This window comes from Aquarana catesbeiana, linkage group LG04 (genome assembly GCF_042186555.1).
Source record: "Aquarana catesbeiana isolate 2022-GZ linkage group LG04, ASM4218655v1, whole genome shotgun sequence".
Lineage (NCBI taxonomy): Eukaryota > Metazoa > Chordata > Amphibia > Anura > Ranidae > Aquarana > Aquarana catesbeiana.
The window spans coordinates 138,246,501-138,318,589 of NC_133327.1; the positions used below are offsets into that span (position 1 = coordinate 138,246,501).

General features: G+C 43.2%; 2 protein-coding genes across 5 annotated transcripts in view; one reads left to right on the plus strand and one right to left on the minus strand.

Annotated features, from left to right (window-relative positions):
- ATG4B (autophagy related 4B cysteine peptidase) overlaps window positions 1-4,649 on the minus strand; it is a 26,569-nt gene extending 21,920 nt beyond the window's left edge. Inside the window, exon 1 of one of the 3 annotated variants that reach the window (XR_012243767.1) lies at window positions 4,402-4,649. Coding sequence is in view for 2 of the 3 variants with exons in the window: in XM_073625760.1 (XP_073481861.1) it covers window positions 4,402-4,411 (10 nt within the window). In the remaining variant the exon portion in view is untranslated. The remainder of the gene's footprint in view (window positions 1-4,401) is intronic. The other 2 variants (XM_073625760.1, XM_073625758.1) reach the window with 2 other exon arrangements.
- A 5,673-nt stretch (window positions 4,650-10,322) lies between these two features.
- Window positions 10,323-51,010, plus strand: THAP4 (THAP domain containing 4). Of its 2 annotated transcripts, XM_073625761.1 has the most exons (6): window positions 10,323-10,657; window positions 17,583-18,526; window positions 35,285-35,444; window positions 45,807-45,916; window positions 49,239-49,342; window positions 50,785-51,010. In XM_073625761.1, exons 1-6 carry the CDS (start codon window positions 10,587-10,589, stop codon window positions 50,902-50,904), a joined length of 1,509 nt encoding a protein of 502 aa, XP_073481862.1. In that variant the 5' UTR covers window positions 10,323-10,586; the 3' UTR covers window positions 50,905-51,010. The 2 variants fall into 2 exon arrangements, with proteins under 2 accessions (XP_073481862.1, XP_073481863.1); XM_073625762.1 differs by lacking the exons at window positions 10,323-10,657; window positions 17,583-18,526 and adding an exon at window positions 29,473-29,603.
- Window positions 51,011-72,089: the final 21,079 nt, after the last annotated feature.

A 72,089-nucleotide genomic window follows, 5' to 3' on the forward strand; every position in this document is an offset into this window, starting at 1 on the left:
GCTGTGTCATTCATTCACATAGTTCTGTGAATGAATGAACTACAAGTACCGACATCCTTTGTGGCTGTTGGCTTGTAGTTCTCAATGAACTACCACAACGCTGTTGATCGCCCTGGTAGCTCAATGAGTCTTCCTGTCTGTACGATGCTACACAGTCATAGTCTGCAGGAGACCTTCATGGCACCAATGACTGTTCAATGCTTTCCCGGCTCCTAAACAAAAAAGGAAGTGCACATTTTATTGCCCAAAAAAAGTGTATGTATGTATGTATATATATATATATATATATATATATATTATATCTCTTCTGTTTATGATCTGTTTTCCGGAAAGAACGTGTATTGTGCCTGATTAGTTAAAATAGTTTCTTTATGGATCACCTGCTGAATCTGGTGCTTTGAATTGCTTTTGCATTCACGTTGACTTGTATGGGGGGGGGGCCTCAGAGGCAGATATGAGCCTCAAGAAATTCAGTTTATGGTGTTCTGCGTCTACAGCTTTATCTTCTTTTCAAATCTTGGTGATGAGACAAAGCTTGTACAAAAAAAAAAAACACTACTCCTGTACATGGTTGCTCTCATGAGCACCTTCTTTTTCTGGAATGGCCGTGTATGTCACAATTACCTTTGTAAACCAATGAAAACGAATAAAAATGTGTTGAACAAAAACATTACACGTGTGACCATTTGTATATAAACTAATACTGATGTTTTGTATGAAATACTCCAAAAAGAATGAGCTGTGGTTTGAAAAGCTGCAGTTTTATTTCTTCACACTTTTTTATCACTGAACCTTAAGAGTTTGTGAACATGGACATTTTTTTTTGTATGACTGGCATAAGTTTCTGGGCACTGGTGAGCCACAGGTGCCACATACAGCCTTCCAGACAAGTCTTGCAAATGCTGATGATTCAATGCATCAGTGTTTACGCAAACATACATTTAAAATGTCTTTCCTGAGCATTAAAGCGGAGTTCTGCTTAAAAAAAATAAATAAAAGTCAGCAGCTACAAATACTGCAGCTGCTGACTTTTAATAATCAGACACTTACCTGTCCCAGGGTCCAGCGATGCGGGGGTACAAAGCCCCACTTGTCTCTCCCTCCTCTCTGCGGCGCTGACACTGTAACTGTGGGCGCCCGGCTGTGCACCCACTGCGCATGGGCGAGCCATGCACTGTGACTGGCCGGGCAATCATCTGGGACCTGTGACGTGTCCTAGATGATTGCCGAGAGGGAGGGGGAAGAGATGATCTCCCTTCCGGTGCCACGGTGCACCGGAAGTGGGAGCTGGGACACTCTGAAAAGAGGGTACTGGCTCCCCGCCCCCCGAAAAAATGACATGCCATATGTGGCATGTTAGGGGGTCACCTCCCTTAAAGCGGAAGTTCCATTTTTGGGTGGAACTCCGCTTTAAAGTGTTACTAAACCCACAACAGTAAAATCAGTCTATACAGTAAAACATGCTTGCTATACTCACTGTGGAACCTAAGGGGTTAATCCTGCCTTCTCTGGTCCTCTTCTTCCACTGTCCCCAAACCATCTCCTGATAGAACAGAGTATTAGGGGCACTCTGCACATGCTCAGTTTGGTGTGTATTGCTAGAGAGTTTTTTTCCTTTCTTGGGAGAGTGCATGTCATCAGCACAGGGCCAATCAGCACTGTCCAGACAGACAGAGGGTCAGGGGTCCTGCAGCTTCAATCAGGGGAGAATGAAAATTCCTCTTACACGCTTTAACTAGACACTGATAGAAGTCAGAAGACTGCTCTAACTGCTGACAAGAAAAGGTATTTAGCAGTTTATATTTACTAAAATGATTGCAATTCCATGTTCCTTGTAATATGGGAGACCAGATATAGTGAATGCTGGGTCCTGGGTTTAGTAACACTTCAAGTTTCACATTTGGGAAATACATTGTACACAAATGCAAGGGTAAACGGTGATGCAAGAGTAAAGCTGCAGACAGCCATTCACTTGAATGGCAGGCCGTTTGCAGCACTGGAAAGCGACAAGAAATTTACAATAGGCTTAGAAAATGCCTAAAAACACCCATGTGCATGAACTCTAATAATTAATAAAGGAATTCTTTTATTTTTTTTTACTAAACAAGAGCTTGCTACCAGCTGTTGGCAAACTATTCTTCTCCATGCCAAATGCAGGTTACAAATGCAGTGCGAGAGTGTCACCCGTCCTCTGCCTGATTAAATAAGCTTTATTTGTCACATAGAAAACACATAAAAATGAAACATGCTTAGTCCTAAGCTTATGCGTTTCTGCCCAGTACGGGCCTTAATTGTAGCAACTATGCTACCTCCTTTAGATTTACCAAAACTAATATGGGGGCTGACCTAAAGAAAAAAACGAAACATCCACGGGGAATCAAATGAAGCAGGCCCCTGCACTACAAACAATGAGCACTTGAGCCATCTCACCAGGAAGATGTCACTGCACAAAGCCAATCATATGAGGTATTCCCTACGCCACAGCTGCTTGTGCAAGGGGTGTGTATGTGTGTGGCTGCTGGATGGGAAATGCCCTGGTTGCTTATGTTTGGCAGTTGGCAGTGTCAGACTCCTGGCAGGATAGCTCAAGTGGGTTTGGACCAGAATCTGAACACACCTGAGCTTATCTCTGCTTGTGAAGTGTTATACTCACCCAAGTCCCCCCATCCAGGTCCCTCGCTGACACGGTTTCCACCTGTGAGGGACCATCTAATCTGGCGTTAACCCTCACTGACCGGCCCCCTTCATTCTTCTTGGTCTGGCACCAGTCCTCTTCTGGATCCTAACAGAACCCCTCCACCCCAAAGGAAATGGTCTATGTTACGCAGGCTGTGAAGTGGACACCTGGAAAAAGGACCCCTCCAGGATGTAAACAGAGTGGAGAAGAACCTGGCGGTAGAGCGTGCCCTAAAGCCACTGTAAGAAACACCAGGACACGCACTGTCTCTTCTGCAATATAATGCCCCTACCTGCCTGCTCACCGTCTTCTCTGGTGCTGAGTGCCGGGATGATGGCCTCCCCCCACCGGCGCTCTGAAGAATATGTGGTGCAGGACCATTGAACAGGTATGTATTAAGCCTTTAGTTCCACTTTAACCACATCCCACCTGACCTATAGCAAAATGATGGCCGGGTGGTGGTTTCATTATCCTACACTGGGTGTCATATAACATCCAGCAGAATAAGCCGCTTGTGCACACCCCCGAGTGGTGATCGATAGTGTGGTGTCTCGCTCTGACACACCACATCTCCAATCTCAGTAAAGAGCCTAGCGCTTTATCATGTGATTAGCTGTGTCCAATCACAGCTGATCACATCATGACCAGGAAGTGCCGGTTATCGACTTTTCCTCTATTCGCGCTGGCAAGGCACGAGCAGAGGAGAGCCTTTTCAAAATTTTTTTTTTTTTAATTTGTTTAGCAAAAAATAAAAATACCAAGTGGCGATTAAATACCACCGAAAGAAAGCGCTGAAAATTGGCCTGGGCAGGAAGGGGGTAAAAGTGCCCTGTATTGAGGTGGTTAAAGAGGGAGTCCCTGCGAAAAAAAAAAAATTAAAAGTCAGCAGCTACAAATACTACAGCTGCTGACTTTTTAAAAAAAGGACACTTACCTGTCAAAGCGATGTCGGCACCCGAGACCGAATCGTCCCTCGGTCCCAGGGTGCTGCCGCCGCCATTCTCTGTAGGGGAATCAGGAAGTGAAGCACTGCGGCTTCACTTTCCGGTTCCCTACTGCGCATGCGTGAGTCGCGTTGCGCTTCCTAACTGGTCCCCGCTGTCTCTGGGACCCGTGTGTGTTCCCAGCAGACAGCGAGGTGGGGACGGGAAGAGGCATAGACTCCCGTGGGAGTCTATGCTGGAAGTGGGTGCAAATACCTGTCTTAGACAGGTATCTGCACCCCCCTCCCCCCTGAAAGGTGCCAAATGTGACACCAGAGGGGGGGGGGGGTGTTCCGAAAAGCGGAGGTTCAATTTTTGTGTGGACCTCCGCTTTAAGGTAAGTGAAAACAGGGATTGAGCGAGTTTGTATAAAACCCAGAAGTCAGACAGGGGGGGGGGGAGGGGTGTAATGCTATCCTGGAGTTGGGCTCTAAATCGGTACATCTTGATTTATTTTTCCTTTTGATTTTCCAGAACATAACATTGTAGAGATATGTATACAGCCACATATAAAGATCAGATCTATTTCTGTGACAGTTTCATGCCAGATGAGTTCTGCCTGAACTCTGCTACCAACCTATTTATACTTCATTATTATCATGTGTACAGTGAAGCAGTCATAGGCCTCCAATATAGAATCAGAACAGTATTACACGATCAGTGTGAACATTCTCCATACTGAACACCTGAAGTGAGGCTCTGTCCATAGACTATACACCTCCAGCCCAGTACTGCACCCACCTGCGTCCATGTCTCTGTGTACAGCACGCAGCCCGCAGTCTCCTCAGTGGTGTTCAGCTCCTCCAGGTCCCCCTGTGATGTGAAAAGACAACCAGCGCGGCCTTCACTCATCGGACACTGCCTGTGTTCATCACCAGCTCACCCCACTCTCCTCCGTCCCGAAGCTCCATCCGCTCCACACTGCACCTCTTCCTGGTTTTCGATCACTGGGATCACATGACAGCCTACAGCCAATCGCAGCCCTCTGATAGAGGGCGGAGACCGGGGCGTCTGTATTTATGAATAAACTTTATTTAGCGCAATGAACACACTGACATCTGACAGGACTTTTCAGAGCTGTCATCACAGTATTTCCTTTCCAATGCTCTGTGTCCCCATGCTGACTAATATCTTCCCACACACAGGTCCTGTTCTTCCTCAGGAGGAGGGAGTCCTGCTCAGTGTTGCCAACTGTCAGTATTTTTACTGGCAGCCAGTAAAAAACGGGCACTTTTCTCCTGCCATTACATGCCAGTGACAGGAAAAGGTTGCCAGTAAAAAATATACCTGTGGCACTCAGTTCAGAACTGAGTATGCGCAGTTCCAGTCTAGAGCCATCAGAGACCATCTGAGTGCCTGCTACAGTGTGTTTGGGCGGCGCAGGCAGGTGGCGGGTCTGGCGGAGGAGGTACCCGAGTCTGTCGTATGATGTCATAGTGCAAGGGAGCCGAGCAGAGCGGCCGGACCCGAGTGTGCGGGTCTGCAGGATGGGAGCAAGGCAAGCCAGGAGCAAGAAAGACAGTACAGTTTGGACTGAAGGGACCACCTGGCATGGAGAGAGACTGTCATGGTGGCTCAGGAGGGGACGTGTCAATGAGGTGTCATCATCATCTGTGCTGCTGCACACGGCTGTCAGTGTCACTGAGAGAGTCAATGTCATGTGTGTGTGCCTGCCCATTCTAATTTCCTCCTGAGTCCTGGCCCTGAGCTATTTACTTACTATATTGAAAATAAAATAAGAAATATGTTTTTTGCCTTAATATCTACCATAAATCACATTGCTCATTGCATATTGTACTTGTACATTTGCACTTAAACCTGTAATTTTGTAACTTTTGGAAATGCCAGTAAAAACTGGGCTGTGCCAGTAAATTTTAGTCTGGTGGGTTGGCAACACTGGTCGTGCTTAGCTTTCTCCATCTTCACCCTCACATAAAGTTATATAGTCTTCATTAAAGGGGAACTCAGAGGAATCGAATATACAGCGTACATATTACAATGCAATAGAAACTTTTCATAGATCAGCAAAAAAATTCTTCAAACTCATAAACGACCTAAGTGGGGTACACACTATAAGAAAATCGGGCGAACATTCCTCCGATTTTTCTCGATGTTTCACAGCAAATCGGAACCAATGAAAGAAAATTCGTACGAAAATTCTTACGAATAGTCTCGTACGACAAAGGCTTTTTTCGTTTGTTTATTGTTTCTGATCATGCGCAGTCTTTCTTTTCTGATTTTTCTTGTACAAAAATCGTACAAAAATGGTACACATTAAACGAAAATTGTTCATTTTGTTCCCGTACGAGAAAAATTTTAGAGTTTGTCCCTTTGGGAAATTTCGGACGAAAATTCGGCTGTCGAAAGATGTGTACACACCATACGAAAATCGTACGAAAATTCTTTGGACGAAAATGTTTGCCCGATTTTCTTATAGTGTGTACGGGCCTTTACTAACAGCTAAAACCAATGGTCACTGTTCAGTACTCTACTCTTCGGCCTCTCCGCTGCCTTTGAGACAGTTGACCACACCCTCCTCCTCAAAAAAACTCTATTCCCTTGGTCTCCATGACTGTACTCTCTGTTGGTCCTAATCTTACCTATCTCACCGCACCTTCAGTGTCACTTACAACTCCACTTCCTCCTCTCCCATTCCACTTACCGTCGGGGTCCCACAAGGTTCTGTCCTTGGACCTCTCCTATTCTCCATCTACACCTCCTCCCTGGGACATGAGATAGCTTCCCATGGCTTTCCATACCATTTATACACTGAGTACACCCATATCTATCTATCTATCTACCCCTCAGCACACTCCATCAGTCTCCTCACATATCATTCATTTACTAGCAGACATATCAGACTGGATGTCACACCACTTCCTCAAACTCAATCTATCCAAAACTAAGCTCATAATATTTCCTCCCCCATGTGCCTCTTCCCCTGACTTCTCTGTCAAGATCAATGGCACAACTATCAGTCCGTCCCCACATGATAGGGGGCTAGGTGTTATCATGGACTCTTGCCACCTCAACCTCCGCAACATCTCCATAATACGCCCCTTTTTACCAATGACACCAGAAAGCTTCCCTGGTCATCCCTCGACTACTGCAACTCCCTCCTCATTGACTTACCTTTACATAGGCTGGGTTCACACCATTGCGAATTGGATACGGATTCCCGGCATCCAATTCGCAATAGTAGGAGATTTTGACCGGCTCTCTATTGAGCCAGTTCACGTATCTCCACTGCGGCTCCGGTGTGAATTTGCACAGGGGTCCTGTGTGCCTTTTGGTCCGTTTCGGGTCCGAATTCAGACAAAAATTCGGGGTGAAATCGGACCTGAAACGGTGAACCAGGACGCACCAGACCCCTACCGGGAGCTGCATGCGGCGATGGTGTGAACCTAGCCTCAGTCTCATGAATGCTGCTGCCAGGCTCATCCACCCTACCAACTGCTCTGTGTCTGCTACTCCTCTCTGCCAATCCCTCCACTGACTGCCACTCAACCAATGAATAAAATTGAAAGTACTATTTTGTTTTGGCAACAATGGTCACCACTGTCTCATGCATGTGTACACAGTGTATATGTAAGTTGCATGTATGTGTATGCCTGCGTATATATGTTGTGTACAGTGTTTACATATTTTAATTCATTAGCATCGCAATCATGTTTTTTCCCCAAATTGATCAAAGAAAGTGTGATCACATCTTCCTTTCTTTATAATTCCAACATGCTAATCTAACCTCCTTTGGTCTGTCCTACCTACTGTAATATACTTTTACCCTCTAAGAGGAAAACTATATTTTTACTGTCACTGTGATAACTTCTGTGATCCCAAGCACATGCATTTGCCAAATATGTATGCATGAGTGCTTAGAGGTGTGTATGTATGCTGTATGTATGTGTAAGCATGTATATAGTGTGAGCAAAAGTACTGTATGTATGTTGCCTTGAAAAAGTATTCATACCCCTTTACATTTTCCACATTTTGTTACAACCAAAAACATAAATGTATTTTATTGGGATTTTATTGCCACCCAAAGCACCTTGCCCCCATGTTGATGAGGACTAGGGCCTTTTCCCGACAACTCTACCTGGTGGTTGTTGGTGTCTGCGGGAAGGGGGCTTATCGGAATTTGGAAGTCCCCCTTTAAGAAGGGGGCCCCCAGATCCCAGCCCCCCCCCATGTGAATGGGTAGAGGTACGATGTACCTCTACCCATTCACCAAAAAAGCAGTGAAATATAATAAAAACACTGCTGTCTTCTTCCTCGCCGCCAGTTACCCGCTAAATTAAAAAAAAAAAAACGCTCTTGTGACAAGGGGTGGGCTCTACGGTGATGTAATAAGATGGCTACGCCCCATTGCTATATAAGAGTCGGCAGAGAGCAGGTGACAACAAAACAGATGAAGACATCAACAGAACAAGAGCAGCTTTTTAAATTTTTTTAGTGGGTAACCGGCGGCGAGGAAGAAGACAGCAGTGGGAAGAGATGGCGGTGGCGGGAAAAGACAGCTCGAGGAGAAGACGGTGGGAAGAGATGGTGGGAAGAAGAAGACAGTGGGAAGACACAGCTGGAGGAGGAGATGGCAGGAAGGAGAAGAAGAGACTGCTAGAGAAGACAGAGCTATTAATAAAGCAATTGTCAAAAACCAGCCCTTGAGTTTTTATTACATTTCACTGCTTTTTAGGTGAATGGGTAGGGGTACGATGATACCCAGTCACATGGGGGGGGCTGGGATCTGGGGGCCCCTTCTTAAAGAGGGGCTTCCAGATTCCGATAAGCCTGCAGATCCCAGCAACCACCAGCTAGTGTTGTCGGGAAGAGGCCCTTGTCCTCATCAACATGGGGGCAAGGTGCTTTGGGGTGGCACCCACCCCCCCATGTTGAGGGCATGCGGCCTGGTATGGTTCAGGAGGGGGGCGCTCACCCGTCCCCTTCCTTTTCTGACCTGCTGGGCGGCATGTTCGGATTAAGGGTTTGGTATGGATTTTGGGGGGGACCCCACAACATTTTTTTTTCATTTTGGCATGGGGGTCCCCTCTGAATCCACACTAGACCTGAAGGGCCTGGTATGGACCTGGGGGGGGACCCCACGCTGTCTTTTCGTGAATTTTTTTGCTGGCAAATTTTTATTTATTTTTTTTACATTCTGCGGGCAACCCCACTGACAGCTGATGACTCATTGGTTGCTAAAGACACGGTGGCTGGCTTCCCAGCCCCCTCCTTAGCAACCAGCTATATACAGTGTGTTTTACAGTGCATTTAAAGAGAAAAAAAACACAAAGTACATGAAAACTGCATGCAAAAACTCATAAAAAATGCTGGTTTAACAACGCAAAATGCACCGAAAAATGTGCCTGAAAAACGCATCAAGCGCAGCCGCATATATGTGAACCTAGACTGAGAATGGCAATGTAATTGCAGGGAAAGGTGATTCTACAAAGTATTGACTCAGAGGGGCTGAATACAAATGCATGCCACGCTGTATGTGCAGCAGTGTGTATGTATGTTGTATGAATGCATGTGTATGCAGGTTGCATGTATGTATATGTATTTTGTATGCTTGTATCTTTGCAGTGCGTGTGCATGTTGCATGCAAGTTTATGCAGTGTGTATGTATAGTGCATGTATGTGTGTGCAGTGTGTATGCAAGTTGCATGTATGTGTATGTATTTTGTATGCTTGTATATGTGTGCAGTGTGTGTATATATTGCATGTATGTATGTATGTATGTATGTATGTATGTGTATGCAGTGTGTATGGATGGAAGTTGCATGCATGTGTATGTATGTTTTTGTATGCTTATATATATATAAATATACACAGTGTGTATGTATGTTGCATGTATGTGTATGCAGTGTGTATGTATGTTGTATGTGTATGCAGTGTGCATGTATGTTTGTATGTAAGTTGCATGTATTTTGTATGCATGCAGTGTGTATGTATGTGAATGCATGTACACACAGGGGGGTGGGTGTGAAAAGAATCACATGGAGTGTTGTGCGCTGGGCTGTATACAATTCTGACTCCTAAACTATGTATGTTACATACACCTGACCCCCACACTCTGTACATAACACACCTGACCCCTGAACTATGTACATTACCCCACTTGGACCACTGCACCAGGTATGTTACGAATTTCTGATTCTGAATATAGGCTCAAGTTTTAAATCCCTCCAACTAGTTGCCCAGCTTTGCCACACCCACCATTCATTGTGGCATGTCACCCTCCACTCCTCTGCCCCTTTTCAGGAATTCTGATTTCAAAAGTTCTCAGGTATGCACTAGCTCACCACACACGTTACAATCTGATTGTACTACCTTCTTTGGATCTACCCACAACTATGCAGTGAAAGAGGCTGCCTGATTGGATAGGCACTGGTTGGATTAGTTTAGGTAGGTCCTCACATTACATATTTTTTGGTAAATCTAAATTTGATTGTACAAAGATTGTACACTCAGACTGTAATGTGTATGGTGAGCCTCTTCAGCAAAGCTAAGAACCAATGTTTCACACTTTGAGTGGGAGGTGGGGTCTCTTCTATAAACTGCATGAGATGTTCATTTAGTATACACTATTCAGCCATACCCTGATTAGAGCTGCGGTGTCAGCTGACTCGGAATGCTCCAATAAAATGCAGCTTTGCGTTCACATGATTAGAAAGTTCTAACAAACCAGGAAGTCAGGGCATTACATAGAGACAGGATTGTTTTGTACGGTCGCTGCACGCTGGCTGTAGGGGAGGCGATTACTTGTGGATTCTTTTTAACATTAGCTCCACATACATTGTGAAAAGAGTATCGCCTTCCGGATAAAACGAACACCAGCACTGTCTGCTGACATACAGCAAAGGCCATCTTGTTTTCCGTACAGCGAGGACGCCGCCATCTTGTACGGAAGGACATTGGGATTGGTCATGGTGATATGCTGCGCGGCACCCAATTGCACCAACCGGCAAGGGAAAGGGAAGACCGTGTCCTTCCACAGGTGCGCTGTCACAGGGATAGGAATCTGTAAGGTCACTGTTATGGCAGCTTTGGCACTCCAGCAGTGCATGTTGGGAACTTTGCAAACACGAAGTGCTGTCCAGCTTGCTGTAGTTGGTGTGCTGAACATTAGAGCTGCTTCTAGAGTTCCCCTTTAATTCGGCTGTATGGTCACATGATTTTTTTTTTTTTCTCCCAAAAGTACTGTAAGCCCCCCTCAAAAAGTATATATTTCCTGATAGAGACCCTGGAGAATAAAATGGTGATAGTTGCAGTTTGTTTACATTGCACGATGTTTGCGCAGTTATTAATCAAACCCATATTGCCAGGGAAAAATACACTAAAATTTATTTTGTGCTAACAAACACAAGTGTGTGTGTGTGTGTGTGTAGATAGAGAGATTTATATATTATCTAGCTATCTTTCCATTTTTTTTTTTTTTTTTTTTTTGGCAAATTATAAAAGATGGGATTGTATCTAGTAAATAAAATAGAACATGTCAAGTCTTAAAATTGAGCACACCTACAAAATCGCAAATACGCACAAATAATTATGGTATCCAAAATTCACAGTACGCATCCAGATCATCAAAATATGCATTCCACAGAATGTGTGTGTGGCGTGGGTTTTTTTTAAATTTTTATAAAGCACTGGGTTCAGCTCTCCCAGTACCACTTCCCTGAACTTCCTGTTGTGTTATGAGTACATTGATTACCAGCGCAGTCTCTTGCAGGTGTGCATCTGTTGTGTTGGAGGAGGTGGGAGCAAGGCGGTGGCTTCTGGTTCTAGGCTGCAGGCCTGTGTGTTCCTTCAATTTCTCAAATCCTGTGTGGCCTCATTCTTTTTCTTAGTTGACGGATGTTGGGCAGAGTGGCTGATTGAAATTTTGTCTTTCACTTGGAACCAGCCAAAGTTTGCTCAGTGTATGGCCAGCTTAACATCAGAAGTTCTACCTGGGCCTGGTTCTACAAGATAACATCCGATGTTTATTAAAGCAATCACAGCAGTAAAAGTGCACAGTTTCGGTCGCGCAGTACACTTTCATCATCTGCCTGGCCTTGAAATGCTGCACTTTTGCTGCTGTGGGGTGGTCACCTAAACATTTGGATTTTATTTTGAAGAGTCATGGGGGTTTATTTACTAAAATCCACTTTGCACTACAAGTGCACTTGGAAGTGCAGTTGCTGTAAATGTGAGGGGGGACATGCAAGGAAAATTAAAAACAGCATTTTTGCTTGTAAATGATTGCATGATAAAATCAGCAGAGCTTCCCCTCATTTCAGATCTTCCCCTCAGATCTACAGCGAGTGCACTTGTAGTGCAAAGTGGATTTGCCTTTAGTAAATCAACCCCATGGTGTTGCTACCGCACCCATTTACTTCAGGCCCTTTCCTTTTCAGGAACACGTGTGATGGGAATATTCTATATGTGTATGTTTGTAGAGACACAAAGCCTAGCTGTACAAAGTGTACCTCCAGCTCTAGTCCTGGTTAGGAGTGTGCACTCAAGGGTGGCTCCATAGGACCCTGTAAGGGAAAGGAGCTCCCCTAAAGCTGGCCCACTGATTACATCTTTTTCTGGTTCATTAGGAATTGGCTGAAATTCGCTCATTGTATGGCCAGCTTAACACCAGAAGCTGAGCCGCTACTTAACGCAACCTTATGATTCAGGAGGAAAGCAGAACTTTACAATGTCTTAAAGTTCATTTACACTTTTGCAGCCAATTTGGGATAACACCTACCTTACATTTGTGAAATGTTCCCATTCACATATTACACCTTAAAAAAAAAAAATGTAAACTTACCTTCTACGATGCTTTAGTTCTGCACCCTCCAGCAAGAAAAATCCTACTAGTTCTCAGGGGATGCAGAGGTGAGCAGTGTTGGAAGGGGGTGGCAGGGGATGCAGAGGTGAGCAGTGTTGGAAGGGGGTGGCAGGGGATGCAGAGGTGAGCTGTGTTGGAAGGGGGTGGCAGGGGATGCAGAGGTGAGCTGTGTTGGAAGGGGGTGGCAGGGGATGCAGAGGTGAGCTGTGTTGGAAGGGGGTGGCAGGGGATGCAGAGGTGAGCTGTGTTGGAAGGGGGTGGCAGGGGATGCAGAGGTGAGCAGTGTTGGAAGGGGGTGGCAGGGGATGCAGAGGTGAGCAGTGTTGGAAGGGGGTGGCAGGGGATGCAGAGGTGAGCAGTGTTGGAAGGGGGTGGCAGGGGATGCAGAGGTGAGCTGTGTTGGAAGGGGGTGGCAGGGGATGCAGAGGTGAGCTGTGTTGGAAGGGGGTGGCAGGGGATGCAGAGGTGAGCTGTGTTGGAAGGGGGTGGCAGGGGATGCAGAGGTGAGCAGTGTTGGAAGGGGGTGGCAGGGGATGCAGAGGTGAGCAGTGTTGGAAGGGGGTGGCAGGGGATGCAGAGGTGAGCAGTATTGGACAAGGGTGGCAGTGGGTGCTGAGCAGTATTGGAAGAAGGTGGCAGAGGATGCAGACGTGAACTGTACTAGAAGAGAGATGCAGCGGTGACCAGCATTAGATGAGGGTGGCAGGGGATACAGAGGTGACCAGCATTTTAAAGCTGATGTCCAGGTTTACTTTACTTCACTAACATGTGTGCCCAATAGGCATACTGTATGTATCCTCAGCTACATACAGTATACAGCACTGTGTTCTTGGTGCAAGAGGAGACCTTTCTGTCTCATACCAGGAACAAAATTGAGTGGGACTGAGCGGCATTCAGCCATTCATAGGCAGCTTTGTAGTTTATCAATTAATACAAAGCTTCCTCTGATTGGCCAAGCTGATGACGTCACAATCTCCAACTTGGCCAGTCAAAAGAAGGTTTGTATTTATTGATAAAATACAAAGCTACTTATGAATAGCTTAGTGCCGCTCAGCCCCACGCTATTTTGCTCCAGGTGTGAGGCACCTGGAACATAGTGCTGTATACTGTATGAAGCTGAGGCACCTTCAGCAGGCGCACATGTTAGTGAAGGAAATGGTTCATTTGGGCCAGCTTGGCAAGTAGGAGGGCCTGTTGCTTGCTTGCACATCATGCTAATGTGCATAGGACGGGCAGTTCTGTTCATGTCATACCTGTTGAGCATCAGAACTAATGACGACAACAAAAAACAATTAATAGTAAGGTCCTAAAAGCGTTAAAACTGAAATCTAGATTTTTTTTTTTTAATTGCAATAGTTACATTGGTCCAGCTTGGACCAATGTAAATGAACATATCTCATACCTGAGGAACAATTGTAGAAGCTGACAATCACAATAGTAGATGGCGCTACTACAATGATAGTTGCCATCTTTCGGGCCTGTGCTACCCTCGAGGTGTGAGGTTCAACCAGGAAACGTCTTTCTTGTATTAATAAAAAAACAAAAAGGCGTTCTGTGAATGGCAGCAGTGTTGAGCGAGTGAATCCCTATGATCATTGTGTATAAGGAAAGCCATTTGGCACACGACGTAGAAGATGGCGACCTTCACTGTAGTAGCTCTGACTACTAGAGTTATTGTCCTCTTCTAAAATTACAGTTTACCACTTGCGAATCGCACACCATACATATACTGCGGCAGGGTGACCACTCCCTGTGCCAGATCACGTACCTAGTACATGATCTGACATGTCCAGGGCCAGCGACCCTCTCCCGCTGTGATCACACACACAGCGAGAGCCCAGCGGCAGGTACCGCGAACTCTATGTCCAGTAGCTCCCACCAATTACCCAGACAGAACAGCAATCTACCTATCTAAACCAGGCAGATTGCCATTCTGTGAGAAGTGAAGGTATTGATCTTGTGTTCCTGCAAAGCCTTCCCCTAGTCAAATCACCTCCTACACAGTGATTAAGCACAGGCTAGGCACTTATTTAACCCTTTTATCGTCCCTGATGTTAACCCTCTTACAGCCAGTTTCATTGGTACAGTGACCGTGCATATTTTTTAGCACTGATCATTGTATTAGTGTCACTGGTCCCCAAAAAGAGTCCGCCATGTCTGCCGCAATATCGCAGTCCCGCTATAAGTCGCTGATCGCCGCCATAACTAGAAAAAGAATATATATTGCATAGTTTGTAGACGCTATAACTTTTGCGCAAACCAATCAATGCACACTTCTTGGGGGGGGTTTTACCAAAAATATGTAGCAGAATAAATATGCGCCTAAATTGATGAAGAAATTTTAGACTTTTTACATTTTTTTTTTTTTTTTTTTTTTTTTTAATTGGGTATGTTTTATAGCAGAAAATAAATATTGTCTTTTTTGTTTATAGTGCAAAAAATTAAAACCACAGAGGTGCTCAAATACCACTAAAAGAAAGCTCTATTTGTGGGGGGGGACAAAAATTTTATGTGGGTACAGTGTTGCACGACCGCGCAATAGTCAAAGTAACACAATCGCAAAAAATGACCTGGTCATGAAGGGGGTAAATATTCCGGAGGTCAAGTGGTTAAAGTGATTATAATGGGAGAAAAGGGGGGGCACTCGAGCATGCTTGCTCCCGAGCCATGCTCTGCATGTCCATTCACATACTGAGCATGGCTTGGCCTCGCTCTTTCCCTATTGGCTCACTGGCTGTGATTGACTGCAGCGGGAGCCAATGGTTCCTGCTGTTGTGTGAGCCCCATCTTGTGCTGGATCAAGATGGGGCTCAGGTAAGTATATGGGGGGGAGGGGGCTTTAACCAAAAGGTTTTTTTTACCTTACAGGGGTTGTAGAGTCTCAAGGTTTTTCACCTTTAATGCATTCTAAGCATTAAGGTGAAAAACCTTCTGTGCTGCAGCTGCCCCTCAGAGCCCCACTTTTTCTTACCTGAACCCGATTGTTCCAGCAGCTCCAGCCCCTGTCTCGGGTCCTCATTGGATAGATTGCTATCGTTAAAATCCAGTGACACGGGAGCCAAGGTGGTGGAGCCGAGTCCTGCTGTCTATGTGAATGGATGCAGCAGCAGGACTTGGGAGTGCGCCCGCACAACTGCCCCCATTAAAAGCAGCTCTCTGTGGGGGCACTCGCTGAAGAGGAGGAGCCAGGAGCACTGTCGGGGGACCCCAGAAAAGGAGAATCGGGGCTGCTCTGTGCAGATCAGGTAAGTATAACATGTTTGTTATTTAAAAAAACAAATAAACCTTCACAATCACTTTAATGCATTAAGGTAAAAAAAAACCTTGAGCCTTTAGACGCACTTTAGGATAAAAGGCGTTTGTCCACCTGGTGGGATTTTTTTCTGCTTTAACAAACGTCACTTTCTGGATAGTCACAGGCCTTTCAAGCTTCTTGGAGGCATTTTTATTGCTTATTCTGGGCCTTCATGTAGGTTGTCAGTGTCCCACAGCCCTGTGGTACGGTATTCTTATGAGGCCCAGCTTGTGTTCCAGTAGGTTATGGTGGGAATTAAAAGGTAGATACTGATTTGTTTGATTTAAAAAAACAATACAATAAAATGTTGAGTTGACATCAGAATACTAATAGAGGGGAAATCTTCCATTAGGGACACTAGTTCTAGTGACACATCAGGATTTCCTCTCACTTCCTGTTTTTGCTATGGGACAGGAAGTGAAGGAAAATCTCCCCAATGGGACACAGATGACAAAAAAAACCTTAGGGAGTTTATAGCCCTCCCTTACTCTATCCAAAATAAATTAAAAAAATAAAACTTTTTGCCTTTAGTAACATATTGACAACTTTTTCATGTTCATTACAGTATGGCAACTGGACCACCCATAAAGATTTGAATGGCAGAGCACTTCCTACAATCAGATGAACTGAAAAAGGTGCTTGGGTGAATGGGGAACTATTCATAAGAATAATCAACATGCCCAATTCTTTTTGACTACCTGCCAGTATATGTCAGTGAAGTATGCTATTATGTTGGTCCTTTGCTGTGTGCTGTTTTGAGCAAGCAATGGCACCCACTAGAGCTGCACGATTCTGGCTAAAATGAGAATCACGATTTTTTTTGCTTAGAAGATAGATCACGATTCTCTCACGATTCTTGCAGCGTAACATCATCTTTCACATTAAATACATTGGGCTAACTTTACTGTTTTCTTTTTTTTTTTTTTTTTTTTTTTTTTTCATTGAAGTGTATTTTTTCCCAAAAATTGCATTTGAAAGACCACTGGGCAAATACAGTGTGACATAAAATATTGCAGCAATTGACATTTTATTCCCTAGGGTCTCTGCTAAAATATATATAATGTTTGGGGGTTCCAAGTAATTTTCTAGCAAAAAGTATTGATTTTAACTTAAGAAACAAGTGTCAGAAAAAGATTTGGACTTTAAGTGGTTAAACTTCCTGCATTTACACATTTTTTTTCTTTACACACAGAATTGTATGCCTTTGATCTAAGAAGGAAGAGTTAGTTACAATGTTTCATGTTAAAATCTTGGCAAACTGCCGGGATGTTTTCTTTTGACAGCTGAGTGAGCAGATAAGTCTCTCCACTTGTTATATGAAAGAATCGGCAAACTCTGTAACAGAGATCGCCAGGGGGGTTGAATCGAAATCACAATTTTTTTAACGATTAATTGTGCAGCTCTAGCACCCACCCTATCTGAAATTTAAAGTCGGATCACCACATTAATCTTTCAGTTATAAAATGTCCTATTATTTTAATGCCTCCTCAGGGCCCAGAAATTGTCAGTAAAGTTGGGTATATCTGTTTCCCAGACTGATTTGAAAGCTTACCCCCCCACACACTTTTTTTTTTTTTTTTTGCCCTGATCTGCTCGCTAAGCCGATCAAGAAAAACACGACTTAGAACGGGTGTTTGCATAATGATACCTTACTTTTGATCAGTTGCTTGGAATCCATACCTCCCTTATATTATCTGCCATTGTTATTGACTGCCGGAAAGGGTTCTCAGTTCCCGATAAATAGTTTATGTATACAAGCATTTTATGAATGATTATATTATTCACATTTATTATGCTTTATTGCAGGTTCCCTCTTAAGGATGCAGCTCGTCTTTATCTCTGGACAGTTGCCATACAGCGCAGTGACTGGACTCCAGGGCCTTACTCTTTCTTGTGCAGTGAACACTTCACATTGGATAGCTTTGTCCCACGTATGCCTGACCAGCACCCGCTTCTTAGACCAGATGCTGTCCCCTCCCTTTTTGAAACTGGAAGGGGAATCCAAAGAAAAGGAGCCATAGTTGGCATTGGCATTGGAGGAAGAAAGTATGTTCAGAAGAGAAGAGCTCCAACTTCTGTAGAGGAGAACACTCCACCCATGTACTCAAATGAGGAGGTTATGAAAGAAAATGAGCCTCACTTTGACATTAATGACCGAGATGACATGAACTCCAGTTTTCTTCCTAAGGCATCACCCGTTACCACAGTTTGTAGGTTTATCTACTCACTGCATTCGTATAGCCGGTCTTCTACAACCTCCTTATTACAAAATGTAGTAAACATGGAAGTTCCACCTTATCCAGATGTAGAGGAAACGGAAATGTCTAGTGAATTTTTGTCTTCTACACCAAATAGTCAGTGCCTTTCCTCTGCAGTACAGGACGGTGAATATTTCTTGTCTCTGGTAGACCCCAATTCTCAGGGGTTGTCCTGCCATGTAGAAGTTAGTGATAACGCCGAGTTGAACTCCATAACAAAAGATCCTCCTGAATTAGAGGAAACTGAGATTAACACTATGCTCTTGGAGTCTTATGAGGTTTGTGTAGAGGAGCCCTGTGATTATACAGGTGAACCACATGAGTTTCTGCTTCAAGAAGATTACCTGGATCCCAGCCCTGTTGACTTGTTTCATTCATACTGCTCTACATCTGACCCTCTGCCTAGGAAGAGACACCAGTGCCTGACAACGTGTGATATGGGGTGGAGTGTTGAGCAACCTAGCAAAGATTCATTCAAGTTAAATAAACAAGGTATGAACATATATTTATTGTACTTATTTGTTTGGGCTTACATTTTATCCACAACACTTTACAGGGTAAATTGAATTGTTCACATCCACCAGACAAGGTTACAATGGAATGCCTCACCACAGCCATACACACAACTATGGCAAGTGCCAATCGACCTACCAGTATGATTCTGGGTTGTGGGAGTAAAGCCACACAAAAGAAGGAAAACCTGCAAATTACATGCATGGAGTTGGATAATAAAGAAATCTGCGCTTGGGTGAAAAAAAACTTACCAGCAGCTTACACAATACTCTCATACAAAGTATACGGACATTAAAAGCAAAGTGCAGCGCAAAAAAAATGGTCAATTATTATTTTCTGTATCGTACATAAATACAAGGTCGTGTAGGCTAACTCAAAATATAAGTGACCTTTGGAAAAAAAAAAAATTTTTTTGAATTAAAAAATAAGACCACAGTAAATTTAGCTCAATTTCTTGTATATTGTGAAAGATGATGTGCCGAGTAAATTGATACCCAACATGTCACGCTTCAAAATTAGGCCCGCTCGTGGAATGGCGACAAACATTTATCCTTAAAAATCTCCATATGCAACGTTTAAAAAATTCTACAGGTTGCACGTATTGAGTTACAGAGGAGGTCTAGGGCTAGAATTATTGCTCTCGCTCTAACGATCGGGGGGATACCTCACATGTGTGGTTTGAACACCGTTTTCATATGCGGGCGCTACTCACGTATGCGTTCCCTTCTGCACAGGAGCTCGGTAGAATGGGGCACATTATAAAAATAAAAAATAAATTCTTATTTATTTTACTCTTTTTATCTTGTATTTTTACACTGTTCTTTAAAAAAAAAAAAATTGTGTCACTTTTATTCCTATTACAAGGAATGTAAATATGCCTTGTAATAGAAAAAAAGCATGACAGGACCTCTTAAATATGAGATCTGGGGTCAAAAGGACCTCAGATCTCATTTACACTAAAATGCAAAAAAAAAAAAAAAAATGTAAAAATAAAAAAAGTCGTTTGAAAAGATACAAAAGAAAAAAGTCCCTTTTTTAAGAGCTATGGGCGGAAGTGACGTTTTGATGTCCCTTGCACCCTGCAATGGTATGGAGCCGGGTGGGGGCCATCTTCCCCTCACTCAGCTCCATACCACAGAGGGGAGAGGACGCAATCGCCTCCGCTGCTGCCGGCGGCTCCGGTAAGCGGCTGAGGGCACCAGAGCACGGCGGGAGGGGGTGCCCCCTCTCCCGCCCCAGATAAGTCATCTTGCGCTGAATAGGCTGCTGAGACCACTTTTATCTGAAAGCGGTCTGCCCGCTGAAGAAGAGGATGCCGGGGTTATGGCAGCTAGCTGTTGCCATAACAACGATATTCCTCTTCAAAGTACTGCCGTGTAATGACAGCGGGCGATCTGTAAGTGGTTAATAGCAAACATGCCATACTTGCCTGCTTTGTGCAGTGATTTTTTTTGCACAGAGCAGCCTCGATCCTCTTCTCGGGTACCTCCGTCGGCGCTCTGGGCCCCCCTCTACCCTTGCCGAGTGCTCCCATAGCAAGCCGCTTGCTGTTGGGGCACTCGTTTGTGTGTGCGTTTACTCCCAAGCCAACTCTCTGCGTCCATAAGGCAGAGAGCATGGCTTAGTCCCACTCATGCCTCATTGCTGGATCGATCAGGTTTGGGTAAGTATTAGGGGGCTGAGGGAGGAGCTGCACACTGAAGGTTTTTTTACCTTCATGCATAGAATGCAGGAAGTTAGAAAACTTTCAGCCTTTACAACCACTTTAATATAAGTAAATACATGTGTAACACAACCACACTTAATGTTCCCTACGTGTTTCATCGTGTCGCGTATGACAAAACGCGTAGGGAAGAGCCAGGTAACCCACTACCATGCATGTGCACTGAGTGGCAGCCATTTTGGATGCTTATAATCTGAAGTCTGTTATGTGTACAGTGCTGTGAATTTTCTGCCGAACATTGTTAATGTATTTTAGTTAATAAAAGTTTTTAATATTGCAACTTACACTATGGGAAGTGTCTCCCTGTATGAGCTGCTAGTTCTATTGAACTGGAGAGGAGCTATTCCACTTCCCCTATGGTACTTTTTCAGCTAGGGAGAATTTGAGTTTAACAGCTTTTTGTGGCCACTCTTTGTCGGGGGTAGCAAATATACTGCACAGTGTGTGGGGTGAAACGCCAAAGGTGTTTGTGACCTGAATGTCCAATCATTATTATTAACTAGGGGACTACTGCTATAAGTGTGATATCATTGTTACCATCTTTCCTGCATGGACTTTTTTGCGTTCCCTGTAAAAAAAAAAAAAAATTGTGTAATAACTGATGTTAGTAGCATTTGCACTTTAAGATATTTGTGTTGCACTTTGGTATATCAGCTTGCCCATTAAGTTTTGTGTGTTAGCATTATTATTATTATATTGTTTTCAATTGTTGCCACTATTTAAGGTCACCTATATTTTGGGTTGGTCTTTATGACCTTTGTATTTATGTACAATACAGTGAAGAATTTTTTACCATTCACTTTTTGTTTTTGTGCTGCACTGTGTTTTGAATGATTGATTAGATACATAAACAGAGTGACAATGTCACAAGTGCTGTAGGTCAGTGGTGCTACCAGAGACAAAATATGCAGGTTGCCATTTCTTTTTTCAGTTACAAAAAGTAGTATCCTGGCTCTTCTCTTCTTCTAGTATCTCCAACACCTTATAATGCACTGACCCAGAAAAAATGGGGCTCAGCAACTCTTAGCTGCTTTAATTGTTTTTGGTCAGTAACGTGTGATATTTTTTTCTTTTTTTTTTTTTTGTGGTGCAAGCCCGCAAGGAAGCTAGTATTTATGTATACAAAGAGGATTGCAAAATTCCTTCCACTTTCAGCTTTAGGCCCCTATCACATGTGTGCGAACTGCAAAGTCACATGACAAGTCGTACCCCATGATTTCCAATGAGTACCATTCATATCTGTGCGACTTCAAAGTAGTCCCTGCGCTACTTTGGTCTGACTTTGATGTGACTTGAGGTTCTTTCAGACTTTCAGGTCGCAGAAGTGTGAAAGGAGCCTAAACTGGGTTTTTTGTACAGATGGCAAAAGTCCACACAACAATTTAAGCTCAAACCAGCCACAATTGGCTTTATTGCATAAAGATTGTGTGCTTAGGTGGTTACTCCAAAAGGGGGGGAAAACATAACACAAAAAAAAATCCTAGCTTTTCCAGGTCTTACTATATTTTATTGGACCTTGTGTTCAAGAGTAACCCCACTCCCTCTGGGTGATCAATGTACGTTGTAAGGATTTTAACAAACTTTGTTGCAGATTCCTACCTTTTTTGTTGTTCTGAAGAAATGGCTGTTTGTGTCCATGTGTGGAAGTGAGTCTAATGGGAGTGGTTTTATAAGTATCAGTCAGCTGCTGTACTGCAGAGCCCTAATGAGGAAACTTGCAGGGTCGGCATCCCTTTAGACATGATTTCCCTTTGGAAGTTTCTCACCAAAATGTTGCAGGGGATGCCAAAAATCTGACTTGTAACTTAGTGTAGACTTCCGGGAAAATCAGTAAGCCAATCGCACAAGCAGGAAATGACATATCTGGGGGGTGTTCTGTACACCATCCATGTACAGAACGCCTCCAGGTAGCCAAATTACATTGCGTTTTACAGAAAATGACGACAGCACTGCAGATTGAAAAGGAAAGGAATTTTTAATAACATTCAAATACAATAGGGCTTGTGTTGCAAATTGTATACGCTATATTTTTCCCACAAAAATGGACTTGCCCTTTAGACCTCTTTCACACTGGTGCGTTTGCAGGCACTATATCGTTAAAAATAGCACCTGCAAACCGCCCTAAAACAGCTGCTCCATTCACTCCAGTGTGAAAGCCGAGGGCTTTCACACTGGAGTGGTGCGCTGGCAGGGCGTCAGTAAAAGTCCTGTCAGCAGCTTCTTTGGAGCGGTGAACTCACTGCTCCTCCACCGCTGCTCCCCAAAACGCTGCTGCGGTGTTTTAACCCTTTTTCGGCCACTAGCGGGGGGTAGAATATAGCTGCTAAAACGACAGTAAAGCTGTGCTAAAAATAGCTCCGCTTTACCGCTGGCGCCGGGGTGGTGGCACAGTGTGAAGTCATGTATGGTGTGGACGTACCTGTGGATGGTGTGGTTCTTCTTCATGCTCTTCCTGGTCTACATTCTGAGGGTCCCGCTGAAAATCAATGACAATCTGAGTACAGACACCTGTGGTTGAGCCTATTCGTTCTGTGAGGAGGGCTGGGATTATCAAGATTTTTTCCAGAGGAGACCTAGAATCCATTGCCAATTTCTAAGTAGCCCAGCAGCTGTTCCTTTGGTCGATCCGGCAGGAGCTAGCATTTACCAGCCTTCCCTGATCCTCTGTAGCGGGGGATCATGGGGTTCTGGTAAGCAGACACCCCTTCTGTTTTGGTGGCGGATCTTTCCCTCTCAAGATTTATTTTGGCACAAATCACTACATTTATGGAACTTTGGATTTGAGGACTATACTTTACATTTAATATTTATTTATTTATCACTATCAATTTTTAGTTCATGTCACAATTTTGTGGTTTAGTACCTTTTTGCATGAGTGAAGTGAGTTGGGCAAGTCTATTACTGTATTTTGGTTGTGTTTGCCTTTCAGGAATTTGATCAATTTCACTATTTTTGTTTCACTTCACATTCAATAGCTAATTAGCGCAATTCTATTGTTTTCTTTTTTTCTGCACTGAACTTATGTTATTCAGGAGAATTGCTGCTGTCACTATTTTTGTTCACTCATTTATTTGTTTAATTGTGTGATTATTTAGCGCAGTTTGACCCCCCCTTTTTTTCCACAAAGTACAAACAAGCATGCTCAGAAGCGAGGATGAGCTGGAAGTGGTCGGTCTTGTAAACTAGCGTTCGTAAGGGAGAATTAACATTCGTGACGTGGCAAATTATGAAATCTCAAAATGCAGTGCACAATTCTCTTCTTTAATAGGATAATAATGAAGCTACTTTGCTGGTGATACTGATGGAGTTATTGCAAACAAATTTTCAAAGGCTTTTTTTTTTTTTTTTTTGGTGAAAGTTACCACAACACCATTATTCCGTAGTTTTAAGATCAAAAATACAACTATATTGGTGTCCCTTGTTAATTTTACATTGGGAGTAGGCAGTTACATTTTAAAAAATAAAAACTGTCATCCGAAGTAAAACACATAGCCAAGTATTATTCTCCACAATTTTTTTTATTGTGCATTAAAAAAGAAAACAAATACAATTAGACATGCTATCTGCCAATAGAACTTAACTAAAAAGTGCATTCTATGCATCCAAAAATATAAAAAATATATCAAATCATTATTCAACCAAAAAATAAAATTAAAAGCCTCATGCATGTGTCCTACTTCTTAATATAGGGGGTCAACAATGCCAAGAGTTGGTGAAAGCAGGGGTCCGTCATCCGGAGAATTCCAAAAATCATGGATTATTCTCCTGGAGCTCCCGCAGCAAAGGCGTATGACATAATTGGTCACGATTAATAAAGCAACCGATTTTTGGTCCAAGAAATCCTTCTCCTGCTGTTCCTGGACTGGACTTGGGTCAAGGCAATAACTCCAAGGCCAATAATAAATAACACGTTATCTCCTCTGATTCCGCAACATGGCTGATTGACGAACAATCGTTCAGAAACTAATCGAAAAGTGTGAAATGAAAAGCGCAAATCAACACTCACCAAACTTCTACTAACGTGAAATTAGCAGAAGGAGCCCAAAAGGTGGCGCTAAAGAGCTGAAAAACCACGTAGTACGTCGCTACGTTTGTTGGCCGACAATTCCTTGCCATTTGTTTGCAAGACAAGTTTGGGGCCAACGCACTTCAAACAAAAGTCTGAGGTTTTGTCTGCAGAAAATCCAATCGTGTTTACGACGCTTTAGTCTCCTTTCACAACACATGCTTTATTGCAAGTGTGTGCTGCCATCATTCATTCTTAATCGCACTCAAGCACTTTTTTGCCACAATCTTAGCGCATTGGACAGATAATTCAAGTGAATGGACTGCCCTAACACAGCACATGTTGTCGTACGTAAAATGTGGGCACTGTCGCACCTGCATAGGTGTGAATGTAGGCTTAGGAACCTTCCACATGGATGTGCTCTGCTCCATTTAGTAAGGGATCCATGAGTAGATTCCCTGCTCATTCGGAGCAGAATGGCACATCTGTGCACATTTCAGTTTTTGTCTGCATTTCGACAACCGACATTTACAGACCCCTTTCTGGTGTATGGGCTGCCAAATGTAAACAGACTAGGGTCTGTTTACATCTTGCTACCTGTGATCTGTTATGTGAATGGACTCGGAGGTAAGTGGATTTAAACAGACACAAATCCATCTACATACACTCGCCCATAGACTTGCACGGAGCTTCAGATTAGGTCTGCCTGAAAAACTCACAGGCACACCTGATTGGAAAGCTTATGTGAAAGGACCGTTAACCCTTGCCTGGACAATATGAGACTGACACATGTAAATGAGAGGAATTTGTGAATAAGTCAGTCAGGCTCACCCTTTTCCTCATCAGAATGGTGGGTAAGTGATGCACTGCAGGTTGGGCAGCAGCAAGAATTCACTCAAACAGCTCCGTCTGCTTAGTGCTGATGAGTCTTTAAATTGCTGCTTCAGACCACAAGCTGTGCCTGTGTGGACATCTTCTGTTGCACTGGAACTTAGGATAAGCTCAGGTGTGTTCGCAGAGCCACATACCTGAGCCCACCAGGAAGCTTACACTCTGCAGTGCTAATCATAGGCAGTGAAACATTTTCCGATCTGTGCAGCTGCACATTGGGAAATGTCTCCCTGCCTGTGATTAGCGCTGCGCAATGTAAGCTTCCTGGCGGGCTTGGGCATGTGGCGCTGCGAACACACCTGAGCCCATCCTTACACTGGACCCAAGTAGGTAGGATTATGTTGGCATTGCAACTGTGATGCTAAACCTTCCTCCAGAGTGGTATTGAAATCAGCCCATAGAATGACCTCAGCAGTGCACCCGCTCCCTGGCAGCAACGCAATCAGTGACTGTAAGTTACACAAGAATCCTACAACAGCAGCACAGTGACAGGTGCTGCTGCAATGCTTCAATCAGACATGTAAGGCCCCTTTCACATGATCGGTCAGATCGGGTCCGCCTGTCCATTTTTCAGGCAGACCTGATCAGACCCTCAGTTCTCCTCTATGAAGCTGTGAATGTAAATGCACTTGTGTCCATTTACACCCACTTACCTCCAATCCAAACTGATCAGGCAAAAACAGAAGGGGATCCGTTCTCCTTTGTCTGACAACCGGTCCCTTTACATCTGACCACCCATAGAGCAGAGTGAGCTGTGTCCGCTCTGCATAAGTCAGGAGTCACTTTTTAGAATCACAATTCCCCCTCCATGTTGTGCAGTGTGCAGCAAAGCACAGTTGGCCCCACCTCCCCTAGAGCCCGTGTACCTGGCACACATTGCACCCATGGGAGATACGCCACTGTGTACCTTGCAACCTACAATAATTTCTGTCAAAGTGCATTAATTTACAGTTAGTGAAAACACAAATATTGGACTCCATGGGAGGTGAGGCAAAAAATATAACCTTTGCTGTTCAAAAAGAATATTAATGTAAGACTACAGTTTGCTATTGAGCATATAGGGAAAGACCAGGCCTTCTGGACCAATGTGCTGAAGACTGATGAATCAAAGATATAGCTGTTTGGCCATAGAAACAGACACATTTGGCACAATCACATATCAGCTGTGAAGCCTGGTGGTGGAAATGTTATGTTTGGGGGTTACTTTGCTGCTTCAGGGCCTTGACAGCTTGCAGTCATTGGGACACTTATTAAGTCTACATTTTATCAAAATGTGCTTGATGAGACTGTGAAGCTTTCTGTCTGAAAGCTACAGCTGAACCAGGAATGGATTTTTAACGATCTGAAGCACACTAGCAAATCCACAAAGTAATGGCTCATAAAAAAAATGGAGGGTTATAGTCTGTACTAGACAAGCCCTGATTTAAATCCCATTGGAATGCAGGGGGTTATTTGACGCAGATAGTTCATGTGAGGAAACGCGCAAACATTTTGCAACTGAAGGAATTTTGCATGGAGGGATGGTCAGTGTTAGAGACTGGAGGACCGTTCTGCAGAATACCTACAAGGTGTCATTTCTGATAAAGGGGGGAAATGCCAGATTCTGAGGCCAAGGGTGTACTTATGTTTTCCACAGCACAAAATTACATCTATTGATATTTCTCTTGTACAAATAATTGACAGGGTAAATTTTCTGTGTGTTTTTATTCAAGTATATTACCTTCATCTGTACACATTGGCAATCCCATATTTGCCTATTCACATATGTTGAAAAAGTAAACCATTTTCATGGGGTTTACTAACTTTTCACAGAAAAATGATCCATTCATGTCAGTATTTCTTGATGGGTTCTCTCCATGAGTTTTTGGTTCAGTTGTGTGATGTCATGAGTCTTATGCCCCGTACACACGGTCGGACTTTGTTCGGACATTCCGACAACAAAATCCTAGGATTTTTTCCGACAGATGTTGGCTCAAACTTGTCTTGCATACACACGGTCACACAAAGTTGTCGGAAAATCCGATCGTTCTATACGCGGTGACGTAAAACACGTACGTCAGGACTATAAACGGGGCAGTGGCCAATAGCTTTCATCTCTTTATTTATTCTGAGCATGCGTGGCACTTTGTCCGTCGGATTTGTGTACACACGATAGGAATTTCCGACAACGGATTTTGTTATCGGAAAATTTTAGCTCCTGCTCTCCAACTTTGTGTGTCAGAAAATCCGATGGAAAATGTCCGATGGAGCCCACACACGGTCGGAATTTCCGACAACACGCTCCGATCGGACATTTTTCCGACCGTGTGTACGGGGCATAAGTGTTTCTCAAGGTATTGGCAAGTCCTGAATGCTGCAGAGACCAGTGCCACACCATTATGTGGCACCAATTCTTGTAGTATTCTGTGAGTTCAGGGCATCTGAAGGGGACAGTTCTTTGACCCCCCCCCCCCCCATGCTCACAGGAAGTGGGTGTCTTTCATCCTAAGGCCTGATTCATACCTATGCATTTTTAGTGCTTTTGCATTTTGCAGATTTGCACTACAGAACGTGTTTCATAGGAAACCATGGTAAATGGACTGTATTGCAAATATGCAAAAAGCACTAAAAATGCATAGGTGTGAATAAATGCATAGGTGTCAATCGGGCCTCAGGCTGGATTCACACCTATGCTTTTCTAGTGCTTTTTGCATTTTGAAGATTTGCACTACAGTCCATTTACTATGGTTTCCTATGGAACACGTTCTGTAGTGCAAATCTGCAAAATGCAAAAAGCACTAAAAATTCATAGGTGTGAATCCAGCCTAAGAGGACAAACACTGGGTTGCAGAGCAGTGAGGGAGGAAAGTACCTGAAACAGATTGGATATGGCAGTGAGAGCTTGTTTTTACTTTTGCAGAGCAATAACTTTCTTTTTTTTTCTTAGAGTATAGCATGTTACCTATGCACTGCACCCCCCCCGATCCCCTCCCCCGACCCCCTGTTTTGACAGCTAGCAGAGGATCTTCACACTCCCGCTAGCTGTCACAATCTGAAAAGGAATGTGGCCGTGTCATCCATCCAGAGTTCTGTGAATGGGAAAACTACAAGGGCCAACAGACTATGTGTTGAGTGCTGTGGTGGTTCATTGAGCTTCCTGTCACAGTGCAACTGCCTGCTGGTATCAGAGGTATGGACAGACAGCTACACACAGTCTGCAGAACTGTAGCATTCAATGCTTTACAGGTTCCTAACAAAAGAATAATAAATGTATGTTTTGTCCTGCAAAAAAAAAAAAAAATTTGCATCTATTTTATTTTTTGTAAAGGTAAACAACCTTTCCTGACATTTACCCTATAGGTAAGCATATAATAAGGCTTACCTATATGTAGTATAAATATCCCCTAAACGTGCACCTTTAAGGAGATATTTACATTACATGCAGCCAGTGACGTGACTGGCGCATGCGCTCTGAAGGAATGGCCACCCTTGCCCTTCCTTTTGTTCCTTGTGCCATGAACACGACGTCATCACGGCACCGGCCAATCACAGAGCCAGAGCCCGCGAACCCGGAAGCAAGACGGGGGAAGATGGGAGCGTCTGCAGCGCTGACATCTTGGCGCTGGAGGAGCTTCGTTTTAAGATAAGTTTAACATATTGTGCTAGTATGCGGTACATACTAGCACATTATACCTCTACCGCGCAGGTACAAAACCACTTTAAGGGCTTCTTTGGATTATTAGAACCAGGCAGCAGATTCCTGTCGCTGGGATCACAGGTATATGTGAACTTCTGCAGCCAGGAAGCCTGTGCAAAGCAATGACCGGCAAACAGGAGCCGAAGCTGTCCACTTGTATAGACACATCCAGTGGTCACCTGCGGTTAGGAACAGATGTCCAACCCTTGTAGCAATTTGTCTGCATCCAGGATCGAGCATCTGTCCCTAACTGCTGGATGTGCGAATAAATGTGACCAGCCAGCCTGTCATTGCGATGTACAAGCTTCCAGGCTGCTGCTGTTAACATACATCTGTGATCCCATCTGCAGGAATCCACTGTCCTGCCCTAATTGCACAAGTGAATGAGCTCCAAGTCTTCTGTTTTCTATTTTTGTTTTTTTGTTTTTTATGCTTCTGCACTGCACTAATGTATTCAGTTTCCATGTATAGATTTTAAGTGACCGTCCATCTTGTGTACACAGCGTGTAAAACTATGCACGATCTCCTATTGCTGCCCAGAAAAATATTAGGCATATTTAGAGTATGGAGGGCGTTCTATTTATAGAGAGCTGGTTATTTTAATTTCATGTAGCGTTCTCTGTCATCACAACATTAGAGTAATCATTTACAGCCCTTAGGAAGTGTAACCTGAAGCTACATGACCCAGAGTGCACTGCTTCTGTGTGATGTCACATCCTAGAAGAACAAGGAAGAGAAATGGCCCTGGAGCCTAGCACAGGTGAAATACTGCAATGATTAGTCATTAGGATACATTGGGATACAGTGGAGAATATCTCTCTGCAGAATATGCCTGACTAATTGTATGCATACTGGTTTGTTTTGTTTTTATCAGCAAATTCAAACCACGGTGTTCAAGTTTTAGTATAAAAATAGTGTAATTGTGTACACATTTCTGTAACCTCTCTACTGGCAAATATTTCAAAGGAGCATTCAAGATGCAAAGAAAAGATTTGTCAGTAGTGTTTACTGGTGCATTTTAGCAAGCTAGCCATGCTTGGTCTTGTAGTTCCTGGGCCAAAGATTTTCTATACTCGTGACTCTAAAATGACTTTTGTTTAGTCAGTGTCTCCTGTATGATGTACTGTTCACTTGTTCGTGGTGTATTAACTCGCATTGCAATAAGGCAGTTTGTTTAAAATGAATGAGCTGCCAAAGCACTAACGTACCTAAAACTGGGTGCGACCCCTTTTTTGAAATACAATGCACTACTGTGTGCTGCAAGGTAGGATTGTTGCATTGTGGGGTAGCATTGGATTGTCATTCTGAATCACACTGCAGTACTGTAACACATGATGCATTAGTGTAAACGGGCCCTTAAAGTATTTGAGTATGTATTCTGTTTCAAACCTGTACTTTAAAATGTTGGCTGGAGATTTAATAATCAAAAATATATTATATAATTTGTGCTCATAAGTTTACATACCCTGGCAGAATTTATGATTTCTTGGCCATTTTTCAGAGAATATAAATGATACCACAAAAATTTCTTTCACTCATGGTTAGTGTTTGGCTGAAGCCATTTATTATGGATCAACTATGTTTTAACCTTTTTAAATCATAACAAAAACTACCCAAATGACCCTGATCAAAAGTTTACATACCCCAGTTCCTAATACCGTGTATTGCCCCCTTTAACATCAATGACAGCTTAAAGTCTTTTGTGGTATTTGTGGATGAGGCTCTTTATCTTCTCAGATTGTAAAGCTGCCCATTCCTCTTGGCAAAAAGCCTCCAGTTCCTGTAAATTCTTGGGCTGTCTTGCATGAACTGCACGTTTTGAGATCTCCCCAGTGTGGCTCAATGATATTGAGGTCAGGAGACTGAGATGGTCACTCCAGAAACTCCACTTTATTCTGCTGTAGCCAATGACAGGTCGACTTGGCCTTGTGTTTTGGATCATTGTCATGTTGGAATGTCCAATTACGTCCCATGTGCAGCTTCCTGGCTGAATGCAAATGTTCCTCCAGTATTTTTTTGATAACATACTGCATTCATCTTGCCATCAATGTTGACAAAATTTCCTGTGCCTTTTTGTAGCTCACACATCCCCAAAATATCAGTGATCCACCTCCTTGTTTCACAGTGGGAATGGTGTACCTTTCGTCATAGGCCTTGTTGACTCCTCTCCAAATGTAGCATTTACGGTTGTGGCCAAAAAGCTAAATTTTGGTCTCCTCACTCCAAAAGACTTTGTGCCAGAAGGTTTGAGGCTTGTCTCTGTGCTGTTTTGGGTATTGTAAGCGGGATACTTTGTGGCATTTGCGTAGTAATGGCTTTCTTCTGGTGACTTGACCATGCAGCCCATCTTGCTTCAAGTGCCTCCTTATTGTGCATCTTGAAACAGCCACACCACATGTTTTCAGAGAGTCCTGTATTTCACCTGAAGTTATTTGTGGGTTTTTCTTTGCATTCCGAACAATTTTCCTGGAAGTTGTGGCTGAAAATTTAGTTTGGTCTACCTGACCGTGGTTTGGTTTCAACAGAACCTCTAATTTTTCACTTCTTGATTAGAGTTTGAACACTGCTGATTGGCATTCTCAATTCCTTGGATATCTTTTTATATCCCTTTCCTTTTTTATACAGTTCAACTACCTTTTCCCGCAGATCCTTTGACAATTCTTTTGCTTTCTCCATGACTCAGAATCCAGAAACATCAGTGCAGCACTGGATGAAAGATGCAAGGGTCTGTCAGGAGTCCAGAAACTCATTGACCTTTTACACACTTACACATACACACACACACACACACACACACATTACAAGCAAACAGATTACAGGTGCGGATGGTTACCTTTTAATAGCAATCCAAACCCCTTTGTGTCAACTTGTGCGCATGTTATCAGGCCAAAATCACCAGGGTATGTAAACCTTTTTTGATCGGGGTCATTTGGGTAGTTTCTGTTGTGATTTATGAATTAAAGAGTAAACACAGTTGATTGATAATAATTGGCTTCAGCCAAACACTAACCATGAGAGAAATAAAGGTTTTTGTGTTATCATTCATATTCTCTGAAAAATGGCCAAGAAATCATAAATTCTGCCAGGGTATGTAAACTTATGAGCACAACTGTATGTGTGTGTATAATGATGATCTCTCACAAAAGTGAGTACACCCCTCACGTTTTTGTAAATATTTTATTATATCTTGTCACATGACAACACTGAAGAAATTACACTTTGCTACAATGTAAAGTAGTGAGTGTACAGCTTGTATAACAGTGTAAATTTGCTGTCCTCTCAAAATAACTCAACGCACATCCATTAATGTCCGCTGGCAACAAAAGTGAGTACACCCCTAAGTGAAAATGTCCAAATTGGGCCCAAAGTGTCAATATTTTGTGTGGCCACCATTATTTTCCAGCACTACCTTAACCCTCTTGGGCATGACATCTATGCAGACCAATTTGATGCAGCATGCGGCGTATGGTCTGAGCACTGACAGACTGACCCACACCCCTTCAACCTCTGCAGCAATGCTGCCAGCACTTATAGGTCTGTTTCCCAAAGATATCCTCTAGAAATGTTGCTTAGCACGTGCACTCAACTTTGGTCGACCATGGCAAGGCCTGTTCTGAGTGGAACCTTTCCTGTTAAACTGCTGTATGGTCTTGGCCACCGTGCTGCATCTCAGTTTCAGGGTCTTGGCAACCTTCTTATAGCCTAGGCCATCTTTATGTAGAGCAACAATTCCCTTTTTCAGATCCTCAGAGTTCTTTGCCATGAGGTGCCATGTTGAACTTCCAGTGACCAGTATGAGGGAGTTAGAGTGATAACGCCAAATTTAACACACCTGCTCCCCATTCACACCTGAGACCTTACAACACTAACGAGTCACATGACACTGGGGAGGGAAAATGGCTAATTTGGACATTTTCACTTAGAGGTGTACTCACTTTTGTTGCCAGCGGTTTAGACATTAATGGCTGTGTGTGTTATTGAGGGGACCGCAAATTTACACTGTTATACAAGCTGTACACTCACTACTTTACATTGTAGCAAAGTGTAATTTCTTCCGTGTTGTCACATGAAAAGATATAATAAAATATTTACAAAAATGTGAGGGGGTGTACTCACTTTTGCGAGATACAATATAAATGTATATTGTAAATCTACATATTTATTTATTTAATGCAACGATACAGACAGTGGGGGTTATTTACTAAAACTGGAGAGTGCAAAATCTGGTGCAGCTCTGCAAAGAAACCAATCAGCTTCCAGGTTTTATTATCGAAGCTTAAAGCGTTTGTTACCCTAAAAAAAAAAAAAAAAAAAAAAATCCTGTTCCCTTAAAGCAGTTCTTGTGCTTTTTTTTTCCCCTGTATCACCTGAAATACCTGACTGATCCTGCCACTTTCTGCCCTTCCCACTGTAAACTGACCACAGTTTATCATGGCTGCTGAGCCCTGACACCGTGGTGAGTTTACATGCCTCCGTCATCCGCAGCCCTGCTCTCCTGTGTCGTCCTCCCCTGCCTGTCAGCTCATACCAGTGGCCGCCCCCTTCCTGCTGGTATCATAAGTTTGTTTTGTTACAGTGGGGCACAGCATTTATTATAACAGAGAGGATTGTAGTATGTGTTTTTGTAAATAATCTGCTGATAAATACCTTATTTTATAGCACCGATTGGTGGTCATGTGACTGGCCATCTCTTTCTCTTCTCCTCCTGGCCAATGTCAGTGGGGGTTTCTTGGCTCCGCCCACTTTGCTGTCAGACCTGAAGAGGAGAGAGGCGGCCGTTCATGTGACCGGCGCTATAAAATAAGGTATTGGTGGATTTTTTACAAAACGCATACAGTGGGGTACAGAATTTGTTATGACTGAGAGGATTGTAGCAACAACACTAATTGGCCTAACAACCACTTTTAATTGAACAATCTGAAGTTAGAAGCTGATTGGCTACCATGCACAGCTGCACCCGATACTGAATGCTCCAGTTTTAGAACATCTCTCCCACAGTATGCTTTGAGTGGAAGTAAAGGTATATGAATTTATAGTAGCCAACATTGTGAGTTTTGAGGATGTGGAAATTTTCAGGTTAAGGGTGTGTTGGTGGGTAACTATAGGTCGCAGCCTCATGTAGGTAGTTTTTTGGGGGTTTTTTTGTTTGTTTGTTTTTTTTTTTTTTTTTTCTTTCTCTCTCACATTCTCATATCTTTTTGTCTCCTCTGTCATATAAATACCTGAAAGTTGGCAAGTTCAGAAGATTTGACTTGCATTGCACTTGTCTTAGCAGTTGGTGTTCATACAACACCATGGGGGTAGTTGAGTGCCCTGCATGTATAACTAGATGAAAAATAAACACAATGTTTGTGTTGGATGTGATACATGTGTGCATTTCAAAAAAGATAACTGTTCTTTTATTATAGTTGTCCTTTAACCAGTTCCTGTCCCTTCACTGTTTATAAAAGGCGGCAAGTTTGAAGCAAGTACAAGATGGAAGCTATTAGCTATTGAACTTACATTTTCTAGTCCCGTCGTACGTGTTGTACGTCACCTCGTTCTGGACGGTCGGACTTTGGTGTGATCGTGTGTAGGCAAGACCGCTTCAGCGGAATTCCGTTGGAGAAACCGTTGGAGTTTATTCCAACGGCAAAGCCGGTCGTGTGTACGCAACATAAGTCTAAACTGGTAACCTATAAAGGCTTTTAAAGCATTGCCTAGAGTTTTTTTAGGTAACTTAGTTTGGCGCTGTTCCATGGGTGTATGCAGTTTTAAAGCCTGACATGTTTGGTATCTATTTACTCAGCGAAACATCATCCTTTTAATATTTTACCAAATACATTGGGTATTATTTTGTGTTTTTGCACATTAAAAACCTTTTAAAGTGTATCTATTCCAAAACATTTGAAAAACTGCTGCGCAAATATCGTGCGACACAAAAATATGCAACATCCACCATTTTATTCTCTAGGGCCTCTGCTTAAAAAAATATAAATTCTGATTTTTACATGTGGGAGGAGAATGTCAGAATTGGCCTGGACTGGAAGGGGTTAATTCTCCCTCTCAACAACCTCTCCAGGTCCTATACCTGCAGAAGCATCACCAGCATATCACAAGCTCAGTTTAGAGCCTTTTATTAATCACAGACCTAAAAAAAAAAAAAAAAAAAACAGCAGTGATATTGCAGAGCCCAGAATAGCCCCTTCATTGAGGACAGAAGAGGCTGTTTTTAAATGTGTGTGATTAATAAATCTCTTTTGAAGAATTTGGTCAGCGGCACCAATCGGTCATTACAGCACTCAGTGGAACTTGTGCACCAAAATTCTTATAATTTTTTTTACTTGCCTGCTTCCCCTAAACTAAAACTTCAGAATATATGCCTCTAGTAAAAAAAAACTATTATTGGCTCCTTTCCTATCCACCGTGACTGGTAACATTTATATTTTGTGTGAATTACAGATGCACCACCTTTGAACCCTGTGGTGGCCCCTTTGGCATGGATGCTGGGGACCTGGGTGTCTGATCCCCTTGGGGAGGGTGAGTTTCCCTCTATACCATCATTTCGCTACATGGAGAAAGCTGTCATATCACACGTTGGCCAGCCTATGCTGAATTTCACGTGAGTAGCCTGTAGACGAAAGATTGATTTGCTGTTTGCTAATGGTCAAAAATAATTATCCCTGATTTTATACAGTCATTATTCTTCATATGATATGCCAATTTCAGCTGGTTCCTGATGAACCGACTGAAATTCACTCCATCGGTGGCCCTGTTGTCACACTCCTGCCTGACGTTCTTCGATTGAAAGATTGAAGGCGCAAACAGAAAATTTGTCTGAATTTAGTTCAATACAGCTGCTGTGCGGGTATTCTGACAGCCACCAGTGCCAGCTGTCAGAATACAAAAACCACAGTAGGAAATTCATCAATTCATGCTGTTTAGTCGGTAAGCTGACCATAAAATCTTTTAACCACTTGCCGACCGCCTCACGCATATATACGTGAACAAAATGGCACGGGCAGGCAAAATCGCGTACCTGGTACGTGATTGCCTTCCCTTTGGGCGGGGGGTCCGATCGGACTCCCCCCCCCCGGTGCCAGCGGCGGTCGGCTTCGGTCTGGGAGCGTTGAGAGGCGAGGGGGTGGCCATCCGATCGTGGCCCCCCCCCCCTCGCGATCGCTCCCAGCCAATGAGAAACATCCCCTGCCTGTGTATAGTACACACAGGCAGAGGATGTGATGTCACCTCTCCTCGGCAGTTTCCGTTCCGGCGCCGAGGAGAGAAGACTTCACAGTGAGTGAACACACACACAGTAGAACATGCCAGGCACACCCCCGATCGCCCCCCGATCACCCCTCACCCCCCCCCCCCCGTCACACTGACACCAAGCAGTGTTTTTTTTTTTTTTTTGTTTTTTTTTTCCTGATTACTGCATTGGTGTCAGTTTGTGACAGTTAGAAGTGGTAGGGCAGTTGGTGTTAGCCCCCTTTAGGTCTAGGGTACCCCCCTAACCCCCCCTAATAAAGTTTTAACCCCTTGATCACCCCCTGTCACCAGTGTCGCTAAGCGATCATTTTTCTGATCGCTGTATTGGTGATGCTAGTTAGGGACGTAAATATTTAGGTTCGCCGTCAACGTTTTATAGCGACAGGGACCCCCATATACTACCTAATAAATGTTTTAACCCCTTGATTGCCCCCTAGTTAACCCTTTCACCGCTGATCACCGTATAACCGTTACGGTTGACGCTGGTAGTTCGTTTATTTTTTATAGTGTCAGGGCACCCGCCGTTTATTACCGAATAAAGGTTTAGCCCCCTGATCGCCCGGCGGTGATATGCGTCGCCCCGGGCTGCGTCAGATTAGCGCCAGTACCGCTAACACCAACGCACGCAGCATACGCCTCCCTTAGTGGTATAGTATCTGAACGCATCAATATCTGATCCGATCAGATCTATACTAGCGTCCCCAGCAGTTTAGGGTTCCCAAAAACGCAGTGTTAGCGGGATCAGCCCAGATACCTGCTAGCACCTGCGTTTTTCCCCTCCGCCCGGCCCAGCCCAGCCCACCCAAGTGCAGTATCGATCGATCACTGTCACTTACAAAACACTAAACGCATAACTGCAGCGTTCGCAGAGTCAGGCCTGATCCCTGTGATCGCTAACAGTTTTTTTGGTGAACTGGCAAGCACCTGCCCCAGGCAGCGTCAGGTTAGTGCCAGTACCGCTAACACCCACGCACGCACCGTACACCTCCCTTAGTGGTATAGTATCTGAACGGATCAATATCTGATCTGATCAGATCTATACTGGCGTCCCCAGCAGTTTAGGGTTCCCAAAAACGCAGTGTTAGTGGGATCAGCCCAGATACCTGCTAGCACCTGCGTTTTGCCCCTCCGCCTGGCCCGGCCCAGCCCACCCAAGTGCAGTATCGATCGATCACTGTCACTTACAAAACACTAAACGCATAACTGCAGCGTTCGCAGAGTCAGGCCTGATCCCTGCGATCGCTAACAGTTTGTTTGGTAGCGTTTTGGTGAATTGGCAAGCACCAGTGGCCTAGTACACCCCGGTCGTAGTCAAACCAGCACTGCAGTAACACTTGGTGACGTGGCGAGTCCCATAAGTGCAGTTCAAGCTGGTGAGGTGGCAAGCACAAGTAGTGTCCCGCTGCCACCAAGAAGACAAACACAGGCCCGTCGTGCCCATAATGCCCTTCCTGCTGCATTCGCCAATCCTAATTGGGAACCCACCACTTCTGCAGCGCCCGTACTTCCCCCATTCACATCCCCAACCAAATGCAGTCGGCTGCATGAGAGGCATTTTCTTTATGTCCTCCCGAGTACCCCTACCCAGCGAACCCCCCCCAAAAAAGATGTTGTGTCTGCAGCAAGCGCGGATATAGGCGTGACACCCGCTATTATTGTCCCTCCTGTCCTGACAATCCTGGTTTTTGCATTGGTGAATGTTTTGAACGCTACCATTCACTAGTTGAGTATTAGCGTAGGGTACAGCATTGCACAGACTAGGCACACTTTCACAGGGTCTCCCAGGATGCCATCGCATTTTGAGAGACCCGAACCTGGAACCGGTTACAGTTATAAAAGGTACAGTTACAAAAAAAAGTGTAAAAAAAAAAAAAAAAAACACAAACAAAAATATAAATTAAAAAAAAAATAGTTGTCGTTTTATTGTGTTCTCTCTCTCTCTCTCTCTCTCTCTCTCTCTCTCTCTCTCTCTCTCTATTCTCTCTCTCTCTCTCTCTCTCTATTCTCTCTCTCTCTCTCTCTCTCTCTCTCTCTCTCTTCTCTCTCTCTCTCTCTCTCTCTCTCTCTCTCTCTCTCTCTCTCTCTATTCTCTCTCTCTCTCTCTCTCTATTCTCTCTATTCTCTCTCTCTCTCTCTCTATTCTCTCTCTCTCTCTCTATTCTCTCTCTCTCTCTCTATTCTCTCTATTCTCTCTATTCTCTCTCTCTCTCTCTCTCTCTATTCTCTCTCTCTCTCTCTCTCTCTATTCTCTCTCTCTCTCTCTCTCTCTCTCTATTCTCTCTCTCTCTCTCTCTCTCTCTCTATTCTCTCTATTGTTCTGCTCTTTTTTACTGTATTCTATTCTGAAATGTTTTATTGTTATTATGTTTTATCATGTTTGCTGTTCAGGTATGCAATTTTTTATACTTTACCGTTTACTGTGCTTTATTGTTAACCATTTTTTTTGTCTTCAGGTACGCCATTCACGACTTTGAGTGATTATATCAGAATGATACCTGCAGGTTTAGGTATTATCTTGGTATCATTCTTTTTAGCCAGCAGTCGGCTTTCATGTAAAAGCAATCCTAGCGGCTAATTAGCCTCTAGACTGCTTTTACAAGCAGTGGGAGGGAATGCCCCCCCCCCCCCCCCCCCCCCCCGTCTTCCGTGTTTTTCTCTGGCTCTCCTGTCTCAACAGGGAACCTGAGAATGCAGCCGGTGATTCAGCCAGCTGACCATAGAGCTGATCAGAGACCAGAGTGGCTCCAAACATCTCTATGGCCTAAGAAACCGGAAGCTACGAGCATTTTATGACTTAGATTTCGCCGGATGTAAACCGCGCCATTGGGAAAGCATTTTATCACACCGATCTTGGTGTGGTCAGATGCTTTGAGGGCAGAGGAGAGATCTAGGGTCTAATAGACCCCAATTTTTTCAAAAAAGAGTACCTGTCAATACCTATTGCTATCATAGGGGATATTTACATTCCTTGAAATGATTTAAAAAAGATAAAAAAGCAAAAAAATAATAAAGAAAAAAAAAAGCACCCCTGCCCCCCCTGCTCTCGCGCTAAGGCGAACGCAAGCGTCGGTCTGGCGTCAAATGTAAACAGCAATTGCACCATGCATGTGAGGTATCACTGCGAAGGTCAGATCGAGGGCAGTCATTTTAGCAGTAGACCTCCTCTGTAAATCTAAAGTGGTAACCTGTAAAGGCTTTTAAAAATGTATTTAGTTTGTTGCCACTGCACGTTTGTGCGCAATTTTAAAGCATGTCATGTTTGGTATCCATGTACTCGGCCTAAGATCATCTTTTTTATTTCATCAAACATTTGGGCAATATAGTGTGTTTTTTAGTGCATTAAAATTTAAAAAAGTGTGGTTTTTCCCCAAAAAATGTGTTTGAAAAATCGCTGCGCAAATACTGTGTGGGGAAAAAAAATGAAACACCCACCATTTTAATCTGTAGGGCATTTGCTTTAAAAAAATATATAATGTTTGGGGGTTCAAAGTAATTTTCTTGCAAAAAAAAATAATTTTTTCATGTAATCAAAAAGTGTCAGAAAGGGCTTTGTCTTCAAGTGGTTAGAAGAGTGGGTGATGTGTGACATAAGCTTGTAAATGTTGTGCATAAAATGCCAGGACAGTTCAAAACCCCCCCCCAAATGACCCCATTTTGGAAAGTAGACACCCCAAGCTATTTGCTGAGAGGCATGTCGAATCCATGGAATATTTTATATTGTGACGCAAGTTGCGAGAAAGAGACAATTTTTTTTTTTTTTTTTTGCACAAAGTTGTCACTAAATGATATATTTCTCAAACATGCCATGGGAATATGTGAAATTACACCCCAAAATACATTCTGTTGCTTCTCCTGAGTATGGGGATACCACATGTGTGGGACTTTTTGGGAGCCTAACCGCGCACGGGTCCCCGAAAACCAAGCCCCGCCTTCAGGCTTTCTAAGGGCGTAAATTTTTGATTTCACTCTTCACTGCCTATCACAGTTTCGGAGGCCATGGAATGCCCAGGTGGCAAACCCCCCCCCCCCCCCAAATGACCCCATTTTGGAAAGTAGACACCCCAAGCTATTTGCTGAGCGGTATAGTGAGTATTTTGCAGACCTCACTTTTTGTCACAAAGTTTTGAAAATTGAAAAAAGAAAAAAAAATGTTTTTTTCTTGTCTTTCTTCATTTTCAAAAACAAATGAGAGCTGCAAAATACTCACCATGCCTCTCAGCAAATAGCTTGGGGTGTCTACTTTCCAAAATGGGGTCATTTGGGGGGGGTTTGTGCCACCTGGGCATCCCATGGCCTCCGAAACTGTGATAGGCAGTGAAGAGTGAAATCAAAAATGTACACCCTTAGAAATCCTGAAGGCGGTGATTGGTTTTCGGGGCCCCGTATGCGGCTAGGCTCCCAAAAAGTCCCACACATGTGGTATTCCCATACTCAGGAGAAGCAGCTAAATGTATTTTGGGGTGCAATTCCACATATGCCCATGGCCTGTGTGAGCAATATATCATTTAGTGACAACTTTGTGCAAAAAAAAAAAAAATTGTCACTTTCCCGCAACTTGTGTCAAAATATAAAATATTCCATGGACTCAACATGACTCAAAGCAAATAGCTTGGGGTGTCTACTTTCCAAAATGGGGTCATTTGGGGGGGTTTTACGCAATCTGGGCATTTTATGGCCTTCAAAACTGTGATAGGTAGTGAGGAGTAAAATCAAAAATCAAAAATTTTTATAGCACTGATTGCTGTATAAATGACAATGGTCCCAAAAATGTGTCAAAAATGTCCGACATGTCCGCCATAACGTTGTAGTCACAATAAAAATCGCTGATCGCCGCCATTACTAGTAAAAATTAATAAAAATGCCATAAAACTATCCCCTATTTTGTAAACGCTATAACTTTTGCGCAAACCAATCAATAAACGCTTATTGCGTTTTTTTTTTTTTTTTTTTTTTTTACCAAAAATAACGCAATAAGCGTTTATTGATTGGTTTGCGCAAAAGTTATAGTGTTTACAAAATAGGGGATAGTTTTATGGCATTTTATTAATTTTTACTAGTAATGGCGGCGATCAGCGATTTTTATTGTGACTACAACGTTATGGCGGACATGTCGGACATTTTTGACACATTTTTGGGACCATTGTCATTTATACAGCAATCAGTGCTATAAAAATGTACTGATTCCTGTGTAAATGACACTGGCAGTGAAGGGATTAACCACTAGGGGGCGGGGAGGGGTTAAGTATGTCCTAGGGGAGTGATTCTAACTGTAGGGGGGATGGGCTGTGTATGCGACGTCCCTGATCTCTGCTCCGATTACAGGGAGCAGAGATCAAGTGACACTGTCACTAGGCAGAACGGGGAGATGGTGTTTACAACGGCATCTCCCTGTTCGTCCTCTCCGTGAGGCATTCGCGGGTATGCCCGCGGCGATCGAGTTCGCGGGACCCGCGACCCGACTCACGGAGATTGTGGCAGGCGCACGGCGGCAAATTCAAAGTAACGTACAGGTACGTTACTTTGCGCATCCGTGCCATTCTGCCGACGTATATCTACAGGAGCCGGTCGGGAACCGGTTAACAAGGCCAGTACAAAGCCTCGTTGAAGCCGAAGCAAGTGTAAATGTGCCCTTAGTGTTATTACTGAGATATACTTGTGAAAAGACACCTTGTATGTCAAAAATGCTTAGAATGGTAGCACCATTATGACAGTTTTGGGGTGTGGCACTGGAGCAGTGTGGAAACAATGATGTGAACTGTCACACAGAACTTTATCTATGTATGCTGGAATGAGCTGTCTGTAGAATGAGTTTAGAGATTCATTCCTTTTTTGCGATCTACCTGTGTAAGTTATACTAATATCAATATAAGACCTGCATGTCCGCACAAGAGCTGGTCATACACTATTAACCACTTCAGCCCCGGAAGGATTTAGCCCCTTCCTGACCAGAGGACTTTTTACAATTTGGCACTGCGTCGCTTTAACTGCTAATTGCGCGGTCATGCAATGCTGTATCCAAACGAAATTTGCGTCCTTTTCTTCCCATAAATAGAGCTTTCTTTTGATGGTATTTGATCACCTCTGCCGTTTTTTATTTTTTGCGCTATACACGGAAAAAGACCGAAAATTTAGAAAAAAAATTTTCCACTTTTTGTTCTAAAAAAAAATCCAATAAACTTAATTTTAGTCATACATTTAGGCCAAAATGTATTCGGCCACATGTCTTTGGTAAAAAAAATGTCAATAAGTGTATATTTATTGGTTTGCGCAAAAGTTATAGCGCCTACAAACTAGGGTACATTTTCTGGAATTTACACAGCCTTTAACCACTTGCTTACTGGGCACTTAAACCCCCCTCCTATCCAGACCAATTTTCAGCTTTCGGCGCTGACGCACTTTGAATGACAATTGCGTGGTCATACAACACTGTACCCAAATGAAAATTTTATCATTTTTTCACCACAAATAGAGCTTTCTTTTGGTGGTATTTGATCACCTCTGCGGTTTTTACTTTTTATTAAAAAAATTTAAAAAACTGATTTTTTTTTTTTTTTTAAAAAAGTTTATTTTTTTATATTTTGTTTTAAAAAATTTTAAACGGGTAATTTTTCTCCTTCATTGATGTACGCTGATGAGGTGGCAGTGATGGGCACTGATAGGCGGCAGTGATGGGCACTGATGGGTGGCAGTGATGGGCACTGATGGGTGGCAGTGATGGGCAGCACTGGCAGGTGGCACTGATTGGCACTACAGGTGGGCATTGATAGGTGGTACTTGTGGGCACTGTTAGGTGGTACTTGTGGGCACTGTTAGGTGGTACTTGTGGGCACTGTTAGGTGGCACTGTGGGCACTATTAGGTGGCACTGTGGGCACTATTAGGTGGCACTTTTATTGGGCACTGATGAGGCAGATGTGCCTCTTCCACTTGGGGACCGATGTCCCTCACATCCGATCCGGTGATCGGCTTTTTTTTCTACTCGCGCTGTCAGCGTGAGTAAAAAAAAAAAAAACGATTACCGATCTTTTGTTTACATCATGTGATCAGCTGTCATTGGCTGACAGCTGATCACATGGTAAGGGGCCGGGACCGGCCCCTTACACAGATCGGTGATCAGCCGAGTATCAGTGACTCGGTGATCACAACGCGCCCAGCGCGCGCCCTGCAGGGCGCGCGCAGGGAGCGTGCACAGGGGAGGACGTCATATGACGTCCTCCCGGGAATGTAGGTCCGCGCTGTAGCCGTCATTCGGCTATAGGGCGGATGCCAAGCGGTTAATTTATGACTGCCTATGTCGTTTCTTGAGGTGCTAAAATGGCAGGGCAGTACAAAACCCCCACAAATGACCCCATTTTGGAAAGTAGACACCCCAAGGAAATTGTTGAGAGGCATGTTGAGCCCATTGAATATTTATTTTTTTTGTCCCAAGTGATTGAACAATGACAAAAAAAAAAAAAAAAATTACAAAAAAATTACAAAAAGTTTATCACTAAATGATATATTGCTCACACAGGCCACGGGCATATGTGGAATTGCACCCCAAAATACATTTAGCTGGTTCTCCTGAGTATGGGGATACCACATGTGTGGGACTTTTTGGGAGCCTAGCCGCGTACGGGGCCCCGAAATCCAATCACCGCCTTCAGGATTTCTAAGGGTGAACATTTTTTATTTTACTCCTCACTACCTATCACAGTTTTGAAGGCCATAAAATGCCCAGATTGCATAAAACCCCCCCCAAATGACCCCATTTTGGAAAGTAGACAGGAAGGGAGTAAATTCTTCCGGGGCTGAAGCGGCTAGAGTGGATGTAAACCCGATTTTTTTTTTTTTTTTTTTTTGGTCATAATGTAGAGTATACGATTTCCTATCATTTGAGCCCAGTCTAGCCACAAAGAGTTAATTTAGCTCTGAGCAATCCTCTTTTATTGTTCAGTGAGATAAAACTTGACAAACAGAGAAAAACTTTGTCAAATCCTCCCCTTTGCTGTGAGTGACAGGTGATTTACATCTCGTGCACTAGCCTAAGACACATGCAGTATTTTTTTAATTCCCACCCCCACTCCCGCTTTCTTCAGCAGCTCTGCAAGGATTGGCTGTTCCACACCTCAGCATGATTTGGCATACTGAAGTCATGTGGTTACTTTCATGTCTTTTCACTGGATGTTAGAGATCATAGCAGAAGTTCAGTGTTAGAAATACAAAGGAGAAAATGCATATTGACAAGGGGAGTGTAGAGGTGGGCGGGGAGTCTACTGACATCATGACTCCACCCACCGAGCTCCAGACAACAGACCCACCCACAGAATCTGCCGTTTTTCGGGTCTCATAACAGACAGAGGGGAGACATTTGACAGGTAAAGCAGGAGGCATGTATGTCCTTATAGATAACCCCAATGGCAGTAGTTTAGAAAGGATGACATTGGGTTTACATCCACTTTAAAGCTCTCTGAACACCAGTCAAAGCTCCTGTCACTAAATAAAATGGTTAGCTTACAATCCTGTTTACCCCTGCTTTTGCTTTGGCTTCGCTTCACAAATGATACCCCATGGTGCTTTAGTGGTGCTTCAGAGTGTCTTTAAAGCCCCCATAGAAGTCTGTGGCAAAGCTTGCTTGAAGCCTCATTAAAGCTCCACCGAAGCCTCACTGAAGCACCAAGCAAAAGTAGGTGTAAACAGGACTGTAATGCCGCATACACACGGTCGGAATTTCCGACAGAAAAAGTCAGATGGGAGCCTTTAGTCGGATAATCCGACCGTGTGTATGCCCCATCGGACTTTTTCTGTCGGCATTTCCGACAGACTTAGATAGAGAGCATGCTCTAAATTTTTCAGTTGGAAATGCCGACGGAGCTTGTCCCGTTGGCAAGTCTGACCGTGTGTACGCGGCATAAGAGCTCGTTTACACTTACTTCGGCTTCAACACACATGGAATGGCTAGTTTACACTTGCTTCAAAACAAGGCTTCGGACAGGCTTTGTTAAAGCTCTCTGAACTCTTGTCGCTAAATAAAAGGATTAGCTTACAGTCCTGTTTACACCTGCTTTTGCTTTGCTTTGCTTCAAAAATTATACACCATGTAGCTTCAGTGGTGCTTCAAAGCCTCCATAGAAGTCTATGGCAAAGCCCGCTTGAAGTCTCATTGAAGCACCAAGCAAAAGCAAGGTGTACACAGGAATGTAATCTAACCATTTTATTTAGTGACCGGGGCTTTTGACTGGCGTTCAGAGAGCTTTAACAGTGTGTACGATGCCATGTTTTGAAGCAAGTGTAAACTAGCCCTCAGTCGCGCTCTTTTTCACTTGCATGTTGTGGCTGGTAAAAGCTGCTGCTTCACCATGACCTATGTATATATGGGACAACTGCCAGAAGTGGTGTTTCAACCTCCCATCATTCCAGATTATACATTTGCCTCATATTAGGGTTTTGTGCATCAACAGCAGACTGTGTTTACAGTGTATGTTTCTGTAATATAACGAATAATCTCAGTACTCATTACAACACCATTCTTTCTTCAAGATTTAATGTGTCCCAAATTCTTCCAAATAAATCACTGAATGGATATAGATCACATGATGGAGGTATAGTGTTGAATATGACTCCAGAATGATAGATGCAAGTTATAAAGAAGGAACAGTTGTATTTATTACATGAAGAGAGCATTTAGAAGGCATGTGATGAGAAATGATATATGTATGGGTAATGTTATTATGCAGGTTTTGTGCCTCCAACCCTGAAACTGGGAAGCCACTGCACAGAGAGTGTGGATTCATCCGTGTGAAGCCGGGAACCAACCAGGTGGCATTTGTATGTGCCCAGAACATAGGTACTGCTACAATGTAGTGTTTTCACATGTTTATTGCTATTCTTCATTTTAATTGAGTAGTTATTAAAGCCTAACTCCTGGAAGCAAGCTTGTTAACTTCTCATTTCTTTTGTCTAGGGGACTTAGTCAGAATGTTGAGTTTACTACCACTATCGTCCTTTAAAATCATTTATAAACCATATATATGGTGCTGTGTTTGTAAACGGGCTTTGCTGTTCTGTAGAAAACGAGCCATGTGCAACTTCAGGACGTCACCGGCGCATGCGCACATTTGAGGCGATTCACAGGATGCTCTGTGTGCTGTCTGTCTATTCCAGAGGTTGCTGTGCCTATGTAATCCACTGCATTGCAATCCCACAAGAGTACGGCACAATACACAGCTTCCTGAAACGCCCTTACTACAAGAAAGGGCTGAAGTTTCATACAGGATCAGTGCCGGAAAAGAACAGTAAACGTGATGCTGGCTTTGGATGAGGGGCATAGGAAAAAAAAAACTGCTGTAAAAAAGTAAGCAAAAACCATGGGAGATAATCGATAAGGCAGAATGGTGTAAAACACATTTGTGTCCTGGCTGTATTGAATTTCAGGAATTGAATTGCTGAGTTTACTACCGCTTTTAAAAGCAGTTTCACATACTTAATCTTCGCTTCCCCCGCAGCGTGCACTCCCCAGTTCTCCAGCGGTGGACTGTTCCTTGGCGTCCTCACATCCTTTTCAGGGCTATGGTCCCTGCATTGGTCTTTATGATGTCAAAGAACCTTAGACTGCTGAATGTCAAAGAACCTTAGACTGCTGGAGCATATGGGATAAGAGGCATGGCAAGGATTGTTCTAGTAGTTTGGAGGAGCCAGCAGGAGTGGAGGATTTGATAAGTGCTTTATAAAGTCCCCTAGACAGAAATGTGCAGTTAACGCTACAAGTGTAGGTGCAGCTCCACTGCAAGGGAGAATTAGAATTTAGGCTTCCTGGAGTTCAGCTTTTATTATAAATTGTGAAGTTGGAGTACATGTGTGAGTTTTTTTTTTTGTTTTTTTTTTCTTTAATGCATAGTTAAACCTTTTGGTAGTTTCACTAGAGCATGATAAAGTGATAAAGAATCTGTATTTTCTGTTGCATTCTCTATAGTATAAATTTAAGATAAAATGCAGCAGGAAGGGTGGGACTTCCTATTATTGGCCAAAGCCCAGGAACTGAAGGACAAAGACCTCACATTTTAAATACCCTAAGACATAAACAAAACTGTCAGGAGGGCTAACTCTCAGCAGCTACCAAAAGTTGAAATATCTGTTTTAGGTGAACTGGACCCCTATTTGCCCTATTGTTTGTTTGGTTTTTTTTTTTGTTTTGTTTTTAATTTTAGGTACATGGACTATTCGCCAATTTGTGTTTTTTTTTTTTTTTTTTTTTTTAACCCACTTTTATTTTAAATGAGAAATTCCTTTACATAAACTTTCCATTTGCAGGAGTTCATCAGAATCACACAGACAGAAAAACATAAGGCATTGGCCTCCTGGCTGTTGAGTTGCTCAACTTGGTCCTCTCAATGCCTATTGGAGCACTGTCTGACTACTAGACAATGTCCCACTCTGTTCTCATCAGATGACAGTCTGGTCAACAATACAGCCTCTTGGTTGATTGGACTGCTCAGTTCCCTGAGTCTGCCTCCACCCAGACCAGAACTTTCCCTTTAGGGGTCACCCTGGTCAAAGTGCCTGTTGGTCAAACCTGGACACAAACTCCCTGCATGCCTGTCCATATGCGTGCTGCTTTCTGCTGCATGCTTCTCCTGGAAAGTTGGGAGCCCTGGCTGCCTAGCCAGATTCCCTTTTTGTAGATCAACACCCACCTGGCAATCAGTCTTACACCTGCTCATGCATCCTTTCAGCCCAGGTTCACATTGATGCGATTTGACATGTCGCATGCCAAATTGGCGGCTGTTGCCAACAATAGTACCGTCCGAATCTGTGCGATGCCAACTTTGCGTCACCGCACCGATTCCCAAAAGTAGTTTCTGTACTACTTTTGGCGACTTCGGGTGCAATTTTTCAATAGATATCTGTGCCCCCGAAGTCAGACTGACATGCGGGTATGAAATCGTGTGAGTTCAGCTGAACTCACACGATTTCAATCCTGCAGCAGTGTGAACATGGGCTCACTACTGGACCATTCATTAACTGCCTCTTCAGACAGTGACAGATCTTCCATCTCTCACAATTATATACATGTACAATAAATTTAGGCCCAAACCTAAATTAGGATTGATTAAGCCTGGGTTCACACTAGCACGATCTCAGAGATCGAATGTGATTCGCACCTACACCGCAGGTGCCGATCACATGCGATCTTTGAGCAATGCGAGTTCAGTATACAGTTGTATGGCTGAACTCTCATTGGATTCGCACAGAAAATAGTGCAGGGACTTTTTTTTCCCCCGCACTAGAATCGGATCGCATGGGTGTTCTCACCTAATGCGATCCAATTCCTGTGTGAGTTCACAGTTCGCACTGCGATCTATGAACTAAATTAGGGGTGTCATTAACAATGACCCACAGCAGTTCGCACAAGGCAGTGTGAAATTATATATAATCTCTCTCTTTAAAGTATTCCACTGTCATATCCTTTGCCACCTATAACTATACTATATACTTCATGTACTGCCAGTATTAGCTGTGGTAGCTATATATTGTTTCACTGCAAAAATACACATAAAAACTCAATCCTAAACAACTAACTCTTGTCCGAAGCCATACTTTTAAAGGATAAGTCCAACTTTTGGGAAAAAATATATTAAATGCACATATGTTTGCAGGAAAAAAAATGTGTGTTTTTTTTTTTTTTTTTTTTTTTTTTTTTTAAGGAGCCTGGGGTGCAATGCCAGATTTCTCCAGACAAGGCCTGCAGTTGTAGTTAATGTATTCACAGGAAACTGTGAATGAATGACATGTGTTTCAAATGGTGACTACAGGTAGAGGATCCCCCCATCCACTGTCACAGGGAGGGTAGGCTGCAGCTGCTGGAATATGTTACATGTTCCAAAAGGTGAACTTAACTTATCCTTAAACTCCTAACCTCCCAGATTATTAAAATTTTCAGGAAGATTATGGCTTTTCAGACCATCTAAAAGCAGGCGTTGGTGATATCTTAATGTACAGAGTTTCCTTGCTCAGGATTATTGTAACTTGTTAGTTTATTTGAATTTGGCATAGCTTCAAGAAATTATTCCATGTTAATTTTTTTGTGTGCTCTGCAAAATGCAAATGCTCTGGTGGCTATAGAGCCAATACAGATTTTGTCACCTTTTGTTGTTGTGTTTCGGCTTTAGGTGTTGTGGAGGTGGAAGAGGGGGAAGTACAGGGGGAACAGCTCACTCTGACCTCACACTCGCTCAGCAGAATGAGTTTTGCAAAGGAGCCCCAAGTGCAGCAGGTAAGAACAGAATATTCTTCCGGAGTAGGAAAAGTGCACTTCTGGCAGGGTTTATAAATCTTCTTTGAATTTTATTAGAAACGATAAGAAACATAGACCCTGACATAGTGCAAGAAGATTATATGATAACAGGTACGGATTCAAAAGGAGTTTCTCTCCGCAAATATTGAACATTAAACAATGATGTAAAAATAACCAGGTAACTTTAAATTGTAAGGTGGTCAAATAGCAGAGCCATGCCTGAGATTGCGATACACTTAATGTCCAAAGAGGTGGCCCTTCAGCTGGGAACCATAGAAACTGAAGACAATGTAATCATCCATGGAACCAATAAGAGGTACGGCTCTTGCTTGTGGGCAAAATGCCAATTCCGAGGCAGAGAGGATCAAGAGAGATATGAAAAGATAAGGAGGATCCTGGAGGCATGCTGCAGAGATATTAACACGCGTTTATAGATTACAGTTCCAGGAAGTGTGTAGGCGGTTGTGTTTATGGGTAGTAATCTAACCAGGGCTGCCAGGTACATAGAAATTTATTGTGGCTATTAGTTAGGATCACTGTCAATTTCTCATTCACTAGAGTACCATGTACCTGACTTTTCACTGTCGAAGTTGAGAATCGGTGTCTTCCACGCTTTTGCAATCGCCTGTTTCGTGGCCGAGAATATATGGGTCACAAAAGCACATGTTTATAAATTTTCATTAAAAAATTGTTCGATTAATCAACAATCTGTATTTTATTTTATTACCTTTATTTTAAAGGTAATATATATTGTGTGTGTGTGTGTGTGTGTGTGTGTATGTATGTATGTATGTATGTATGTGTTCAGAACTGAAAAGTAACCTTTTTAAAACTTTTTCAGTTTTGTTATAGTCTTAAAGTCTTTCTCAATCTTTTTAACCCAGTAGATCTCCTAAATGTTTGTCTCGGGGACCCTTACTAAAACCAATTCATTGGGTGTAAATGGCAGAAAAAAGATAATCTGTGTCATGATGCTCGCTTTGCCAAATGGCATTGATCCTGCAACTATGCAGGCATCATAAATTGGGAGGTCAATTAGCCATAGTGCATGGAACCCTTAGCAATCTCTGGAGGAATCCTAGGGTTCTATAGAAACCTGGTTGAAAATGGCTGATCTGGATAATGCAGCAATAACAAATATGCTTATATTGTTGCGTAATAGGCATGAACATTTCACTTAGCATTTCCGTTGCATTTACCATGTGTCAATACACTCTTCATGTGAATGTCTGCTCTCTCAAGGGAAAACAAAACTGACTATCAGAATTTTGTTTAACAGATTGCTTGGTTGTATTTCATATTGCTAAGACACGCTCACTTTTGGTCATGCAGGGTCACAAAAAGTAGACATTTTTATACTTGTTTGTAGGTGATAATGTTTGCTATTACTATTTCACTAACGATATTTTCATTTTTTCCAGATTTCCCGTACCTTCCGTCTGACCCCTGAAGGAAAACTGGAACAGATAGTCTCCATGACAACCAGCACACAGGCCATGGCTCCTCATTTACGGGTTACATACAAGAAAGTGACCTCATAATTGCTTATGTAAAAGATTTGGAAAAGCCTTAAAGCTCACAGGACCTGATAATCAAAGCTGCTTATTGTTCTAGCCTGTCCTAATAAATGGTTTATTTTTCCAGAAACCTGAACTAAAGAATAATTATTAGTCCTCCTTATATTATTGTGAATTCTTTCTGCATTGATCAATTGACTTCATGCAAGTACGTTTTTATGTGTGATAGAGACCTTGAGGTCTAGGGATTGGGAGAGATATTTCTTTTTATACATCATGGGACACAGTTAGGCTAATATTCATTACCTGCTGGGTTATACTTCATCTCCAGGTGAATGGACACTGGTAGACCAAAGGTCTTTAGACCGGAAGTGATCCCCTATACAACTCCTCCCATACAGGAAGTACTTCAGTTTTTTACCAGTGTCTGCAAGGTGGCAGAGGTTACTGAGCCCCCCTGGTCCTCTTTGGGGTCCCTGAGGCCTCTACTGGCCGCACAGGCTTTCCCCTTACACCCTCTGTTGGAACAGGGGGTGTATACTGATTGGGAATATCCTGACAGGATTTTTTGTTCCTCTTTTAAGAGTTTTTCCCTTTTATATCCCATGGATGAAAAGTTCGTTGAGTAGAGACTGCTAACTCCCAATTTGGTGATTCTGTCCCCTGACTTGAGACTCTGCCCCTTGTGAGTGTGTTCCGCAGGCAGGACCCTAAAGGTCTGATATCTTCCTTCTACAACCACCTCATACTGCTTGCGGCCTCCTCGCAGGCGTATCGGCTGAAGACCAAACGGGAGACGGACCTGGGAGTGATGGAAGATTAGGATTGGGAGGACGCATTGACTACTTCTAAGACAGCGTCTCCTAAATTATCAGACAGACTCGCGTACATCTTGCATAGGTCCTACCTCACCCCAACCCGTCTATCTAGGTTTAAACCCAGGTACAGTCCGGCATGCCCCAAGTGCGGAAACCCCCAGGGTACGTTTTACCATTTGTTTTGGTCCTGCCCAAAACTCCAGGAATACTGGTCCCAGATAGTTGGGTTTCTTCACGACCGCATGGGCTCCCCCCTAACCCTGTGCCCCCGCCAGTGCCTACTCTGCATTCTCGCTCTCCCTGAAGAGGAGAAATACCCTAACATATTTCTACAGGAAATGTTATTTCTGTCCAGAATGCAAATCGCCCGCACCTGGATTAAAATAACTCCTCCCACTATTCAGCAGTGGATGGGAGCGGTGAACTCCACACTCACCTATAAAAAGGTGCTGTATCTACATAGAGCAGGGATATGCAATTAGCGGACCTCCAGCTGTTGCAGAACTACAAGTCCCATGATGCATAGCAAGACTCTGACAGCCACAAGCATGACACCCAGAGGCAGAGTCATGATGGGACTTGTAGTTTTGCAACACCTGGAGGTCCGCTAATTGTATATCCCTGACCTAGAGGTTGCCCAGTCAAGTACAACAAAATATGGGACAGGTGGCTGGAGGATGCGTCCACATGCATAGACTAGGCCTAGTCTACAGCTGTAACATAATACTCAGCGTAAATCAGACACTCACTGCTGCCTCTCAGCCTTAAGGCTCATATGCTGCTGTATATAATACCTGTCATCTGCTGTACTCCACATGTCTATGCAGGAAGGTATTGTAGAATCACCCCCTTGGGTGGACCTATTATTACATGTGTTTGGCCCTTTGAAATGCTCTACATATTGTGTACAGATATGCTGAATGTCTAATTGCAATTCATGTCAAATGTGATATCCTTCTGTTTAGTGCCTGTTGCACTTGGTACTCAATTATGTATCCTTTTATTCTTGATGCTCAATAAACGTCTTTTTGATAAAAAAAAAAAAAGTGGAGCATGCCAGCCGTAGATGCAGCCGTCTCTTCCTTAAACAAGGACTTAACTTGTCCTGTAGATAACACACAGGGCTTGAAAGAGTCAGAAATCATGAAATCAGTCCGAGACAGTTAAATCACACTTGTTCAATAATAAAAGTAAAAAGAACAAACTTAGTCAAAACATAGCCAAAGTTCAGTAACCGGAACAGATATTCAGCCAAGCCAGAAATCAGGGATCAATGGAGCCAGAAGGGATGTCAGCAAAGCATGTCTTGAACAGGATCGCAGGAGATAGTTTCTGTGATGTGACCAAGGCAAAGGCAGAGCTCCTCTTGACTGGACAGCTTAAGTATGCAAGACTGACGAGCAGGATATCATAAACAGCCAACAGCTGAGCGGCCAACTCCGAGAAGGAAGGGCTGAGCCCAGCCCTGACAGAAAGACCCTGTTGACAAGAAATTTGAGTCATTATTAAAAGCTTCCTTTTCTTTGGCCAGTTCAGCTATTCAGCCAGCTGTTGCAGCAATTGGTATCTGCCAGTCCGTAAGGATCGGATCAGATCAGACAGCCTGACAGGCCTAACCGGCAGGATGATCTGGCTGAAAGTAAGACAGATATTCCTTGAGCGTTGTGTTTTTGCTGTTGACGCCTTAAAAGGATTCAATACAGCAGGTTTCTCATTTGTCTCTCTTGTCTGTACATATGCACAGACTTTTGTGGCTTAAGAACTGGTCAGCCGAGCTTCCTTGTAAAAAGTTATTAGCAGGTTTCCCCTTTCGGGGAGGAATGTTTATTTGGTGATCATTTGAACAAATATATCCAAAAGCAAAAGATTTCCGGAGGGAAGAGTTCTCTACTTCCTGTGGAGAAAAGCACCAGGCGTCCCTCGTTTAAAACCTCAGGGACTGCTTCCTCAAATGTCTCAGCGCCAAGGCAGTTCCACCGCCAACAGGGCACTAGGACCAGGGGCAAGCCACAAGGCCAGGGCCTAGAAAAGGCCCTGGGTCCAAAACTCTTATAAACCCAGCACCAAGCCCTCCTTTTGAGGGGACGCTCCCCCCACTCTATCGGGTGGGGGGAAGGCTGCTGCACTTTGCGGACATTTGGAGAACAATCGTTCAAGATGAGTGAATCACCTCAACTATATCCCGTGGTTACAAGCTGGCGGTGCGGGGGTTCCCCCTCAGGTTTCTAGGATCCAGTGTTCCCTCAGATCCTCCAAAAAGAGACTTATTGTTTCAGGCACTACATCATTTAGTGCATCAAGGAGTGATTGTACAGGTTCCTGTATCCAAAAGAGTGAACCTGCTTACAATTCAAAAACCAAACGGGGACACAAGGCCCATTTTTGGACCTAAGATCCCTGAACCAGTATCTACTAATCCAGTCTTTTAGGATGGAGTCTGTCCGCTTAATTGTTGCCTCGCTCCAGATTGGAGACTTTTTAGCCTCCATCGATATAAAAGACACGTATTTACATGTACCTATCTTTCAGCCTCATCAGAGGTTCCTGCGATTTTTCAGTAGAGGAATGTATTTTTCTGTTTGTGGCTCTACCCTTCGGGCTTGCTACAGCTCCCCGGGTGTTCACAAAGGTCCTAGCACCAGTACTGGGTCTTTTAAGGGCCTAAGGAATCCTGGTGCTCGGGTATCTGGACAACCTCCCGCTCACAGATCACTCATTACAGGCTCTAGAACAGAGCATAACATGCACAGTGCGGTATTTGAAAAACTTAGGCTGGAATATAAATACCGAAAAGTCAGCCTTGAAACCAACTCAAAGTCTAAAGTATTCAGGTCTGATCCTAGATACGTTCCAAGCAAAAGTATTCTTGCCACCCGCAAGGATCTGTGCCCTGAAGGTTCAGGTGCATCAGATAAGGGGCACCAGACAACCCTCCATTCGGCTCTGTATGAGCCTTCTAGGTAGGATAGTATGCTCCTTCGAGGCAGTGCCCTATGACCAGTTCCATTCCAGGCCTTTACAACAAGACATCTTGTTGGCTTGGAACAGGAGAGGACAAGCCCTGTTCTTACCTCCTCAGGCACACTTAAGCCTAAACTGGTGGTTGCAGGACCAGAACCTGCGAAAGGAAAAATCCTTCCTCCCAGTAACTTGAGTACTGACTACAGATGCCAGTCTCTCAGGCTGGGGAGCAACCCTAGAAGGGCTCACAGCTCAGAGGAAATGGTCAAGAACAGAACAGATCCTACCCATCAACGTCCTGGAATTACGGGCAGTACGACTGGCCCTACGGTCCTGGACGGTGGAGCTTCAGGACTGCCCTATCGGGGTTCAATGCCACTGCAGTGGCCTATATAAACCACCAAGGCAGTACCAGCCTGGACAGAGGGACATGTGCCGATTTTATATCGGCAGTCCATATCCCGGGAGTAAAGAACTGGAAGGCAGATTATCTCAGCCGCCAGCAGATCTGCCTGGGGGAATGGTCCCTACACCCAGGGGTGTTCCAGGAAATTTGCCAACGTTGAACCTGGCATCCAGGTTCAACAAGCTACAGCAGTTTGTGTACCAAACAAGAGATCCTCTGCCAATCAGAGCAGATGCTCTGGTAGATCCATGGAGCTAGTACTCCCTGGTTTATGCTATCCCTCTCCCTCCACATTTGTTGCGCAGGATTTGGAGAGAGGGGGTTCCAGTCATTCTGGTGGCACCAGCCTGGCCCAGAAGGCCCTGGTTCCTGGAGATTGTGAGACAGACAATAGACGGGCCACGGGCGCTTCCACGTCACCCCGATCTACTGTCTCCAAGGTCCTATATTCCACTCCAATTTACAGACTCTAAATTTGATGGCATGGCTATTGAAGCCAGGGTGTTAAATGACCTTGGCATCTCGGGACCAATGGTGTCTACCCTAGTTAATGCTAGAAAAGCTATCCATAGGAAGATCTATCATAAGGTGTGGAAGGCTTATATTGCTTGGTGTGAAGCCAAAAAACGGCATCCTTGGAAATACGTGATTGGGAGAATTCTCTTTTCTATAGTCAGCTGTGGAAATTAGCTTTGAGTACAATCAGAGGTCAAGTTTCGGCCCTATCAGTATTCTTGCAAAGGCCTTTAGCCTCCCATTCACTGTTCCAAACCTTTATGCAGGGGGCAATTCGCTTGCTTCCCCCCATTAGGTCACCTATGTGTCCCTGGGACTTGAACTTGGTGCTGTCCTGTTACAGAAACAATCATTTGAACCTATCAAGGAAATTCCATTAGACTTGCTGTCACGCAAGCTAGCCTTCCTGATGGCCATCACCTTGGTTAGAAGGGTTTTGAAGTTGGTGGCCCTTTTGTGCAGGGAACCATACTTGATCCTTCACCACGACAGGGTCATGTTACGACCTGTTCCAACCTTTTTGCCAAAAGTGGTGTCGGCCTTTCATTTAAATCAGGACATTATTTTGCCTTCTTTTTTTTCTCTCAGCCTCGTAAGGCGGAAGAGAGATGACTGAATTTTTTGGACGGTGTCTGAGCAGTCAAGGTTTGTCTAGATCTGCAGAGATCCAAGGATCAGACTCCTTTTTTGTTTTACCAAAAGGACCCAAGAAGGGGCAGGCAGCTTCCAAGGCTTCCATTGCCAATTGGGTCCATCAATTGATCACTCAGGCCTATGGTCTGAAATGTAAAGCTCCTCCCTTTTAGGGTGAGAGCTCATTCTACCAGGGGTGTAGGAACCTTCTGGGCTTTCCGCCATCAGGTATCTGTAGCTCAGATTTGTAAGGCTGCTACCTGGTCTTCAGTGCATACGTTCACAAAATTTTATCAAGTGGATGTTCGAGTAGCTGAGGATTCGGCTTTCGGCCACAGTGTACTGCGGGCTGCCGTATATGGTCTGATGGCTATTGTTTGGCAGGGTGTCTCCCTCCCCTCAAGGCTATTACTCTGGGACATCCCAGCAGGTAATTAATATTAACCTAACTCTGTGTCCCATGATGTATGAAAAAGAGAAAATAGAATTTTTTTTCGTCATACTTACCTGTGAAATCCTTTTTCTTTGAGTACATTGTGGTAAACACAGAGGTCTCTCCCCTCTTTTTGAGGATTCAGTGCTTGCTACAAAACTGTAGTAATTCCTGTATGAGAGGGGTTATACAGGGGATCACTTCCTGTCTAAAGACCTTTGGTCTACCAGTGTCCATTCAGCTGGAGATTAAGTATAACCCAGCAGGTAATGAATATTAGCCTAACTCTGTCCCATGATGTACTCAATGAAAAGGATTTTACAGGTAAGTATGATGAAAAAATCCTATTTGCTTTCGTGTTTGCTATTTAGGGTGACAGGGAAGAATGAAGACAAAGCATGAAAAGGAACTGAGGGCTTGATGTGTACTACTGTATCTGACTTTGAATGGTATTGGATATTTATATGGGGTATCTGGACTTGCTCACTTTGGCACACCTCTTATAGGATTCAGCAGAACATTGATTAGTTCACAATCTCCAATAAAGTATTAGATATTTTTGCATCATAAGCTTTCCTGTAAGTCAGAGTAAACGCCCCATGGCTATTTGAATAGTTAGTTTTAAAATGGATGTAAACCCGATTTCATGAAATTTGAGCTGGGCACATATCTGTAGTGTTTTTCTTATCTGTCTTCAAAGCACTATGTCCTGTGTGTTTCTCCTGCTCCAGTCTTCTGTTATCAGCATGAACAGTTCTCCGACACTGATAACACCAGGCTGAATTTTGTGTCAGGTGGGTGATATAAATTAGCAGAAAGCTGCTCTACTCAAAGGACAGTTCTGAAAGTCTTTGCTTATGTGGAGGGGGGGGTGGTGTGCCTTTCCTCCAATCAGCTGTCTCCCAGTGTAATCCAATACTACACTGCTACTGCTGAATGAGGAAGTGAAAATTCGAACACGATCTGCACTTTCTAAACAATGTATAAATCTGAAGACAGCAGATATACATGTAAAACTTATGTAGAAGGATTTGTTTCATCTATCTGTATCATCAGAGGCTGTTCACTTCACTGGGTATATGTGAAGGCAACTTTAAGGACTTTCTATGTCACATTTCTGCATAGTAATTTATCCTATTAGAAGTAGGCTATTTCTGTGGTAATGCACTCCTCAGCTAGTTGCCATGTTGACAGGCACTGCCTTAGAGTTCCTGCTATGGAAACTGACTTTTAGCATGGTAACCATCCACATATACTTGTTTTTATTACTGTTTTTAATTCCCCAAGAGGGGTGGTGTAGGTTACATTTGAAGAAGCAGAGCTAATACAAATAGCTTCTTGCTTGGGTAATTTGGAATTACACTTGCGGAAGGTCAAGAGGAAAGCAAGCACCCTGCAGTAATATTAATGTAAAGAGAGGTATATATATATATATATATATATATGGCAGATTATTATTTATTATTATAAAACATGTCCAATTAAAATCTAATTTATTCATAAATTTAGGCCAAATGTATTCTGCTGCATGTCTTTGGTTAAAAAAAAAAATCCCAATAAGACCCCTTTCACACTGAGGTGTCTTTCAGGCACTTTTGGGCTAAAAATAACGCCAGAAAAATGCCTCCCCTGCTGTCCCCAGTGTGAAAGCCTGAGTGCTTTCACACTGAGGTGCTGTGCTGGCAGGACGTTAGAAAAAGTCCTGCAAGCAGCATCTTTGGGGTGGTGGAGGAGCGGTGTATACACCACTCCTCCACCCCTCCTGCCTATTGAAATGAATGGGCACCGCTGCTAAAGCGCCTGCGTCTACAAACTATAGTGTATATGCTGGAATTTTTTATTTATTTTTTTTTTATACTAGTAATGATGGTGATTAGCGACTTATAGTGGTACTGTGATAGTGTGGCGGGCAATCAGCCATGAAGTTACACTGGGTGGGATCTGACTAACTGTCCTCCCCAGTGACAATAATACAGCGATTAGTGCTAATGCTATTCACTGTACTAATGACTCTGGCTGGGAAGGAGTTAACCCCTTGATTGCCCCTAGCTGTTACCTGTGTGCCTAACAATGCATAATGTGTGCTACTTTTACTAATCGCTGTGGCTGTTTCTTTTCTCCCTGCTTTGCAGGGAATAAAAAACAGCCACATCCTTGCTCTCTTTGTACAGGGCCCTATGTTAGTAAACATAGGGCTCTGTACTGTGATTCCCAAAGCTGATCAGCAGGTCCCAGCCATAAATTATTGGGCAGGACCTGCTAACCGACTTGTGCTGTACCGAAGCACAGCATAGATGGGGCAGCGCACACACACGCAACCCCTTCCCAGACATGCTGGAATCACGTACATGTACGTAATCCTGTTGCAGTATTTTTGCAATGGGGCGGTCCACTAGTGGTTAAAGTTCAACTCTAAGCAAGCAGTTATATACATAGATGAAGTACACCCACCGGCCACTTTAGTAGGTATACCTAGCTATTACAGGGTTGGACCCCCTTTTGCCTTCAGAACTGCCTTAATTCTTCGTGGCATAGATTCAACAAGGTGTTGGAAACATTCCTCAGAAATTTTGGTCCACATTGACATATCACGCAGTTGCTGCAGATTTATCGGCTGCACATCCATGATGCAAATAACACCATTCCACCACATCCCAAAGGTGCTCTATTGGATTTAGATCTGGTGACTGTGGAGGCCACTGGATTACAGTGGATTGTCATGTTCAAGAAACCAGTGGTGAGATGATTTGGGCTTTGTGACATGGTGCATTATTCTGCTGGAAGTAGCCATCAGAAGATGGGTACACTGTAGTCATAAAGGGATGGACATGGTCTGCAACAATACTCAGGTAGGCCGTGGGGTTTAAACGATGCTTAATTGGTACTAAGGGGACCAAAGTGTGCCAAGAAAATATTCCCCACACCATTACACCACCACCAGTCTGAACCGTTAATACAAAGCAGGATGTATCCATGCTTTGATGTTGTTTATGCCAAATTCTGACTCTACCATGTCATAGCTGAAATTGAGACTCATCAGACCAGGCAACGTTTTTTCAATCTTCTATTGTTCAATTTTGGTGAGCCTGTGCGAATTGTAGCCTCAGTTTCCTGTTCTTAGCTGACAGGAGTGGCACCCGGTGTGCTTTTCTGCTGCTGTAGCCCATCTGTGTCAAGGTTTGATGTGTTGTGCATTCAGAGATGGTATTCTGCATACCAGTCTGCCTAGTCTCCCCTGACCTCAACAAGGCATTTTCGTTCACACAACTGCTGCTCACTGGATATTTCCTCTTTTTTGGACGATTCTCTGTAAACCCTAGAGATGATTGTGCGTGAAAATCCCAATAGATCAACAGTTTTTGAAATGCTCAGACCAGCCCATCTGGCACGGACCAACAACCATGCCACCTTCACAGTCACTTAAATCTCCTTTCTCTTCATTCTGGTGCTTGGTTTGAACTTCAGCAAGTCGTCTACACAATGTCTAGATGCCTAAATGCATTGAGTTGCTGCCATGTGATTGGCTGATTAGCAATTTGTGTTACCAAGCAATTGAACAGGTGTACCTAATAAAGTGGTAAAAAGTATACATGTATATGAATTTTTTGCCTGCCAAAGAATCTGTATTTATATCTATCTAGTCCTCAGATGTACAACGCTCTGCCCTGCAGTACAGCCCTGTCTAGCCAAGGTAGGGGCTTGAACTTTCTCTGCTTCAGTTTCATTTTTGCTTCTAGGATCATACCAAGCCACATGCCCTCAACATGGGAAGGGTGTTTTGGGAAAGGGTGGGCTCTGCGCCCATCCACCCCAAAGCACCTTGTCCCCATGTTGATAAGGAGAAGGGCCTCCTCCTGCCAACTCTTGCCAGTGGTTGTCAGGGTCAGTGGACGGGGGCTTATCGGAATCTGGAAGCCCCCTTTAACAAGCCCTACCCCTTCACCTAAAAAAAAGGGGGCAAAAATAAACACATTACAGGTTTTTAAAGTATTTTATTAAGGCAGCTCCGGCTCTTCTCCCTCTTCTGGCGATGTCTTCTCCCTCTGCTGGTCCTTCTCCCCTCTCCGGTTCTTCTCCTCTCTGCGTGGTCTTCTCGCTCTTTTGCGGGGTTTTCTCACTCTTTTGCTGGGTCTTCTCCCACTGCTCTTCTTCCAATGTTGACTCGATGCGATCTCCCGGTGTAATTCTGAGTCTGCTGTGTGCAATGACTTATATTGGCATGGGGCGGGGCCACACGATGATGCAATTTGGAGGCCACGCCCCTTGTGACATCATCACCCAGTGGGAGAAGACCCAGCAAAAGAGCGAGAAGAACCGGCAGAGGGAGAAGACATCGCCAGAAGAGGGAGAAGAGCCGGAGCTGCCTTAATAAAATACTTTACAAAACCGTGTAGTGTTTTTATTTTTGACACTTTTTTTTTTTTTTAGGTGAATGGGTAGGGGTACGATGTACCCCATAATCATTAACATAGGATGGGGGGCTGGGATCTGGGCGCCGGGGAAGGGGGACTTCCAGACTCCGATAAGCCCTCTCCCGCAGACCCCGACAACCATCGGTAAGGGTTGTCAGGAAGAGGCCCTTGTCCTCATTAACATGGGGACAAGGTGCTTTGGGGTGGGGGGGGCGCAGAGCCCCCTCTTCCCCAAAGCACCCACCCACCCACCCATGTTGAGGGCATGTGGCCTGGTATGGTCCAGGAGGGGGCGGGCGCTCGCTCGCCCCCCCTTTCCTGACCTGCCTGGCTGTGTGCTCGGATAAGGGTCAGGTATGGATCTTGGGGGTACCCCCACTTTTTTGGGGCATGGGGGTTCCCCCTAAGATCCATACCAGACTGAAGGGTCTGGTATCGTCTCACGCAAAACTTTTTTTACATTTTGGCGGGGTTCCCCTTCAAGATTCTCAGCAGACAAGTCGCACCGCAAGTTGGATCGTCTTAATCCAACTTCTATTCAAATCAATGGGCTCCCATAGGGAACACTGATTTTGAATAGAGGCAGAGAAACGCGGCTGAAAGCTAGCGCGGTTAAACGAACATTGACGCCAATGCAAAATGCGGATAAAATTAACGCCTTTTTTCCTGGCGTCAGTACTAGCTTTACAGCATGTTTTTTAAAACGTCTGTGCGTATGAGGCCGAAGAATGTCCGCACTCCCATACACGATGCAATATGGTTTATTCCGAAATAATAAAAACAACGGCGCTGAAAAATGTACAGGCAGGGGGAAGGACGTGACGTTTTTCACACGACTAGCGTGCTTTGAATCATACACCATACACGTATATATGTTAAAACATCACATGTAATCAATTAGGTGATTAGACTGATTGAATTTGCTGTTTCCAACCTTTTATCCTCATTCGCAAAAAAAAAAAAAATTTAATTCTCAAAGTAAAAATAAAGAGTACCTGTAAAGAGAAAAAGATTCATAAGTATAAACATTCTTATAAATAAATTCAATAAACAGGAAAAATAGGAAGAAACAAAAACAAGAAAAAAGTAATATAGCAAAAAATGTTAGTTAAAAACTAACACACCAATCAGTCAATGAAAAATGTATATATGTTCATATCCCATTCTAGATGTTTAATCATGGACATGACAACTAGACATATCAAACACTATTGTAGAATGATCGACACCAAATTCCATAACAATCAAATGGGTAATAGAAATATCAAATTGATCGTAAAAAATTCCATAACTATCCAATAGATAATAGAAGTATCAAAATATCAAATTAATCGTAAAAATGTGTCAAATCCCACTCAAAATTGAGGCCCATCGGAATTCTGGTTTGTAAAGAAAAATATTCAGAACACCTCTTGTTTGCATAAAACCCTAAATCTATCCCCACCCCTCCTAGGGGTGGCGACATTCTCAATGCCATGGATCTGTAGCAATGAGGTATCGCCTGCATGGGTCCCATTGAAATGTCGAGCCACACTGGTGTTGTGCTCTTTCTCAATGTCATAGACATGATTATGCAAACTGTTCCGAAGACTCCTAATTGTGCGGTCCACATATTGGATCGCACACACTTTGCAGATTATCAAATAGACAGCATTTCTGGTGTTACAATTTATGAAGGACTTATTTTTAAAAGACGTGTGATTCACAGTAGAACAAAAGCGATCACTTGATTTCAAATGGGGACAGCATGGACAACCAAAGCTTCCAGATTTCAATGTTCCAGTGAAATGTTCTGCTGGGAAGGCCGGCACTGAAATCACTAGGAGACAAAGAGTTTGCCAAGGAGGAGGTATGTCATGATACCATTTTAAATCCATCTGATAAATTTTCATAACATTCATCTTCAGGCTAGGTTCACACTTCTGCGAATTTTATTGCGAATTTGAGCCGCTGCAATCGCTCAAATTCGCAAGTCATTTTAATAACATTGTTTTCCATGAGTGCTGTTCACATCAATGCGTTGGGAATTTAACCTGCGTAAAAAAAGGGTCCTGTCCGAGTTTGATCCATGTGCAATGCGAATTCAGCTCCATAGATTGCAAAATTTGCAGTAGAATCGCAAGAACACACAAAGAATTCGCAATGCAAATTTGCAACGCAATCGGATCAAAATCGCGCTAAATTCGCACTGCAGCAGTGTGAACCTAGCCTTAAGTAGAAGATCTATAACCCCGGGCATAGAACCTATTTGCACATCTCCTTTTCTCGCTGGAAATCACTCTCCTGCTGCAGACCCTGCGCAACCTTAAAAATTGGCCAACTGGTATTCCACGGGTGACATGGCCAGGGTGCCCCGAGTCCTCACGAAGAAGAGTGTTCCCAGATAATGGTTTCCTATAAAGTCTGGACCCGATACGATCTAAACTTCCTAGGGAACCAGAATAAATGAACAGCAAGTCAGCTATATAATGACAATAGAATATCGTGAATAAACAAAATGGGTTAGTATCTCCAAAGATGTGCACCCTCTCCCACCAAACCATGTAGAGGTTGGCAAGAGAGGATGAAAAACGAGTACCCATGGATGCTCCACATCTCTGGAGATAAAAGTTGCCATCAAAAGAGAAAAATTTGTGCGTCAAGAGGTAACTTAGATACTCAAATGTATTCCTTAAGTATAGATGTGTAACTGCTGTGATTATCCAAAAAGTAGTCGACCGCCCTCAGCCCTAAGGCATGTGGTTTGAAAGAGTACAAGCTGGATACATCACACGTGATCCAAATATCCCCTTCCACCCACTGCATGTGGTCATACTGATTAAGTAGTTGTTTGGTGTCTCTCAAATAACTGGGTAGCTGTTTGACCAATGGCTGTAATTGACAATCCACCCAAAAGCCCAGATTCTCATTAAGAGAACCTGTCCCAGCTATGATGGGATGACCCATCAAGGGAGAAAGACCCTTATGGGTTTTGGGGAGATGATGGAACACAGGAGTGATGGGGAAAACGGGAACAATGATCTCACCCTTTCTGTTAGAGAGAACACTCAATCGGACCCCCTTGTTAACTAAATCATTTAAGATCTTTTTATACTCAACAGTGGGATTACTTCTTAACTTGATATAAGTGTTTTCATCTGATAGTTGTCTAATATATTTTATATATAATTTATATAATGCCAACAGTTTGCGCAGCTCTTTACAACATGAGGGTGACAGTACAGTTACAATACAGTGCAATACAGGGGGACAATATTAGTTAGATACTGGTGGGTTAAATTACTCACTGAAATCTTATATATATTAGAGACTCTGTAAGTGAGATCTCTGCACTTAATTTCTCAACTCCAGTGCTCTTTTGGGAGCACTTTTTGAATTTTGATTACTTTTTTTGGTGATACGCATGATTTATTGGGGTGGAGGCTGGTGGTCTCCTTGATGAGGTTATGGTGGTCCTTTGAAAAGCCAAGCTTTGTTATTTGGAGGATGCATAGTACCAAATAAAAAGGGGGATTCACCTTTGTCCCCAAAGTCACCAAATTTTATAGAACTATTTGGCACCTCCAAATTATGGCCTCACACAATGGGTTATATTAATGTGCAAAAGGACAGTTAATACAAGTGCAGGTGATTTCCTTTTATCTGAGCACGATAAAATGTCTATTTTCTGTCCTTTTATCCCAGGAATCTGAAATTGACCTTTGGGATGTTATGTATGTCCCCTTGCTCTGCAGGAATACTGTGGGGTAGAATTAGTAGTGGGGGTTTGTTTATGGACCAGTATTTGATCACCAACCTCTCTGTACACTTGTACATTTTTGGAGCTTTTTACAGCCCTCCACCAATGAGTAAATAAGCACATACAGACTTTATCAGGAATTTTTAATAAAAAATAATCTTTAATTTCAGTGACTATTGGTGCGTAGGGAAACACACCCTCGTCCTGTTGTAACATGGATGATTCAACTTGCCAACATCTAACAATAAAAAAGTGAAAAATCTTTTTTTTTTGTGAACAGACCCTTTAAGTATATAGTATTTAGTACTGTTTATTTCGGATTAAACGCTATACTGGTTAATATGTTTTTAGGTCAAACCACATCATCATGAAGAGGTTTTTCCCCAAAACACATTACAGGTATATTAGACTTGTTCTTTGAATGGAGCACAAATGGACGGACGAGTGCATTCACTGGTCGAGGAGATGTTCCTAATGGAAATTGTATGAGAAGCAAGTCCTAATAGTACTGTTATGAGTACAATATATTTATTTTCACCAATTAAAGATTTTTTGAGGCTCTAACACTATGTCAGTGCGCTCTGTTTTATTTACACTCATGCAAGCATGCCCATTCAGTGTTAATGCTATACTATCAATTTACTAAAACAGGTTATTTGTATTCCTGCATGCCTCATGATGTAACATCAAAAGAGTGATATAGTTCTTCTAAATAATACACAAACTTTAAATTTAGGCTTTAGTAAGTACTCATGTTCAGTAAAGATCCCACTCATGTGATATCTTTGTAATCATAAGACTTTGTGGTTTATATTCAGTAAAAATCTGGAGCTGTACTAATTACTTTAAAGGATAAGTCCACCCTAACACTAACATCTCTACATCTACAGACATCCACGATCTAACACTAACCTATCTAACCCTGTAAATAAGATATCAGTATACATACTTTTTTTGCAGCTGATCCGAACCGATCCCAGGCTGAGCTGTCAGCTGCGGCTTTGCTGTGGAGGTGGGTGCAGAGGACACATTCGACAACGGAAGCCCATAGTAAGTCTATGGGTGACATCACTTCCCATCCATTTCATAGCCGTTGTCGGCTGTGTCCTCTGCAGAGCTTCAGCCGCTGGAGACCAGACCAGATCGGCTTCAAAAAAGGTGTGTATACTGATTTCTGCTTTACAGGACTAGATAGGTTAGGCTTAAATCGTGGATGTCTGTAGATGTGGCAATTTTAGTGTTGAGCTGGACTTAGCCTTTAAAAGTGGCACTGGAAGAAATTACTGGAAAATGCAAAAGCTGATATTTGAACAGGAATTTCAGGAGACCCTGGTGGCAGATCAGAGTAATGGAGGAAGGTGGGGAAGGAAAAAGTAGGCTTTAGAAAAGCAGCAGTAGATGCCTGTAGCCTCATAGTCTGGATGGACATGAATCTGACTCTACAAATTCCTGGGAGGTGCTTACATTAACATGCAGGCAGCAGTGCTTGTGGCTACTTGCTATAAACAGGTGTTCTTAAAGTAGCCCCCACCCACCTTGCTAAAACGCTGCTCTGAATGGAAAAAAGCTGTGGGAAAAAAAGTTAGTCAATATACTTACCTTTCACCCACAGCACCTACTGTAGGACATCGCCACCCTTCTGGGAAGATCCCAGGGAAAGCTGAATACCCTGAATCTCCTGACTCCGCACTGTTCTGGACTTCACTGTTCTGGAGCATCCTCTTGAATCTTGACATTTCCTGATATCTCGTTAGTAGAATAGTGATGTCACTCTCTGCAGTACTGAAATCAGGGGAAAGGTAAATATATTATTATAGTTATCTTATCTTTTTAATTCAAAGGTATTTTCAACATAGTTGTCCCTTTTAAACCTCAATACCTTTCACATTTGAACCCCTTACCTTGATACCTTGCCTCCATGAATAAAATAACTGAAACCCAATAAATTAAAGGGGCAGGCCAGGAACAGTAATGCCCCATACACACAGTCGGATTTTCAGACGGAAAATGTGCGATCGGAGCGTGTTGTCGGAAAATCCGACCGTGTGTGGGCTCCATCTGACTTTTTCCATCGGATTTTCCGACACACAAAGTTTGAGAGCAGGATATAAAATTTTCCGACAACAAAATCCGATCCTTTAAAGTCCGATCGTGTGTAGACAAATCCGACGGACAAAGCGCCACGCATGCTCAGAATAAATTGAGAGACGAAAGCAATTGGCTATTGCCCCGTTTATAGTCCCGACGTACGTGTTTTACGTCACCGCGTTCAGAACGATCGGATTTTCCGACAACTTTGTGTGACTGTGTGTATGCAAGACAAGTTAGAGCCAACATGTAAAGAATTGATGCGCTCTAATTTACACCTTATGGGATTCTGATCACCTTTTTATTGATAGCAGCTTAATTTTTATTGTTCAATCAATCTCCACATATTAATTTTTTTCATTTTTATTCACCCATATTTGTTTACATCACGGTATATCCAATTCAGCGCTTGGTTTTTTATTTAAGTTTGAGCCAACATCCGTCAGAAAAAATCCATGGATTTTGTTGTCAGAATGTCCGATCAATGTCCAATCGTGTGTACGGGGCATTAGGCTGGGAAGGAAAGGACTAGATGAAGCTGGATGTCCTCTAGCCAGAAAATGAGGAGAGCTCCATCTAATGTTCTACAGCTTCTAATGCACACTGTAAGAAAAGCTCTGGAGACTGAAGGTAAGTCTAGAGTATTTTTCCCAGCTCAGCTTTAAAGAAAAAGTTCACTTTAAAAAATAAAATAAATAAATGCACATTTTTTGCGGGTAAAAAAATGTGCATTTACTTTTTTGTTTGCTTCTGGAGCCTGTAAAGCATTGCATGAATGATCAGCAGATCGCTGGTGCCATGCAGGTCTCCTCCAGATTTGTCAGTGTATCTATACATCCCATACGGGCAAGCAGATACACTGACAGGAATATTCCATTAACTACCATGGAGCTCCAAAGCGTTTTGGTAGTTCATTGAGAACTACAAGCTGACAACTGCAAAGTATGTCGGGACTTGTACTTGGAAGTGCAGTCACTGTAGATCTGGGGGGAAGCTCTGCTGATTTTATTATCCAATCGTGCAAGCAAAAATGCTGTTTTTTATTTTCCTTGCAAGTTCCCTCAGATCTACAGCGACTGCACTTCCGAGTGAACTTCCAAGTGCACTTGCAGCGCACTTGTAGTGCAAAGCAGATTTGCCTTTAGTAAATCAACCCCTCTGTTTTAATGAATGATGCGACCGCGTGGGTCGGACCTCCGCATGGCCGTGCTGATATAAAAAACTGACAGCTAGTATGGGAAACTTTTCCCCGTACTGCTGTCACAGGGAGGATCGGGCAGCGGCTGCAGCATTGGGAACATGTTGCACGTTCCACCCTAAAAACATGTGGAACATGTAACATGTTCCCCAAGGTGAACTTATACTTTAAAGTGGTATTAAACCCCAAAACAAGCATTTATTTTCTTGCAGCCAGCTTACCATTTCTTAGACATAATGGCTGCATACATTTTATATTTTAGACTTTCTTTTTTTTAATTTTCATCTGGTGATCTGGCCAGTAAGTTTGCTGTTTTTTCAAAAGAACAAGCTGTTCAGCAAAATATATATATCGGTTACAGAGATGACAGACCAATCTAACACTAGCAGGGGTGCTTACAAAGATCAGCTTTAATTCATTTATGTAAAACCTTTATCCCAAAAAACTGTTTGTTGTAACTGCTTATAAAGTGTTATCTGGCGTTTGGCTTCAATTTGTTAATGTATCTAAATCTGCTAGTACATCTAACACTCCCTTCCCCCAGACTGACAATGCTGCTGTCCAAATGTGACCCCTGTGCTCCTTCATCCACAGCAGGGGCACTCTGATACAGAAGGTACTCTGTTACTAGCCGGGTCCCCAGGTGAAAACAAAGGAAAAAAAGCCTGATAAAAGAAAACCAATGCAGCCACCACATATACCGACTGTTAAGCTGCAATATATTGCATTTATGATTTTGGGTTTAATTCTGCTTTAAAGAAGAAGTAGGACCAAAACTTTTTTGGCCCTACTCCTCCTTTGAATCACAGGAGTGCACTTCGTTCTGCACTCCTGTGACCTCTTCTCAGCCAACAGCAGGCTTTTACATCACTCAGCAAGTTCAAGCTCTGGAAAGATCTTGAATTTACAGTCGGATCCACCCAGATGCCTGAAGCGGCATCTGGCTCAGCCTCTCACCAAGCGCCTGAGCCAACCCCTCCTGCCCCCTCCACAGCCTGGCAAAGCAGAGCAGAGAGCTCTGAGAGTCGCTGCTTTTTGCTCAGAGAGAACTGAGCGATCAATGCAGAGGTGGCGGGAGACAGATGCAGCATCGGATCGATGCTGCATCCACCTAGGTGAGTATAATTTTTTTTTAAACTATAAATTTGATATATTTAGCACATGTAACTGTGCACAGCACTTGAAATCCAAGTTAAGCCAGTAGGAGGCATTAGAGTCTCATAGTTGTGAATAGCTTTTTTGCAGTGTGTTTTGGACAGTAAGAACTAAACTTCATACGTGGGCAGTTTTTCAGTACATGGCATTTTTTGCCAGCACAATCTGCCTGCAAATAACTAATAAATACACATATTGACTTTCTAACTGAATGTAAGTCTGCTTATCACTTTTAACAAAGCATATAATAAAAATACAGTATATATCAGATATCACCTTGGGTTAATGACATTGCTTAAAGTGGATGTAAACCTCAGACATGAGAATATTCCCCTGTAGTGTGTACTTGTCTCTATCAGAAGTGTCATTTCTGTCTGCTGCTTTGTTCCTCTGCTCCTCCATCAGCAGAAGTCACTTTTGACAAGTTTTCCTGACACCAAGAGAAAAAAGGTGATAGGGGAGGGACCTCCAGCTGATTGAAAGCCTCAGCTTTGTTCCTGTGAGCTGTGTAAAGGGAGTGTGTCCCTTTTCTACAATCAGCTCTCAGAGCTCTCCTCACTGAGCCCTGCAGAGTTTGACTTCAGCTCTACGCCCCCTTTTTTATGAATGCTTAGGCAAGCTTTATAAATTCTGGACTTTATATGGATGTAGAGAAGACTGCAGATAGACAGATACAACTTATGTAAGAGGATTTGTTTCACCTCTGTGTATCACCCAAGGCCAGTCACTTCACTGGGTATATGTAAGGGTTTACATTCTTTTGTACTATTGTACTATTAGAGTTGCACTGTATCTCATCTTAGGTGGGATTTTTTTCTTCATGTCATTTAGCATTCACTGACTATTCAAATCTTTGAACACACTTTTAATAGACTTCTTCATACAAGTGTATACTCTAACCCAGCCATTCTCAGTGAAAGTTTGGCTGTACCATTGGCAACATGCCACTAAATTAACACATGTGTGTCAAGATATTGATATCTATAATTGAGGATTTTGCTAAAAATGTAATGTTATATTTTTATTAAGCATGTAAAGCAGCCATTCTCAACCAAGGCTCCATGGAACCCCAGAGTTCCTCCAAAAGTTGCTAGAGGTTCCTTGAGCTGTGGCTATTTGACCTCACATCTGAGAGTGTCTGTATTGTTCTAAGTCTGACACCACTTGGCAGAACTAGAGGCATGACACCAATATCCAGTGAGCGGCAGTTGTGTGGCCAAAAATGCCTTGTTGATGTCAGAGGAGAATGAGCAGACCAGTTTGATCTGATAGAAAGGCAACAATAACGCAAATAACCACTCGTTACAACCAAGGTATGTAGAATACCATTTCTGAATGCACAACACATCAACCATTGAAGCATATGAGCTACAGCAGCAGAAGACCACACCAGGTGCCACTCCTGTCAGCTGAGAACAGGAAACTGAGGCTACAGTTCGCTCAGGCTCATCAAAATTGGACAATAGAAGATTGTAAAAAACGCTGCCTGGTCTGATGAGTCTCGATTTCAGCTGCGACGTTCAGATGGTAGGGTCAGAATTTGGTGTAAACAACATGAAAGAATGGATCCATCCTGCCTTGTATCAACGGTTCAGGCTGGTGGTGTAATGGTGTGGGGGATATTTTCTTGGCACATTTGGGCCCCTTAGTCCCAATTGAGCATCGTTTAAACGCCACGGCCTACCTGAGTATTGTTGCTGACCATGTCCATCCCTCTATAACAACAGTGTACCCATCTTCTGATGGCTACTTCCAGCAGAATAATGCGGAATGTCACAAAGCTCAATTCATCTCACTACTGCTTTCTTGAACATGACAATGAGTTCACTGTATCCCAATGGCCTCCACAGTCACCAGATCTCGATCCAATAGAGCATCTTTGGGATGTGGTGGAATGGGAGATTGGCATCATGGGTGTGCAGCCAACAAATCTGTAGCAACTGCATGATATTACCATGTCAATATGGACCAAAATCTCTGAGGAATGTTTCCAACATCTTGTGGATTCACCCTGTGAATCTATGCCACAGAGAATTGAGGGAGTTCTGAAGGCAAAAGGGGGTCCAACCTCTTACTAGCAAGGTGTACCTAATAAATTGGCTAGTGAGTAAGGGTTTTCTGAGACCTAAAAATTATTTTAGCGATTCCCCTGAGATAAAAAGGTCGAGAAATGGTGCAGTAGCCCAATATAAACTAACTGGTGCTTTAACTACACACTGGGGGTTATTTACAAAAGGCAAATCCACTTTGCACTACAAATGCAAACTATAAGTGCAAAGTGCACTTGAAATTGCACTGAAAGTGCACTTGGAAGTAAAGTCGCTGTAGATCTGAGGGGGATATGCAAGGAGAATAAAAAAAGCATTTTAGCTTGCACATGATTGGATGATAAAATCAGCAGAGCTTCCCCTCATTTCAGATCTACCTCTCAGATTTACAGCGACTGCACTTCCAAGTTGCACTTGTAGTGCAAAGTGGATTTGCCTTTCATAAATAACCCCCACTGTCATCACTTTATTTAACTTACCCATTTCCACCTTTTCCTATCTAGGGCAAGGTCACATGAGACTTTTTGTACATATTACTGATGGAGACCATACAAAACTTCCGATAAGATAAGCAGATTTTGGATAAGATCTCATTGTCTTGCAGAACGATAGTTGTTAAATTGTGTACACCATTGGCACGTGTGGTGGGTGAATATGGGTACCCACAATCTCAACACTCCTTCAGCCAAAAAATTTGCATAGAGGTAGCAGAAATTTATTTTGTAGGAAATAGGAAACATCTGACAAGCCTGCTTCTAGATTTGCATACTATTTCATAGAATTTAAAGTATGTGTCAGTAAT

Coding starts and splice junctions, on each gene's coding strand:
- THAP4 (XM_073625761.1), top strand. CDS start 10,587: ATGGTGATATGCTGCGCGGCACCCAATTGCACCAACCGGCAAGGGAAA. Junction 18,527..35,284: donor ATTCAAGTTAAATAAACAAG/GTATGAACATAT, acceptor TGTGAATTACAG/ATGCACCACCTTTGAACCCT. Junction 49,343..50,784: donor AGGAGCCCCAAGTGCAGCAG/GTAAGAACAGAA, acceptor CATTTTTTCCAG/ATTTCCCGTACCTTCCGTCT.